The sequence below is a fragment of the Diplotaxodon limnothrissa genome, linkage group LG15 (assembly GCF_057381915.1).
Source record: "Diplotaxodon limnothrissa isolate DT_005_m linkage group LG15, D_limnothrissa_male_GT1.1, whole genome shotgun sequence".
NCBI classification, from domain to species: Eukaryota; Metazoa; Chordata; class Actinopteri; order Cichliformes; family Cichlidae; genus Diplotaxodon; species Diplotaxodon limnothrissa.
In genome coordinates this window covers 22,539,636-22,611,724 of record NC_140610.1, presented here as the reverse complement: position 1 = coordinate 22,611,724, position 72,089 = coordinate 22,539,636, and the positions used below count along the sequence as shown (strand labels likewise).

Here is a 72,089-nt window from a genome sequence, read left to right as displayed (position 1 = left end):
ATTCAACCTTTGCTGCATCTACTGCTCGAACTTTGTGTTCAAGGAGTAAATTATTTATTTTCAGAAAGAGGCACATAATATAGAGTTCAGACCAAACCTAGATTTCCACAAGGTGTACAGGTGTATGATATATCTGTGCAAGAATTTTGCCATTTGTACAATTACTCATTATGACAAAATCCATAAAATATACAATTGGTTCAATATTTTTTTCATGCAACTAAAATGCTGTGGAGCTTATTTGGAACCAACCCGATTAGTCATCATATGCTAAATGCGTTCATTATTTCATTATATAACTGACCTTGGATCTGTAAATAATAATCCACTCATACTGCTGCCAATACATAGTCATCCTAGTACGTCAAACGTTGTCTTTTTGTCTGTGCTGTTGCACAAATACCTAAAAGCTGCCCTCTGACGTTGGTAGCTTGACACATCGGCTGTGGCAGAATGAGACATGAACAGACAGTGGTCCTGTTTTTGCAGAGCAGCAGACAGACAGTGGTGGAGTGTCCACGTTTTATTTTGCTTCGTTTGCACTCACTTTTTACGTTAATAGGCTGGTTAGGTTTAGGCATCTCAAACTCCTTTTTTAGTCCAGTTGGCTAAGACGATATCTTGATTTGTTTTTAAATATGCCATTTGCAACAGTAAGCCTGGACATGTAGGTAATCCATATAAATCTGATGAAAAGACGCATTTTAGAAGCACCCATACATAACCACTTGGGTGTGACAGACCTGTCTCAGTAGCTGTTGTATTATGGCACAGGTGGCAACGAACACCGTGTGCATAACTGTGAGACTTCAGCTGCTTTCTCAAAATGGCAATATTTGATGCCCAAGGAAGTAGAAAGGAGTATCTCTCCTGACATCCCATAAAACCAACATCAGTATTTCCTCTTTTGTAGATGGAGACAACTTAAATGAGTATATTTTGTTGTGTGATGTAATTGTCTTAGTTTGTCACCAAGTAAAACTACTTAGAAAACCACAAACAGTACAAGGCTTCTAGAAAACTGGCCGATGTAATTGTTTTAGCATCAGTATTTGGTTTAATTATAATGCTGATATTTGTAGACAGAAAACAAGATCTTTGATTTCCTTTAATAATCCGCTTGTAGTTCTACTGACCAATCATGTTGAAGCATGTTAAAGGCTTGTGCTGGACAGTGGAGAACAAACACATACTTTTAACTACAAGCTCTAAACCATAGGCAATTATTTGAGATTAATTCAGGTTGTTACTTGCTTTTTAAAAATTCATATTTAACTGTGTTTTAAAAGAAGCACAGGGAACAGTCAGATATTGACCAGTGTCCCCAAAATCGATAGATTCCCAGATTGATTCTGATGTCGCTGACAGCAGTAGTGCTTTTGCAGCCACAGTTCTTAGTTCAAATGCCCCTGTGTTCTCTTTCCTGAGAAACAAACATTGTTGTCAATATATTTCTCCCATTTTAAATATGATTATGGAATAAATACAGCAAAAGACAAAGGTCATCATCATTTATTTCTCATGTACTGCAAAATTTGAAGGTTGACATACCTGCTAATTTGTCTTTTTAAGCTATAACTGACCAATCACTGTTCAGGGGATGGATTAATGAGAAGATCAGTTCTCTGTAAAACCCAGTTTAGTCAGCTACAACTAAGTTTTTCTGCAACTGCTGCTTGCTGGGTTTTTGTTTCTGAGAGTCAATACAAGTCAAGTTCAATCTAGACATTTTTATTAACAACAGCTAAAAAACATTTTTTAAAATGATCATAATCATCTCTTCAACATTGAACTCTATTAAAAGGAAACTGCTTTTGATACACTGCAATGATTGCATCATTAAAAGTCATTTTAAGGGAAGAAACATAATATGTGTTATTTGAACTCCTTTTGTGAAGGCAGCACTCTTTCTTTACAGGATTTTAGTGCCAAAGGTCTCTGTGACTTCTCGGCGCTTATGACTGTGACAAAAAGGGTAATAGGGAAGAAAATTATAGAAGATTGCACTGGCATCATTATCTGAACCTGCACACCGTCGTATTTCCTACAGAAAACTCCAGATATGCTATCAGCCTTAATCACAAAATGGCGCTGAAGCAGTAAAGAGGCAGCGCAGAATCAGACATGTGAGATGAAAAGGATTAGGTAAGCGCTGCATTCCACAACTTCTGACTGACAGCCATGCTTCTGTGATTACTTTATCCAAATTCACCTGCAGAATAATTGCAAATACAAATTTAAAAGTACATTTCATTCATGTGAGATTTATTTGCAGTCAACCCAGGTTAAGCCTAAATGTTTTGCAGCAATCTTTGAAAACATCAAAGCATCAAAGATTGGAGGAAAATGTGATCCACTTAAATATCATGCTTTGTGTTACAGACCACAAGTCACAGGGGAGGGTTACCACATACCTGCTTGGCTGTTTAATCATCCTTTTAATTCACATTTTAAGACAGCAACTTCATTCATCAGTGACATCTGATGAGTCGTTCAGACGTTGGTTAATAATTAGGATTAATACATAAGGCATGGTTCATGTACCATGTATGCAGATGATAATAATTCTGACAGCGGAAGGCCTCACTGTACTTTGCTGTTGCATGTTGATTTGTTCAAACACCCACTTTCACACAGTTAATTACTCGCAATGTAATTACATCAACTCCTGCTGTTTTTCATCTTTAACAGGAATGTAATGGTTTGTAAGTGCCAGTGTAGCTAAACAAACTAAACAGTAAGTCAGACGATGGGGTTAATATTCAACTAAATAACGCCAAGTCTCCGAGACTAAAATGGTTATCCTGCAAGAAACAAATCACAAAACTATGGATGGTGCGCCATTATTAATTCATTTACTGGTTTATTTTAGTCTTTCTCACAAATTTACAGCTTTAACCTGGTTTACTTCCCTGCCTGGGTTCATTCTTCAGTTTCAGCACATTTCATCACAGCAGCATTTCACAAATGTGTCCTTTTCTGATGTTTGTTGTCAGTGCTGGAATTAGTTCACTACTAATGAGGTAAAAGTCTAGATTTGTTATCAGTATCAGTGCAGATGTCAAAAAACAAACCTGAACAGTATTTTCAGACCATTCGAACTTAGAGTATAAATGGTCACAGTAGTTACTTGAGTAGACCAACTTCTGGCAGTCATGAGGATTTTTCCAAGAGCACTTTGCAAGTTTAAAATTATCAGTCACACTCCAAACAACAAAGTCTAATCACCTTTTGTTCACACTACAATAGAAAGCTGTTGTCATCATGTGTTTTGGTTGCTGGTTTTGTTCGCTAGATGTTGTGGATATATTTTTCACAAAACTCATGCAGTAGAACAGAGCCAATACAGTCTGAATAAGAGATTCAGGAGAAAATGTAAAGATTACTACCATAAACGGACACACACACACACACACACACACACACACACACACACACACACACACACACACATGGTCACTCACACAGCCACTGTAGATGCTTCCAGTTGTTAGGATAAAAAGTTTACATGAACTAAACATCTGTATACTGCTTGAATATAGCTAAACTGTATCTCACTCAGAGCGTCCTGCAGGTTCACTGATTATTTTTAAGGTTAATGTTGGTATCAGAGGTTGTTTTGTTCAGTTGTAAATCTAAATAGAATGAAATGAGACACAGTGTTTTATTACAGATATACTTTATCGGGTGATGCTTTGTGCTTTACCACACATGCAAGACTTTTTCTTTTCTCTTGTCAGTATTTTATTAAAATTGCTATCTATCTTGTTTATTACACAGATTGTTGTATGAAGTGTATACAGAAATATGAGTTTAAGATCTGTTCTTATTTAAGAAATTCAGCATTTCGAATGTTATTTCTGTGTTATTGTTATGTCATTCCTTCTGATTCTTGGATCAAAGTATTGCTGGGCACATTCAGACACCAGCTATAAGAGATGTAACAGTATATCAGGCTTTGGGCTTTTAAAAAAATAATCATCCCGGAAGCATTCATGGAGGTCCTCAAATGTTTGTAATTTTATCTGTCATTTTAATAAATCTGAAGTCAGCAATCGTAAAAAACAAAACAAAGCAAGAGCCAAATGCTGCTTTTCTCCCATGCAACATATCATTTCATGACACGCAAAAAAGAGAGACATGAATGGGACATCTGTGAATTCATTTCCAGTCTTTTTTTAACTACAGAGAAGCCCAAATCTGCAACATGAGTTCATTTGTTCTTCATTTAATTTTGAGTAGCTTAACTAATCATAATTAATGCCGTATTTGCGCACCACTGAGCATGGAACGAGCTCTGCAGGAGTTGCAGATGTATCTGCAGTTTTCAAGTGACTTTGCAGTTTGAAGCAGGGTGAATCACAGCTCAGATTGCAGCACTTTATCAGCTCTTTGACACCTGAACTTTTCTTTTTTAAAAAAAAAAAAATGATTGCTTTCTTTACTGAACAAACACAATGATAATCTATAGCCAGCATCAGTTTGAAAAAAATTCACACCAAACAAAAAGCTGCTTTTGTTTATAGTAGCTCCAAAGTGTCACATTTATATTTGTCCTTTCACCAAAGTAAATAAAAAAGCTAAAATTTTCACTTCAGTCAGAGTGACTGAAATCACCATCCAGGGACCATTAAAGGGAAATGCATCTTAAGGGTTAATGTGCTGATAAATCCCAGCAATACGATTTTGCTCGGTGTAAAGTTAACAGCTTTTTTCAGCCAAAAAGCCACACAGAAAACAGGCACCTGCAAAACTAGTGTTGACTTCTGTAAATGATTTAGTTTCTATAGTTTTCATCCACAGTTAGCATATATAATTCTGACACAATGCGGATATTAGGGGCAGATTTAGTTTAGTTGGCTGTTGAGAAATTCTCCATTCATGCACAACAACAAAAGCAAAAGGGGACAATAAGCTTGAAATGGGACATTTGTGATTATCTACCCCTGCACGCAGATCTGACAGGTTTTTGTCTTTGGTAATTTTCCACCTGCTTCATGTACTTTATCATTTATTTAACAGGGTTGTTTATATTGCAGTGTAATTTTATTTTAACAAAGCAATAGAATAGAAATGCACTTTCTGATCTTCCTCAAATAAAAACCAGATTTGCATTGGGGAAAAGCAGCCAGAAAGCCAACAGATCAACATTTCACATGTTGATGTGCGTGCTCTTTAACATTCTTTAACAGATGAAAATACAAATTTGAAAATGTTCCTTTTGAAAGCAGGACCACACGTTGTGACCGTACTGCATGCAGCTATCACTTTCCTATGAATACAGTAATCATCCAATGTTGACTTCCACGATGGCTCCCTGTGTGATTAGAAGCATATTTGATATGAAAATACAAAGCTTCCATACTTTGAGTGGCATTTTTCAAATTTAGGACAAAGTATGTAAAACAATGAAAATGCAAATCATGCCTGTTTGGCAGGTAGTAGAAGACAGGACATTGCCATCACTCATAGAAATGGTTTTGGGGTACTGTTGGCCTTCATTTGGTTCAGACAATTGAGTCTAAATGGCTTGAAAAATGTGTCTAGTTTCAGTAATGTACATTAAATGTTCTCTGCTTTGTGTGCCTCTCTGTTTGACAGGCATCGTAAGCCACGTTGATTAGCATAACTTTGTTTTCCAAGATAACGGATGTGTAAAACTGGCAGAAGTCGCAGCACGTGTACTGTATAGATTGGGTTAATTAAATATCCACATGAAGAGTTTTGTTCCAAAGTGAAGAGATAAAAATCACATTATCTCTGCATATAGCATCATAACGTCTAGTGTGGAAAAAGTTAAACAAATCTTTAACAGATGTAATAATCAAGTTTCAAGATGATATTCCTGTTCTTTTGAAATGAAACTCTCCATCACAAGCTTTGTCAGTGTGCTGTGGACTTTGTAATGATTTATGGACCAGCAATGTTTATTCCCCACTGACTTTGACTAATGTTTGAGTTCTCTCTGCCAAAGCCACTTCTTCCATTAGAAATCCAATGTATTGTTTCTTATATTTAAGTATTTGTGCATTGAAGAATTCAACATTAAATGTCATTTTTTTAAATGACTGATAATTGAAAATGAATGCATACCTTTCAATTTATTTGATTTTCCTACCAATGTTATTTGATTGTATAGTTACAGTAGGAGCTGTAGGGAGACCAAACTACAAATGAATTGTGAAGTTATTATGGAAAGCCAGTATATTATAGGAGCAAAACGCTGTTCAGTTAGCAGGTGTTAAATGTATTAATGTCCTCAAAGACAATTTGCTGAAATGTAAAATGATCAAAATAAACATGGACACACGCAGCTCTTTTCCCTGGTTACTTTTCTGTTGTTTCTGTCTGTTTAAGTTTGACCTCTAAGAATATCACAGCATTTGAGCAGATGTCGCCATGCTTGTTGAAGCTACAGAAATTCAGTAATCAAGATCAATTTCCTCTGAGTGAGTCTGAGGACAAAGAGGCCACACTTTCAAAAGAAGTGTCCTCACTAAAGTAAAACAGTACTTCAAAAGACTTTCGTTTGACTCCTGTGCTCCTTCAAGTCGATATGAGCACAGTACAGTACAGCTTACCCATTCTTCTGCTCTGGTACCATGTATTGCCAGCTGGTCTGTTACTGGCCTCAAACATATCCGTGGCAGATTCATACTGCATCCCCGCCCGCTCTTTGGCTGTTATGAGATCCCCTTTTAATGCCATAAGGCCCCAAAACCAGTTGTAATGGTTTGTTTATCCACACCAAGGAAAGCAGTGATAATTGGAAAATCGTGTATTTACAGCCATGACTTACTGTATCTATTTCAGTTTGCCCATGAAATTTTATGCTGTATTTTTCAAAACATTCGTTCTCATGATCTTTGTAGTAAATGTAAAGGCTAAAGGACTTTTCACACTGGACAAGTAACCTATTATTATTGCTGTTCACACAGACCATATACGTTTTTGAAGACAAATTTGCGACATGTATTGCGACAGCTGATTTTTCGCATGTGAATAAACATATCTGACCAGTCAGATTGTGACTAGCTCAAAATGTGCACCAGTACTGAATTACAATGATATGGAAATAATACTATTTTATAGACTCTGAAATTAACTGCCTCCCCAGGTGTTGTCCCAATTCTGCCAACAAGAGCTCAAACGACACTGACATCCTAAAATAAGAAGTAGGTAGATCAATCCAGATATCGATAGTATCGATACCTATCCTGGTATTGGTATTGGATCAATTCTAGCGTGATGGGGTGTATACTTTTTTCTGTTCTCTAAGTTTATTATGTGACCCACTAATGTGTGTTAGATAATTTATTTGTAAATGAAAAGATGTTCTTTCTTATGTTGATTGTCACATTTATTTTATATATAGCCTAAATTTAACTCTTGTAAGCCCGCAGGTTTCCATTTGTGTAACTTTAAATCCTGATAGAACAGAATAAGCTAGAGCAATCATTTTTTGCATTACTTGCATATCGTGCATTCAACTTGTCTCAGGTAGCAGTGTCCTTCCACTAATGGCTTTTACAAAAATTATGTAAAAAGCACATCCAACAACAAAAACATGATCCAGAAATACACTTTGCCAATCTGATCTGATCTGTTCATAGGACTTCTCACGTTGGAATAAAGTTCATCAAATTCAAATTCAAATTCAAATTCAAATTTTTATTTGTCACGTACACAGTCATACACAGTACGATATGTAGTGAAATGCTTGGACAACTGCTCGTGACCTAAAGAAAACAAAAAAGGAAAAGGCTATGAATAAGATAGGAAATAAATATGAAAAATTAAAAAGGGTAAATTTAACTAGGAAGGAATAGAATATAAATTAAGGTTAAAAATGAAATAACTGTACAACACAAATTAGAATGAAGGGTAAATTTAACTGGGAAGAATAAGATAAAGATAAATATATAAATTAAAGTTGAAAATAAAATAACTGTACAACAAAATACACAATACACAATATAGAACTATATAAGAATGTATGAAGAAATCTAAATATAAATAAATATATACACAATAACAGCAGCTGTACAAGTATTAACCGGAAATGAAGAATATAGTGACCAGTGTTGTGCAAAACCAAAGTCCAGAAAGTCCAGTGTGTGTGTAAGAACCATATGTGTGGGTCAGTACTGTGTGGTGGTGTGACTGAGAGACCGTATCGCCTGCGGGAAGAAGCTCCTCCTCAGTCTCTCTGTGTTGGTCTTCAGGGAGCGGAATCGCTTTCCTGACCTCAACAGAGAGAACAGTCTGTTGTTGGGATGGCTGAGGTCCTTCACGATCTTCCTGGCCTTGGTCCAGCACCGCCTGCTGTAGATTGAGTGCAGGTCAGGGAGCTCGGAGCGGATGGTGCGCTCAGCTGACCGCACAACCCTCTGTAGAGCTCGTCTGTCCTGCATGGTGCTGTTCCCGAACCAGGTTAAGATGTTTCCCGCCAGGATGCTCTCTATGGTGCACGAGTAAAAGTTCCTGAGCACCTTGGAGGGCAGTTGGAAGTCTCTCAAGCGTCTGAGGTGGTAGAGACGCTGTCGGGCCTTTTTCACCACGGTGTTGATGTGACAGGACCATGACAGGTCCTGCGTGATGTGAACTCCGAGGTATTTGAAGCTGTCCACTCTCTCCACTGGGCACTCGTTGATGACGGGGGTCTGGTAGTTCCTCTCCTGCTTAGTGCTGAAGTCCACTATCAGCTCCTTTGTCTTACTGACGTTTAGAAGGAGGTTGTTCCTCTGGCACCAGTTCTCCAGATTCCTAATCTCCTTCAGGTAGGCCGTCTCGTTGTTATCAGAGATCAGGCCCACCACGACGGTGTCGTCAGCAAACTTGATGATGGTGGTGGAGCTGGTAGTGGCCACACAGTCATATGTGTACAAAGAGTACAGCAGGGGGCTCAGAACACACCCCTGGGGGGCTCCAGTGCTGAGAGTGGTGGAGGCTGAGACATGTCCGCCCATCCTTACTGCCTGTGGTCTGCCAGTTAGGAAGTTGGAGATCCACTGACACATAGATGAGCTGAGTCCCAGATGCTCCAGCTTGGTGGTGAGTGTGGAGGGAATTATGGTGTTAAATGCAGAGCTGTAGTCTATGAAGAGCATTTTAACATAATTCCCCCTTCTAGTGTCCAAGTGAGTGAGTGATGTGTGGAGGAGATGAGAGATGGCATCGTCTGTGGAACGATTTGGACGGTAAGCGAACTGTAGTGGGTCCAGTGTGTCTGGTAGTGAAGAAATGATGAAGTCTCTGACCAGGCGTTCAAAGCACTTCATCACTACTGAGGTGAGGGCTACAGGGCGATAGTCATTGAGAGAAGCAGGGTGGGGTTTCTTCGGGACAGGAACAATGATGGACTCTTTGAAGCATGTGGGGATCACCGACTGAGATAAAGAGATGTTGAATATCTCAGTGAACACAGGAGCTAGCTGGTGTGCGCAGTCTCTTAGGATACGACCTGGGATGCCGTCTGGTCCTGCTGCTTTCCTGGTGTTCACTCTCTTGAAGGCTCTCCTTACTTCATGCTCGGAGATGACGAGCACGTTTCCGGTGCTGGCAGTATCTTCCTGTCTGCAGCCCTTAGCGCCGCTAACACTAGCATTGTTGGAGACCTTAGCTGCAGCCTCGAAGCGAGCATAGAAAGTGTTCAGCTCGTCTGCCAGAGTCACGGCCGCGTTCGTCATACCGGTTGTTGGTGCTTTATAGTCCGTTATTGTCCTTAGTCCCCGCCACAGGCTCCTGGAGTCACTCTGTTGGAGTTGTGACTCTAGTTTCCTCCCGTAGCGCTGCTTCGCCTCTTTCACCGCCCTCCGCACGTTATATGACGCGGCTTTGTACGGGTCCATGTCCCCCGTCATGAGTCCCGTGTTGTAGGCAGCGGTGCGGGATCTCAGAGCGTCGCGGATGGTTTTATCCACCCACGGCTTCTGGTTGGGAAACGTTGTGATAGTCTTTGTCTCCACGGTATCATCCGCTAGTTTCCCGATGAATCCCACAACCGCTTCCGTAAACACGTTGACGTCATCGTCGGAGCTGTTTCTGAACATGCCCCAGTCTGCGTCATCGAGTGCGTCCTGTAACGCGGCCACCGATTGATCCGTCCAGCGCGCGACCTTCCTCTGAAGCGGAACTTCCTGTTTCAGCCTTTGTTTGTATTTTGGCATGAGGAAGATGGCGGCGTGATCAGATTTGCCAAACGGGGGGCGGGATTGTGCCTTGTAGCCGTCCTTGACCGTAGTGTAGCAGTGGTCCAGTGTCCTTTCACCCCTGGTGGGGCAGGTGATGTGTTGATAAAAGTTCGGCGCTGCGCGTTTGAGGTTGGCGCTATTAAAGTCCCCCGTCACAATAAGCGCAGCGTCCCGGTGTTGTGTCTGGTGCTGTGTGAGTGCCTCATGCAGCTCGCATAAGGCGGTGACCATGTCCGCTTGTGGTGGAATATAAACGGCACTTACAATGACCGATGTAAATTCCCGAGGTAGATAAAAAGGACGACACATGATGGACAGTAGTTCCAGATTTGGTGTGCAGGAGCGTGTGAGAGGAACAACGTTCGCACTGTTGCACCAGTTGTTGTTCACCATTAAACACACGCCGCCTCCCCTTGACTTCCCCGAGTCCCGTGTCCTGTCCATGCGGTGAACCGAGAAGAACTCGGCCGGCTGGATGGCGTGGTCCGGCACCGCTGGGTTCAGCCATGTCTCGGTGAAGCAGAGGAGATTGCAGTCCCGAATGTCTCTCTGGAACTTTATCCTGGCCCTGAGGTCGTCAAGCTTGTTCTCCAGTGACTGGACGTTGGCGAGCAGGATGCTAGGCAGAGGTGTGCGGTGTGCACGAGCTCTCAGCCTGTTCCTGACGCCGGCTCGCTTCCCTCTAGGCCGCCGCCGCTTCCCTTTGTTCTCCCTCGAGATCTCACTCGGCCAGCTCGGATCCGGAGTTAAAAACTTCGAATTGTGAGTACATTGTAAACCAATAGAAACAAGAATGTCACTGTCATACCTAATGTACCCAATGGTGATGATTTTGCCGATTTAGAAACGCTGAAAACTAACTTAAAAAACAAAGACAAAGAAAAAGTGGTCGGAGCAGTCGTGACGGCAGCCGACCTCACCGGCGCCATCTTTAACATCATGCTGTCAGCAGGAACTATCTGCCATTACCTGTAGAAATAGGGAGTGAAGTCATTTTTCATGGGAAATGCAGTTTTTTCCCCTCAAAGGCCAATCAAAGGTCCATTAGTGGTATTGGAAGTCATGTTTGACTTTGTGCCTTCCTGCTTAGTTCATAGGACACTTAGTAGTTTGATTCCACTGTTGGAAACACAAACAGTTTGACTCAACTGTTGTTTTTTTAATTCTTACATTGTATTTTTTTTTTTAAATTCCTGTTTTGATTTTGGTATCATCCATCAATTCGCTTCTGCTTATCCTTTTCAGGGTCGCGGGGGGCGCTGGAGCCTATCCCAGCTGTCATAGGGCGAGAGGCGGGGTACACTCTGGACAGGTCGCCAGTCTGTCGCAGGGCCAACACACAGAGACAGACAACCATTCACACTCACATTCATTCGCACATTCACACCTAGTGACAATTTGGATTATCCAATTAACCTATCCCCACAAGCTGCATGTCTTTGGATGGTGGGAGGAAGCCGGAGTACCCGGAGAGAACCCATGCAAACACGGGGAGAACATGCAAACTCCACACAGAAAGACCCTGGCCTGATAATGAAATTGAACTCAGGACCTTCTTGCTGTGCAGCAACAGTGCTAACCACTATGCCACCGCGCTGCCATTTTGGTATCATTCCAGTATTTTAATTACTATTTCTTGTATTTTAATTCTGGTTACGGTTTAATAATTATGGAGTTTTTGACTCATCCAGTCCTGGGTTTGAATTGGGTTTTCCTCTGCTTCTATTTATCAGTTTATTTCTTGTGTGTTCAGCTCCTCAGTGTTAACGTTTACAGTCTCGTATTTCTGCTTGTATGCTTTTATCCACCAGTGTGTCTCTCTCTTCACATTTGGTGTGACCATTTTTGTGTGTCCAGTTTTTTTGGTTGTTTGTTTGTTGTTGTTTTTAGTTTTGTCACATTTTACTTTGTTAGATTTCTTTCCTTTTCTTTTTTTGTAGTGTCTTGTTTTAGATTTTCCTGTCTACTAATTTTTTAGATCACTTTTCACTGAGCCTTGTTCCACTTTCATTTCTAATTCCCAGTCAGTGTGTATAAATAACCCTTTCTTTTCCAGACTTTAAACTAACTTTAAAGTCAGAAAATAAAAGATTCAGCATGTACTTAGAACTCACAGAACACATTAACACTGTGCTTCTTAGCTGGATTAATTAATATGTAAGCAGAGGTGGTTTAGTGCTTGTTATTTATTTATTGATAGGATGGAGAGTATGAGTTCTTGTAGGGTGGGATACACCCTACAACAACTAAATACATCACAGCCCATCAGTATAACAGTGTTTCTTTCTATACGAATTATTCCATATATAGCAAAGACAGAGAGAGAAATGCCCCCTCATGGATATCTTCAAAAGTTTATTCACGTTTTGACACAAAAACTGCATAGTGGTAAAAGTTTCCTACATAAGCACAGCAGACTCAGTGTTGTCCCTCCAATGATATTATAGCTTGAAATGTCAGTTATGACACTTAACTGGCTTCTGGAAAGTGACCGAGTGAATTAAACACATCTGCTTTATAGTACATGCAGCAGGTAGTTCATACTTTCTCTTAATGAAACATCATTTTCATACATCTTTGATAAAGCACAAAAAAACATCTTTCATTTAAAACTGTTTTTTGACCAAACGTGTTAACTAATTTATTATTATCTGTGAGAACTAATGGAGTGACAAGTCTCATGATAATAAGAAATTAACTATTATCTACAGTATTTGTACAGCACCAGAGTGACTGCTTTTTGTGACACTGCAGTCTTACTTGTGTGTTACAAAAAAGCAGCCTTGAATTTAAATAAATGACATTATCATGCAGAAAATATTACAATTTGTTAACAAAATATATCCTTCCAAAACAAAACAACCTCAAACTGTATGTTGTGGAATTCAACTTTTTTAAAGAGTGTTAAACTGCACTCCAATCCCAGATAAAGCATCTACAAGAAAGCCAACTATTTTTTATTCTGCTTGGAGATCGCAGATCAATTAGATTGTCTGTGGTTTCAGATAACTACAAACCAATAAAAGAATGAAAGACAAATATGACAGCAACACATCATAGTGAAATACAGTGAAGCAAAAGTGTAAGTGTTGCACTACAGCTTTTCAGAAAAAAAAACATGCATAAGATCAAGCAGATCACTTGCTTTTAACAACACCATCCAAACGCATGTACTTAAAACATAATCAGGGATGTAGAGTAGTCAAGTTGAACTCAGCCTTACACCTGTAGGCTCACATGAATATGTATGAAGAACCTGGAGTTACATTAGATAGAGCTCTGATGTTTTTGTGTGTTCCTTCTGGTTTGTTTTCTTGTATGAGATCACGATTTAGCTCACGTTAAATTACAGTTAATAACACTTTAAAACATAATTACAGCACATAGCCACAGTTTATGCTGTAATTACTGTTCATTTTATATGTTTTGACGACCTTCAGAACACTGAGGCACAAGCAGACTACTGCTGAAATGCCCTTCTGGAATATGATTAATCAAAACACCAGTAAAAACCACATTTTAAGGTAATAACTTACTCCAACTAACACTTACAACACCTACAGTCAGTTGCAGCAGTACATGATGTCAGATCTCATTAGGCTTCCTTACCACTTCAGGACTGCTGACCTCACCCCTGGAGGGTAATACTGAAACCTCAGGGATACACTTCACTTCAGACTTGTTTATAAAATTAGAGTTTACAAAAAACTTTACATTCAATGTTCTGTTAAACTCAGGAATAAAGAAAAATGAAATGAAATAAACTAAATAAAAACAAAAAAGAAGTCCAGAAACCAAAATTATGGACTTTCACCTAAAAGGGGCAGGTCCTTCTTTAATGTTGCAACACACTAGTTTTAGTCAAAATGGCCACTGTGCAATCTTTGGCAACAAATTATTGGCAAAACAAGTGATGAAAGTTTTCAGTCCATATCAGTAAACATCACTTTATTTAGAACTAACTCTTAAAAAAGAACAAAAAAATATTCTAATTATGTTATAAAACTGAAGTATGACTCTTTTTAGTCTGCAAAATTTAAACAGAAGTTTTCAAGTAACTTTCTCTAAGCTCACCTCTAAATTCAATGTCACCAAATACAGTTTAAGGCTTTTAAAAAAAAGAAAAAGTTACAATACAGTTGGGAATAGTAGGTACAATGGTGAGTCGGCGCTGCAGTTGATATCTCATAGCCAAGAGGTCTGTAAATAATTTGCATTAAATTGTATAATCTGTGCTGCATCATTAAAAGTGCATTTTAATGAAAGGTAACAATTTCACAGTTTAAAAAAGTATGAATATATATTGAGTCCTTTTCTATCCCCAAGGTTTTCTTTGGGTTAATAGAGAGTCTGATATCAATATGGTGCATTGAGTCATTTTGGTAGAAACTCTGTAACTACACTCAAGGACAGCAGAAATGTTCTGCTGCATAGTTTGGCATATTAGCTAGATGACTAGCTAGCAAGCTAGCACAGGGAAATATCTGAATCAGTCCACGACAACAAGTAACACGAAGATCAAAGCATCTTAACTGCTTTAAATGTGGATTATGAGGGGAACGTTGGAAAACTTTCACCCCTCTAAGAGGTCCCTGGCCCTCATAAGTTCAAGAAACTCTGGTTGAGCCCCCCTTCACTGCCATACCTCAAAAAAAAAAACTTTTTAATAATTGATGTAGCTCAATCCACAGGGTCATAATATGGTAAAAATGCAACAATATGTCAAAAGCATTTTTAAAACATGGACTAGCTATTAAAAACTAGTAGTTTCGTCTGTCTTTAGGAACTCACTCTGTTAAAAGGTGAATGTGACAGCACAATATGGGCAAGGGTGGGTCATATCCCAGGATTAAGCCCAGCGTAAAAACACCTTTTTTGGTTCTTTGCATCAAGTTTTCATTCAGTAAGACGGCAACAGCAATCACTGGTGATGCTCGGCAACAGTTTGGCAGCGTCAACAAGGCAGCCATGTTGCTATAAGGCACAAAACCAGAGCTATGAATGACTGAGGTAAAAAGAAATATGACAAGATCAGACTTAATAAATAAGCTGATGGTTAACACAAATGACATTCATTCAGTGTAGCAGACATCACAGTGTCTCATGAGTTGGTCACATCAAAGTTGTCCCTGCCTCTGAACACGATGAGTTAAAGGAGCTGATACTTGTAAGTAATTAGAGGTCATCTGTGATAAAACACATAATTACAAGACATTTACTATCCAGGAATTGCACTTCATTTTTAAGATAAAAGCACAGCATTGCAATCTTTGGCTTTAAAAGAAAAACAAATCAAAAAGAGGTTTTCTGAATTTATTAAACCTAATGAGGCGCAACAAAAACATTTTGCTGCATACTCATATCCTTTATGGCCGATAAACCACCACCGAAAAGCCCATAGTCCCACATATAAGCTGCTTCAAGTTACACAGAGAACCTAGACTATTTAATAATTATTGTATATACACAAGAAAATGTTTTGTTTTTTTTAATTATATCCCCTTTTTCTTACTTAGCTATATGTTTCATTTAAATATGTTTCTTAATTGGATCCAAATTTAATTTTGGAGCTTCGATATGTGCAATGAGACTGCATTGCATTATTGAGTTTGTATTCATAGAGATATACAAATCTTTTCAGTGCCTCTTGAATGTTAGAAAATATTTATTTTTTCAGATTGTTCTATATTTTATTCATCTACTATGCCATTTCTGGTTACCCTAGTATCTCCAATACACCACTTTGATTGGAGTCAGTTAAAATTAAAATGTGGCATGTAACATATTGAAATGAACCTCTACAAAAACAAACAAACAAAATAAAACATTAGCAGTGAAAGGTAAATGGCCAACAGTTTCATGCTAGATGTGTTCTTAATATGTCAAGAAATATGTGTGCATCAATCACAGCATGCGCCTACGATTGATGAGGCTGATGGATGTTCAGTGACAGGGATGCTGCTCAGATCAGTGTGGGAGCTCCTGGGATTTGACCCTCCAACATTTGGATTCTGTTCTATTGCAGATGCAGCAAAGCAGCAGAAACAAACACGGGGCATGGTTACAGGAACTGAAAATGCAGTTATTTATATAGAAAACTGGAAAAAATACTATTCAAATAAATCATATTTTGTGAAATGTATTTGCATGGGTTTGATACCATTAACATATATTATGTATATAATTCAATGTAATATATTTTCCTGTTGCAAATAATCTTAGACTTTGAAAATAAACCATTCAAAGCTGTTTAAGACAATAAAAGCTTGTCTTAATAGAGTATAAGTGTTTGCTTGGATATAAACTAAACTGCCTTAAATTTAAATTACTGTTAAATCTGATAACGGGCATCATAGAGAAAGCAACACAAAAGTCAGCTTTTTATATTACATCCTAAGTTGTGACCCATTTATCCCATTCTAAATTAAAAACATGCATTATGTACATTATAAATACTATTTATAATTAAAAGAATATTCACAAGATGGCATTTTTCTAACTGAACATAGACATAGTAGAGCAGCATACGCAGAGGGTAAAATGGGCAATATTAACAGCAACCCCAGGAGCTCAACCACTAAAAGAATATTTCAATAAATTAAAGACAAAGTAAGTCAGTCCACTTTTTTTCTCTCTCTGTGATCATCCTCTTAATGTAAAGCTAGCACAGATTCAAACACCTCCCCCTGCTGGATGGAAAGATGCAGTGCTGTCAGATATAAAGAAAGGCTTCAGGTGGTCCTACTGCCCAGACGCCCTGGCTGCTCTCTGCTGCTCCAACATGGCTCTGAGTGCAGGAGACATCATGGTGGGGGACATGGCTGGAGTGAAAGGTCGTAAAGGGTACTGGGCATTTTTGCCAGGGACATAAACGCACTGAAAGAATCTCTGCCCTGTGAAGACAAGATGAGATGGAAAGAGGTTGCTTACAATAAGATCTGTGGATAGATTTGTACTGTGCAATTATACGATTACATGGTGTGTTCAAACCACACATAAAGCAAAGTTTCCAGACCAGAAATAGAGGCCAAGCTGGCATCACTATTCGTGGGCACTATATGATTTAAGTTCACTCTTATATAGGGACAGAACCAAAAAAAGACTAACTGGTAAACTCCCAAAATCTGTTTTTGTTTAAGAGGAAGCAGTTCTGGCGTTAGCGCTAAGGCGTTAACATTTCTGGGTTACAAAATGGTCCAAAAAACCCACTGATGTGATGCACAAGTTCACTTCACAGTGGGTTTGAACACAGCCTTAGCCGCCTTGATTAGAAACACCCACACCCACCTATATCCTTCTCCATATACAAATATTAATATCGGCCACAGTCAATGAAATAAGAACCTGAATAAATTTCACCAAGTCTTACCAGGTTTCTTCTTGTCTGTAATATTTTCTTCTTTCTTGGGATCTTCTGCATGCAATAAAAATAAAACTTAATGAGAATATGAGATTGTGCTTCACACTGAGAGAGAAAGAAAACAGAGGATAAGTTTCTACATGCATGAAAAAAGAGAAAGGATAAAAGACAGGCTGGGTTTCACTCTTTAAACACAGTGATGTTCTTTTGCTTGTTTTTGCTGCTTCAGTCTCTTGTTAAAGTCAAACTAAAATTAAACTTTATTTGGAAAAGCGACCACTTGTTGCCACTTGTCATTTGCAAATAAAAATACATTTAAATGTAATTTTTCTGCAACAACCACATCACCCTGCATAATTGTTCAAACCTAATAAAAGCCACTCAGCAGGTGTTGAAATAACACGCCTCAAGAGTGGTGCTCAACAAAGAGTAGCCTTGTTGCTGCTGAGTGTTGTAAAGGGAAAGCACCTTCTCATTCCCAGGATACCAAACACTGCTGTCCACAACAAACCACTGACCTCTCCATAATCTATGGAGAGACTAGTCTGTCACCTGAATAGCCATCGATGGGCAATTGTAAAGCACCCTTTGATGTTACATGTAACTAGATATGCAGCATGTGCAGGTTTAATTTTGTGATGAGGCTTTTCATAAACCTAACCAAAAGGAGTTTAGTGACTCAAACAAAGCAAAATAAAAAAGTGACTGAAGAGTAAGTAAATCATCAACTAAAAAACAAATGTGATGGAAACCAAAGTTTATTGGCTGACGCACATCAGAGTTGCAGCTCTCTAAAAGGGGACCATTAACAGCATTTAACACCCTATAATAAGAATGAATTGCAGCAAGCTACACAGTACACACGTCTATCAACATTGTATCTAGTTCATAGTGAACCACAGAACTTGCAGACTGAAATCTCTTAGAAATCCTTGTTGGTGAAATGTCACCACTCAGAGACACAGTGCACAGAAATAAAAACATTTGGCAAAGGCAAGTCTATGAACACCAGGAAGGATATTTAACTCACATTAATTTGTTTACTCATGTTGTTGCTCTAATTGCTATTTATAAGGTTGTTTTTCTTCTTGCTTTACTGTTAGTTGATGTTTGCATTAGAGTATCATGACTTTGTTAAGTTGTATAGTTATATTTAACTTAAACGTAACAATGTGTGCGTGCATTTCCCTGCTAAATAAAATATAAGTAACTTAAATCAAATGAAATGAAATCCTCCAAAAGAGGTTGATTTCTTTTGGAATTCAGTCATGCATAAAACAAACCATACAACACAAATACTGGCTAGTATTGTCTATATAAAACGATTCTGGTTTGCTTCTTTTAAGTGAAGTAAAGAAACCAAAATCAAAGTAAACCTCTGAACTTCAGTCTGAACCAAAGAAACCAAACTACTTTTCATCACACCTGAAGAAACAGGCACTGCTGTGTCAGATGGTAGCAAAGTGTGAAGTTAAACAGGGCAGTGGGGGAGTGTTTGTAATCCACTGGATGATTCAATAGGAACAGAACACTAATAACCCAATTTAATGGGTTTTGGTTCATGGATTTAATCAATCCAGCTAAGTATAAAATTGTTGCCATATTCATCAAAGGCCATAATCTCTTTCAATAATTCAAGGCGGCTCAAAAGGCTTGTAATCTTGTACCAATCAGCTCATCTCATTAAATTCTAATCACTTGTGATCCTAATGTCATTAAAGCCATCGTTCTTTCATACTGAATTATCCATTGGAAAGATGGTGAAAATTTACAGAATACCTCAGGCCTTACAGGAAGCTGTTTTCTCATTTTCTATTGACAACAAGCATATGATACACAACATGAATGACAGAAAACAAAACGATTCATAGCACCACTGTGTTTCTTTGTAATACTTCAAAATGTTTATCCAGTAATTCAAGAAGCTTTATCAGTTCAGCTAACTTGTATACTGTAGCTTACACTGATGCTGGGAACTTACATTTAAAGGCATTATGAGGAAAACAATTCTGAGAGTTAATTTATACATTTGTCGATTTAGCTGTTGATCAGGATTGCGTGAGTGCATGTGCTGATGTACAGACTCTTTTTGTGAAAGGACAGCTTATTCTAATTTCTATCACCCTCCTGAACATTATCATGGCTGCATAGCTCCCAACAATCTTTGCTGCCAACAATAAAATTGGCAATCTAAACTCATTCTGCCAGATATGGCAACATGTTTTAGGTATCATTGTATGAGGGAAAAAATATGCATATAGTAAAACAAGGAATTGAGATTGAAATACACTCCTGCTCCTTTTACCCAGAATTTCAAAAGTATACTGAAGAACAAAATGCGTTGATAGTAGAAAGCATTTTTCTAGTCTTTTATGTTTGTCTGCATTATTTTATTGTCACCAACCCCTGACATGTAGCCATGTCTGCCTCTTCCTTGCGAGAAGAGACAAAGCAAAATCTCTGATGCATTCAGTCAGATTGACAAGCAAGATGACAGAGAGGAGGGTGTTTACATTGCAGAAGTATTCATATTATTTTGTGCCTAGATGATGATAACTATCTGCCAGCTTTGAAAGAGCGCAGCTTCACATTCAGAACAAGCACAGCAAGGTAAGTACGGCTGATGAGGAGGACAATGGTGTCGATGCTACAGCTCCAAAACCACAATGTCTAGATTTTACCAAAAACTGTCAGTGTGAGGGAAATTAACAAGCGTGTTGCTTAATACATTGTTGATATGGACTATTGAGTTGTCCATATCAACTCAGTAGGTAGGCTCGGCCCCTCGGAACAATATGATAAACTAAAACCAAAAACGAACTCTAAAGAACTCAAAAGTCTTAATTCCCACTAATGCTGTAACATAACAGATGACTTTTTTTACTTGAAATAAAACTGGATTCTAACAAGTTAACTTTAAATGTATCCCAATACTGACTACCAAGAACTGTTACTGATGACAGATACCTTACTAGCTCATAGGTCATATCAGTAACCAAAAGAGAACCAGGAATGTTTAAGTCTCTAATCAGCAGCACTGATAAAGCCTCTTGAATGAAGCACACTCCACTGAAATTAAACTTCTGGAAACACAAATAATTCTAATAAGTGTCAATACTCTCTATGGTGACTGGAGATTATTTACTGTGCATATAGAAAACTTTCATGCTCGAGTACTTACCAGTTTTTGATGCTTGTTTCTCTTTTTCTAAAATTTGCAAGGGGAGAAAGGAGCAGCTGAGCCTTCTGAAATATACATAGCACTCATTAGATTCACTTCTAATTCTACTCTAAAGCCATACCTTGAGTCTCTTTGACAGATTTCTTTTCAGCCTCCTCTGCTTGGCCTGTGAGAGGAGAGACAGCCCTATTACAGCCTGCCAAATAACTCTCTGTAATTGTGGTGTAAATTCAATATTCTTGCAATATTATTCCCTTCTCGGAGTAATACAGCTTGGCATGTCTCTAATTAGAACTTTATCATGCATAAAACAGCCCATTTTATTCACATAATCTGCATCTCAGAAAGGGGCGATTTTCCCTGAAAAATGCCAGCAGAGAACATGAGTATGTTTCAAACACATCTAATTTGCTGTAGATGGTTTTTACAAGGGTACAAACATATACGCTTGCACCTTCTCTTCCTGTGTTTCACTTGATCAGTTTAGCTTCTGAGAAACATGGATGGACATGAATACTAACAGTGACTGTGAACATTAGACTCTTTCAGAATGAGGCATGACTGCAGTTTAGAAATTCTTCATTTCCATCCTCTAATTAAAAGACATTTTTCAGAGGTGTTTTACTCTCGGCATGAATTCCACCATAGTTAATTTGCCTTCCAATTTATCAAAAGGGTGTACATTCAGACTGGTTATAAGACTTTGTGGTTCAAATTTAAAGAATACAACTTTTACAGAGCTGAAAGTAAAGGCAAGAAAGACAGCTTGTTAGATTTTCCTGTTTTTAACAAGGTAACAAAGATGGCTTGAAACAGCTGAGGGCTGTTTCAAGCCTGATACATACATTTGTATGTATCTCAGTGGTCTCCAGAGACTAAAAGATGAATGCTGCTGGCTTTTCAAATCCCCTGTTTTTGTGAAACCAACAGTTTTGTGAAACCAAAAGGTCAAAGCCCTAACTTTCCCACTAATTTTGGAAATCCTTCAGGGAAAGCACAAGGTAGACATATTTGTTTCTGAGAGCTGTCCAAATACAAGCAACAATCATCTCAAGACAATTACAGTATTTATTTATTCATAAACATAAACTAAAAAATGTTTTGTTTTGTTTGGGTTTTTTTAATCAGAAAAACAAGTTTGCCCAGTTATTTATTCTGTGGCTTAATGACTGTAACTCTAATAATGATAAATAATCTAGTCTTAGCTGAATATACACAATGTGTTCTGTCATTCTGGCAGATTATGCACTAGCATTAGGACACTGGCACAGTGCAGTGCTAATATCGTACTCCAAGAAATAACAATCATATTTTAGACAGTTGTGAAGTTTACATCTGGAGATCAGAGTTGGCGGTGTAGTAAATCTGACCTGTAATGTTGAGTATTGAAAATTAATTTAAATTTGGGAGAGAGGGAGAAGGGATAGAAATGTTGCGCGGTCCCACAAGTGGGACACTTGGTCACTACTGGCATGTTAGCATACTAATGGGTTAAAAGGACTATTGTGCAGTCTCAAAGTGCTGCTAGCATGCTGTAAATAAGCTAAGCTTTAGGGAAAATTATTGCCACATTAAAATATAAACTTACTTTTCTTAGCTGCCAATAATTTTGATCTTGGCTTGGCTACAAAAACAAAAAAAAAAGTAAAGAACTACAAGTTTTAGGAAAGCTAGATATTTTGGGGCCCTCATGAAAGAAACACAGACCTGGTTCAGATCTGGCAGGTTTCTCCTCGTGGGCTTCAGAGGTTACATTTGCCCTCCTGCCAATGTCAAGTCTCGGTCTCAGTCTGAGTGGCTGTGGACGTGGTTCTGGATCTGTTTGATATGAATTTGAACCGAACCAAATCATCTTAATAAACAGAAATTATAATGCAGGGGTAACTGGGCTAAAGTTGATGATTAAAAAAAAGATCTTCAACCGAGAAGAAAATCAAATTTTCGTGAACTCATGCACGGTCTGAGTTTTACCTGTCTTTGCTGTCGATGCCTTCACTTTGCTCATGATAGGTGCCGCTTTTGAGGGGAGCAGAAACAATTAGTTCCCAATCATCTTTCATGAATTATGATTGGCTTTATGCAAATTAATGAATGTCAGTGAGTGCCGTCACCTGTCTTTTCAGAGGCTGATTTCCTCTTCTGTCTTTCAGCCGCAGGCTCTAACGTAATGAGGAAAAACTCGTGATTAGCAGCCTGAATAATTTGTTTTCTCAGTCAACTATTAACTTCTACTTCACATGAAAGAGAAATGTGTTGGACTGCATTTGATTTTTTTTAAATATTACAAATTTGACGAGATCCTAACGTCTAATCATGTTTACCTTTCTTAGGAGCTGCAGCACTTTTAGTTTTATGTTTTGCAGATGGATCTATGCAAACAAATTGGAACAAAATACAACAGAATTAAATATATAATGTTTAATTTTCATCATTTATATGTCCCAATAACAACAATAAAGGATATTTTACCTGTTTTTGCCCCTGCATGAATTCTGATTTTCTCTTTTTTAGCAGCTGCCACTGAAGTAACAAACACATAAGAAGAACATTACACTTTTAAAGGCAATCAAAATGCATTAGAAAGTATAGATCCATAGATACCAGATCACCTTTCTTTGCAGTGTCTGCTTTGGTTTTGTCTTTCAAAACGGCAGCATCTAGTATTGAAAAAATACATGAATTTATGGTATCTGTATCTTGGAAAAAGGTTTAAATATATATGAATATTTATAACAAAGCACAGCTATAATTACTGTGTGTATCACTTCTAACAATGTGAAGTGTGTACCAGAGGAAACACCAAATTATCCAGCTGTATACATGAATTACCTTTCTTTGTTTTCCCTTTGGCTGCTCCTGGCTCTGAGGGGATAATTGCAGTGAAATGCCCATGCCAAGTTAATTTTCTTTAATTAATGCATTCATATAGCACACAGTGCTATTGTACATCACTGTTATGTGCTGCAGCTGTCGTTTGTTATAGTGGATATTCTAGTTAGCTGGCAAATTAAGTATTTAATGGATGTGGAGAGCGCTACAGTACCTTTGTCTGAATCAGCAGCCTTTGTTGTTGTTTTTTTTGCTGAAAATGACAAGACATTAATTACTATCACTGATGTAATTGTGATAAACACAACTTTCCACAAGAGTTTAACTTCTTAGTTTGTACCTTTCTTTGTGGAGACAGCAATCACGTCCTCCTCAGCAGCCTCTGGTTCTTAAAGGGGAAACAGTTGTAGGTTTATTTACTTTGTAGCATAATTTGAATTATATTAAAGTTTCACAGAAAAATTTAAGATTTTCAGGATAGTGTGGGTTTTTTTTTTCAAGTGAAATGTATTTATGCTTTTATGTATTCATTTATTTATCACACCTTATTCAAATATTTACTTATCAACAACTCTGTTTAATTAGTTGCACTATATTTTTAAGCCTCATTGATTTATTTGATCAGATTTTTGTGATTTTCCTCCCAAAACCTGTGGAAGGTGAGTAGAAAAAAATCTGTATATTTAAATATTTTTAAATGAATACCTTGAAAACAAGAAAGAACAAGAAAACAAGAACAAGAAACAACCATTTCAAAAGAAGAAAGAAAATAAATAGACATATCCTTCTCACCTTGAACCGGAGCATCAGCAGGCTCAGCTTCAACAGCTGGAGACGGGACCTCAGGTTGGGCAGGAGCTTTTTCTTCTTCTTCTGCAGCTTCTGGCTGTACAGGCTGGAGTGGCTGAACTGGATCTGGTGGAGGCGGCATCACAGGCTGAAGTGGTGGCTGATATGGTTGATACTGTGCGTACAGTGGATGCATTGGTGCTGGCGGAGGCTGTTGCTGATAAATGCCCTGTGGGGCTCCGGGCTGGACAGGGTGGGCGGTCAGTACAGGAGCAGAGGGAGCTGAAAACAAAAACAAATACGCCTTTAACCTTACAGCAGAAGTCATTGAGCAACGGAGATTTAACTGTGACTGCAAACAGTACCAAAAAGTGAATACCTGACATGGTAGGAGGAGGGTAAGGATTGTCTGTGACTATGTGATGAACTGCAAGATAAAAAGCCAACTTTAAGCTGGTGCACAGTAAAGTCTTTAATTCAGCCTATATGACAACATTTCAGTGCACTGTGGAGATCCTTGTGCTTACCATACCATCCAGGTGGGGACGGGCAATAAACTGGTGCAGGTCTACAAGGCCCAACTGCAAAACATCAGTGCACATTTGCATTATTCATATAATCCAAAGCAACAGTTTACTGGAATAATACACAAACAAAGTCATATTCTTATTTTTATATTTTGGTATAAATGTTCTTTTAAATCAGGAGAAAAATATGAATGTTTTATACCTTCTTGTCCAGAGTCTGTGACCTGTTCTTGCTTTTTGGTCTTTGTCTCTGTGAATAAACAAGGTCACATTAAAAAAAACAGAAGTTTTATAAATACACTAACATAATTTGCTCTGCTTTTGTAATACAGTGATCATGAATGTGACATATTTGTGGGGAAGTAATTGCTTACTTGTTTTGGAAGCCTTGGGTTTATCTACTTTCTTGGCTTTTTAGAATTGAACAAGGTACAAAGATTTAAATTCATAACGTATATGTGAAAAAGTAATTCTCTCCTGATTAACATTGAGACCAGTTTATGTGTGTATTAAATCTTAGTACCTTTCAGAAAAGGAGGAAATCTTCGGATCTTTGTGATTTTCGGAGGCAGGCTGATTCTAGGAAGAGCTGATTACGACATGACTGTGTTTATTACAATATCACAATAAAGGCAAACAATAATAAGCGCATCATTTTAAAGATTAAATTCATATAAACATAAGAATCAGTGCTACCTGTCTTTTTGGGCTTTTCAGCTGTCTTTAGAGTCTTTACAGTCCTCACAGTTTCCCGATCTGAAAATGAACATAAGGGATAAAAAAAAGAAAATTGATAAATTATCTCTGAATCAAAAAGCTTAATTAAAGTTGCAACTTCATATCCAAGTGATGCAAATTATTATAATTTTACAGGGTGAGATAATATTGTTCCCTGAATTATTCCCCTGTAGAGCTTATGGGAGGTTACTGTGAAACATAATAATGACTTAAACTTTGTCTCTTGGGAGTTTTGCAGGTAACGTCAGTGAGTATATCTTAAATAGGAACTTTTTATTTGTTTTTTTTACCATTACCTTTTCTCCTTCTCACAGCAGAAACTCTCTTGGGAGCATCTGAAAATATAAACAAAGCTAAAGCTACAAACTGGAGGAGGAACACAGAGGCTTGTGAAGAGTTACGTACTTATGACACTGCATGCAGCACACAACATGATGCATATCTGCAGAATACAGGTTTATGTTCCAGCATAATCAACATTTATAAACTACAGTTTAAAAATGTTGATTAAAGTGGAAGAATCAAACAAAAATGAGTATAATGTCTACCCTTTATTAAAATGCTTTTTTTGTATTGTTTATATGACACAATGCAATAAGATGTGATATTATCATCACACCCTCCTTCTAAATAATGTATTATTTATACAGTAGAGTTGTTTTTATGCACCTGACTGTGAGGTAAGAAAAACAAAGAGACTCCAGCTCAAATCTCATATGGGATCACTTTTAGGTTTTACATTGAGTTGCATTTTTATTTTCTGTGTCACACAAGGCTTTAAAAACAAACAAACAATCCACTTGGTTGATACACAGAGACTTAAATACATGATCTAAATGTTAAACATGTTTGGGTTCCAAGTTACACCCAGTTTCTTATGAGCACCATCACATATTCTACATTCTCTCTGTTGCACCATCTTTACATTAAAATTTAACTACAGCTTGCACAAAGAACATATTTAGTTTTTATCTTGTGGAGAACAGTGATGGTGCATTATGATGCAATATGATCTATAAATCCTCAACAGAAAAAAAACAAGCGTTTCACGTGTGTTGAATATGAACATTGAAATGATATATGGGATTTTTTCTGCTTTTAAGACTAAAAAATACTAAAAAAAAAATAATAGTTTTGATTCTGTATGCATCTGAAACAGTTAGAAAGTTAGAAAACTCAATTTGTTTTTTTGTCAAATTACTGAATGAATTAAAACTTGCACAAATGATCAATACAATTGCTGCTGTAGGAAAATAAAAGAAGTCTAGATACAATGTAATCGCATAAGATAAAACATGTGCTAAATGTTTTCTCACAAGGGTTTTTTTTAATCTATTGCCATATACTGTTATTAGATAATACAGTTTCCACCTCATTAAAATAACTTATTTTATATGAAATACACTTCATCATTTATTTCATTTGAAAACCTTAGGTACTTTAAAAAAACAGTACTTTAAATTCAACCACACAGTCTTTCACTGACACTGTGTTATAAGAAAAATGTACAGCAGACATTATGAAACCATCACAGACCTTTTGCCTTAGCAGTCTTAGTGGGAGACTCTTTGGTCTTTGCAGAGTGCATACAGGGACACACTGGAATCACAAAGCATAAAATTAATGTTACCCTGACAAACAAATATGACAAAGCATTTATAATTCTCCTCAGGTTCTGACCTGTGGGCTCTGTCTTTGGCGCTGTCTCCTCTGGTCCAGGAACAGGTTTGATCACATCCACCGATGCCTTCTCATCCTCATCTTCGTCTTCATCATACTCCTCTTTCTTGTCTTCTTGTTCATCTACAGATTTCTCAGGTTTAGAAATTGGCTCTTCATCTTTGCCCTCATCCTTCTCCTCTGGAGCTGCAGGCCGGGTGGTGCCTGTAAAAGCAGAAAGTGGCTCTATCATAGAATCATGTCACACAACAAGGAAAAAACGAAAGGATTTGAGGTTTTCTACTCTGTTAAGGGCAACAAAGCAATTAAAGAAATTTGAGCAGGATAGACTCTTGACTTTCAGGAACAATATGTGTGATGAAATAAAATAAGCTACAGTCAATTTAAACTTACCACCTTCTACAGAGATTCCAATGACATTTCAGTGTTTTTTATAAGCTGTAAATTGGCCTCTCAATCTGTCCACTCTTGCATATTTTTTAAGGTGGACAAGCACTGATAGTGTTGCCTGCTTAGGGCAGAAATAAATGTATAATGGTAAAACATTTAAATAAAATAGATGCTTTTTACTGCCTACAAAAGGTATACTATTAACAATATTTGTAGAGGTAATTGCAAAAGAATTTGAAAAATTAATGAACAAAACTTCTTATAAATTTACTGGCCATGTAACCTTAATTTGACACACATAGCTTTGATGCTTTTGAATCCAATTTATCTGTTTCTCTAAGTTTGACTGACCTGTAGGTGGCAGTGCGAAGTCACAGATTTCACAGTCACACCTGACATACTGCCCACTCTTTAATAAATATGTTGTTGTTGCTTATTATTTGTCTTATTTGCATCTCCTTTAATAAGATGCTACCTTTTTAAATTATTATTATTAGTGTTGCCTTCTATTCCTACTATCAGGAATACATATATTCCGGTTTCATTGCACATTAACAGGTTTTAGAAACAATATTGAACACATTTATGAATCCTTTGCACCACAACAGCTGTTTGATACAAACCTGTTTCTTTTGTTTCTGCGTCTTCAGTCTTTCCTTCATCTTCAGCCTCTTCGAGCTCATCCCCTTCTTCATGGTCTTCATCAGTCTTTGCTGCCTCCTCCTGGACAGTTAATGTTCCTGCAGCAGCAGCTATAAAAACACAGAACACAATATACTATGACAACTGTGTATTTAAAGCATGAAATATGAAAAATCACCTTTCCTGTGCTGCTTCTAGCTCATTTTTGTCCATCCTTCTTGTGTTTATAAGAACTAAATGTAAAAAATAAAGTTGTACAATACCTGCCATCAAGATTTCACTAACACCATCATCTTCTTCATCTTCATCCTCATCTTCTTCATCCTCCTCATCTAAAGAGCTTGTATCAACATCCTTATCATCAGTTGTGTCATAAGAGTCACTCAGAATTGTTTCTCCAGTGGAGTCCTCATCCGTTTCAAAGGAAATGTCATCCTCATCATCTTCATCACCTAAGACGCCGCTGTCTGTGCTCGTAAAGGGAGGAATGCCAGCTTCCTCCTCCTCTTCCTCTTTGTCATCATCAGGGATGCCCTCTTCAGTGACATCAGGTTTGTCTTGAGCATCTTTGTGTTTAAGGTCTTCAAGGATGTCTTTGTCAAAGTCCAGGTCAAGGTCATCATCTTTAAGGTCTTCTTCATCATCTTCATCATCTGCAAAGTGTTCGGAGGATGCAACAGAGATGTCCTCGTCTGATTGGTCCAGCTCCTCATCATCTTCCTCCTCGACTGTGTCTTCTACAGTTTTTATGTCTTCTTCCAAGTCTTCATCTTCAGCAGGAAGTGGAGAAAGATCTTCTTCATCTTCATCTTCTTCCTCTGCCAGTTTGTGATCAATATCTTCCTCATCCTCACTACCAGCTACAATAGGAGGAAGATCCAGGTCATCGCTAGTGTCTTCTGCAATGACATCATCACTATCAGTAACACCCTCAGCTAGTCTATCATCTTCATCATCTTCTTCATCATCCTCCAGCTCGTCCTCTCCCTCTTCCTCTTCACTGGAAAGAAGTTGATCGTCACTGGTTTCATCTTCATCCTGTTCTTCTTTGTCTTTTTCATCATCTTCTTCGGGTAAAGTTACCTCTTCGTCACTGTCTGTCACCCCAACAGGAACATCGGACTCAGAATCAGGAGATACAGCCGACTCTTCATCCTCAGAAGTGGAAATGGGTTCAGGAGAAACTTCATCATCCTCCTCCTCTTCCTCATCCTCCAGTTCTTCGCCTTCCTCCTCTTCCTCATCCTCCAGTTCTTCGCCTTCCTGCTCTTCATCTCCTTTGGCCTCTTCCTCCTCCCCCTCCTCTTCTTCCTCATCCTCCAGTTCTTCGCCTTCCTCCTCTTCCTCATCCTCCAGTTCTTCGCCTTCCTGCTCTTCATCTCCTTTGGCCTCTTCCTCCTCCCCCTCCTCCTCCTCCTCCAATTCCTCCTCCTCCTCATCTACTTCTTCTTCCTCCTCATATTCCTCCTCTTCATCATATTCATCTCCATACTCCTCATCATACTCCTCCTCTTCCTCATATTCATCTCCATACTCCTCCTCCTCTTCCTCATATTCCCCTTCTTCCTCCTCCTCTTCGTCCTCCCCAGCCTCCTCTCCTTCATCTCCTTCTTCTCCCTCTGCCTCTCCCTCCCCCTTTTCATCCTCCAGAACTTCAGTCATTGGTGGTTGCTTTTGTGCTTGCATTCCTATGACTATAAAAAATTAAATGGGTTAATCAAATTAAGAGAGCAGTAAAAAGTAAAAATCCCGCAATTTCTCTTTGAATAATATTGTATTAACACAAAAATGGTAAAATTCAAGTGTCACACTTATCAGTGTGACCCATTGGGATGCTAGATTTTCACTACACATTACTATGGATTCATGATAACTATGACGTTGCTATACTGACAAAAAGTGATGATGGTTAAAATTAGTCTATTAAAATAGCAATAATAAAAGTAGAAATAATTAAAATGAGTCAATAATAATAATAATAATTTTGTAAAAGTCAGTGATATATTAATTTTGTACACAAACTATCTTAAAGCTTAAGGAACTATTGTTATTTTTTTGTATATTTTCATTAGTTTTTATTTTTTCATTTCTTTTTGTTAGAGTTTGCTTGTTTCAGTGTTATTATTTGAAATTGTTTAGGTTTAGCTGAGTTTTTATTCGTTTATTTACAATCTGCTTGTTTATGATCATTACAAAATGGTAGTTCTTGGTCAGGTGCAAAATTGAAATTCAGAATAGCTATTACAACACTTTCTCTCTATTTCTTTCACAGTACATTTGACTTGTGGGGTTTTTTTTTCGAAGGCATTTTAAAAAATTCAGTTTATTTAAATATATTTTCACACTTAGTTTTAGTTTTCAGTCTGGATTTAGTTAAGCATAAACGTCAGTGACTCAATCAGGCCAGCCTGTAAGTCAAGGCACAGGGTAGGGTAAATTAGTGCACCCATGAGCGCACCTCAACGAAGTGGCTACATTGTGTTAGCTCAAATGCTCAAAGGCCAAAAAAAGCTGGAAGAGCAGCACTAAAGGCAGGCTACAAATCAGTAAGCCCCCAGCTGTGTACCCATCTCCACTGCCTCACTTAACAAGGTAACACCGGCCAAACTGCTGCTACATGAATGAATCAGACTAATTTAGCCAGTTTGTTGTGGTTAGTAACTTAATCCACGTGTGAGAGAATTTATTTCAGCAACAGAAAAGTGAATTCCTAACAGGCAGTGACCTTACTCAGTCATAGAGTTTAAGTAAGCTAAGGCTGCAGTTGTTGCTGAAAGAGAAGAATAAGTCTGTAAGAAAACGTCCGTAACCGTAAATGTAGTGCAGATAGATGGTTCACTGCCTCATATGCATGGTTTGGCACAGTTCTTTTTTTTTAAAAAAAGGTAAAGGCATGGAGTAAAATTACACTGAAAACGGGGATTAAGGAGAACCCAATATCGGTGATGGGCGTGATAAGTATTCCATTAATCTAAATGAAGTATTTAGCAGTAAAATTGGCAACAAAGTAAAAATGAGAGTTACAGACCTTTAGTTCGTGATGGTAGAAATTCTCCTGCAGCACAGAAAAAAAAATGATATATGTAATTAAAGAATTTAAAAACCAAATGTTTCACTCTTAGTACAATTAGTATACCAATTCACAGACACATTTAGTGGAAATTAAGGAGCTCAGTTGTGGCAATTAGCATCAGTTGGTTGCAAGTTAGATGCAAACAATCCTACAATCAGAAGAGCTGCTTGAATCAGTGCAACTAAAAAAAGGAGAGAAGTAAGATTCTGCTTTTAGTTGACTATTATGATTTTCTTTTGTTTCCATCATTAGTCTGTTATTAGGTGTGAGAACTGAACTTATCATTATTTCATTAAGTTTCATAAGAACATTCTCAGAAATGTATTAATATTGAATACCTTCTGTTTTCTTACTTTTCACCTCCACTTCATCATCCACATCATCCAACCAACTTGAATCTTTGAGATGGTTCATAGATATAGTCAACTTGGATATAACACCATTTCAGCAAACATGATTCTGTCCCTGCTGGCATCTTTATTCAGGCATGTCTACGAATACCTTCCAACAAACTTTCTTTAAACTTAAATATTTCAGTAAACTATGTCTGTAAAATATGAAGCTTATGCAATGACGTCTGTTGTATCTTCTATTAATACAACAAATCAAAACTTCTAGAAAAAAAAATAATTTTTTTTTTCAGAGACACATTAAAAAAAACTTGCAGTACATGTGTTGTTCATTGTAAAGAAACACATTAGTCAAAGCAGTAGCATGCCCCCAGAAACTGCCATTTCAGAGTTTTGATTTTTCATACGTAATGACAGCTGAAATTACTTTTCCTGGAGGGGGTTTATGTTGGTAGAAGTCCACTTAAACCCCCCAGAGAATATATAATGCAGAGAACAACACATGTAAAGCAGCACAGTGAAAAAGAAGTGCAAAAAGCAGCAAGCAAGGCTTTTCAGTTCAAATTCTACAGCTGGATGATTTAAATGGGATATGCACTCAAAAGCAGAATTAGTACAAACCTTTTTTTCTGACTGCATATAGAGTTCCTGGAAAAGAAGAGAGAAAAGTGAAAACTAGCATATCATCAGATAAATTGCAGTCACAGAATTTGAATATGTTCATAAAGTCATGAACCTTCATCGTCGTCTGGAGCAATTAAGTTGGCAGCAAATTTCACTATTCCTGTGATTATGTTTGATGATTCATCCACGGCATCGTTTACCGCCTTCATGGGGTCTGAGCTGATCTTGCTGAGGCCTCCTGATGGAGCATGAACATGAATACAGGCACACAAACAAAAAGATGTTTTAGTTACTCGTGAAGTTTGACTGGAGTTGTTCACCTGCTTGTTTTTGTACCAAGCCCAACAATTAAGAGTTCCTCAACTCTTATTGTCACATTTCCTCAATACAGACAAAGCTATCAAATCAAATCAAATCAAATCACTTTTTATTGTCACATCACATGTGCAGGCACACTGGCACAGCACATGCGAGTGAAATTCTTGTGTGCGAGCCCCACAAGCAACAGAGATGTGCAAACACAACAACACAAACGAGCAAAATACAAGAATGGCCAACCTGAAACTAATAAATATATGTACAATATATAATAGTGTATGCATTTCTGGATGTGTATACTAAATATTTTCCTACGTGTGTGTGTGTGTGTGTGTGTGTGTGTGTGTGTGTGTGTGTGTGTGTGTGTGTGTATACACATTTTTACAAATTAAATAGTAAAAAAATAAAATAAAATAATAATAATAATAATAAAATATATAAAATATACAGAGTTGAACATCATGCTTTCTCATTCCTCTAGAGTGAGGAAATGAGAAAGCATGATGTTCAAACTGGGATGGGGCAACAGGAGCTTAACTTGAAAGGCAGAAATCTGCATTTCAGGAGTTTTTCAATCTTCAATTACAAAGAACAGTAACCGACATTCCAGTTGAACCATCACAAAGGGCTGCAAATATAGAGCATATTGCTGTGCAAAGAGCATTTAAAAATCATATTGACTGTCTTTCATCAAGTTGGTGTTCATAGTTTTAAAAGTCAGGCTAACAGGTTATTTTTCTTTTGTTCATATTTAAATATTTTTGTTTATCTTTGTTTGAACATCTGTATGTGAATCTGACATTGAATCTGCACATTAGAACTTGTGCAATAAATTCCTTCAAACTAAATTCAATTAAACTCAAAAGACTTGAATTTTCTGACTTGTTTGCAAGCCAATTTGATGAAAGAGGGACCTGCATTCCAAGTGGAAATACCACCAAAACATTGTTCATTTTGGAATTACCTAGATGAGCCTTATCAGATTTTGTTTAACTTGAAATAAAACAGAATTTATACCAAGTAAAGCTAAAATACGCACTGGGAAAAACAGAAATGCAGTGGAACACAGTTTGGTTTAAAATCCGAAGATTTCAGGAGAGCTTGAGTTTCTTACTCTGTAGACAGAGAACACTGATACTTGCAGTAAATAAATCAAGCATACCTGAATTTCAAATATTCAAAATAATTTTTGGAAACAGAAAATGTGTTACTTTTACAAATATTCTAATTTTTTTGAATAATAACAAAACAAATACCACCTAAGAAACCGAGCAGGAATTAGTCCACTTCACTTATAGAACCTCTTCTGACTACAAACTACTCTTAACATGACTGAACACCTAGAAAACAGACAGAATCAAGCATGAATGCAGTAATAGACAAAAAGCAGTCTTTAGCCTAATTTATCATCCCTCTACAGGTCCAACAAGGCTGTAAAGGACTTTCTAACATTGACAGCCAACATTACCAGTCAATGTTAGGGAGTTAGTAGCTGTTTTTATTAGTGCCCTTAGAAGAAGTGTCTGTTCTGACGATTTGGTAGCAGATATGGTGCCTTGCCTCTACGCCCTGAATCCTTAAAAACCCTCCTGGGTGGGTGACCTGGTTGGATGAAAAACACAGTGGCAATAAGTAAAGAATTTAAGTATAGTGATGAAGCAAAGGAAAACAAAGAAAGTGAAAGGAAAGGAAGGGTCGTGTAAGGTGAAGTATTTGTGTTGACATTAAGGTTATTTTAAACTAAACTAAAACAAAAAACTGAAAATGGAACAAATTAACTAAAATTAAAGTAAAGGCATTGGAGTAGAAATAAAAATTAATTTAAAAAAACTAGACATAATTTTTTTTTTCACTGTAAAATTGTCAGTGCCACAATTTTAAGTTGAATTGAGGGTTAAAAACATAATTGATTAACAATACTGTGAATTGGGGAAATTGGTTGGGTACTACTGCTGCTACTATCCCAGATTCTTTTGCGTATGAGCGTTGGGTTAGAACACAGCTTAAATTAATAGATTTACAAGCATTGCTTTTTAATATAGTGATGACAAAATGACCCAATGCTTGTTATTTGGTGGTGTTACTGTTACATATGAACATATGAAGAAATTAAACTAGCAAGCTTTATACCAGTTGTTCATAATTGCAGACATCTAACAGTGTGTGGTAAGTAAATGCATTCAAATAAAATCAGAGTTTAAAAAAAATGCTTCAAACAACAGAAGTATCGGAAAACTGTGAAACGACTTTATCAGCATAATCTTTTGTCCTTCCCATGGAAGCTCATTCACTCATAGCGGTATGAAGGTTCATGAGATTTTACAAATGATAAACACTGAAGGCACGTCCAACCAGATTAACAACATATTCACACACCTTGAGGTACATGTTGTTGCTATTATTAAACTAGCCTTATCTTTGGTTTAAGATGCCAAAGATCGTTTGTGTAAATATGAAATGAGCTTCATCTCACGATAAACCTTATGGCCTGTTGAACAAAAAAGTTGAACAATAAACAATAAATGCAAATATAGATTGCAATAAAAACTTTGACCTAGTGCAGATAAGGCACCCAGGTACTGTTGGGTTCCCTTTTTTTTTTTTAATGAGGCAAGACGAATAAACTCAAAGTATAAGTTTTCAAAATTTACAGAGCAGTTGAAGGTTGAGGTTAAAACCACGTGCCAACCAGACAAAGGGCATCACACCAAAACAGTAAACACTTTTATTATGAGACACATGAACAGAACATTAACACGATCGGTTAAAAAGTTAGGGAGTAGCTGTAGTTTAGACTTGGCTTTTCCCTTATTTGGGACTTGGTCTGGCTCTTGGCTCATCTTACATCTCCTGGATTGGAGAGCTCCCTGTAATGAGAAGAACTACAACGCTGCCCTACCTGCACAAACAGACACCAGAATTTATGACCTCCAGTACTTTTCTAGACCAAGCTTGTGTTGTGTGGGTGTGCCATCATCTTTCAACACTCAACTCTATATTGGCAGCAAAACATAATGTATAATAACAGATGAAACATAAATGTATGAAAAAAATGAGGTAATTGTGGAATACAAAATAATGAGGTATATTTGCATTAAAGTTAAAAAGTAAATTCTTCACAGTATACTGGTTCTCAGGGTCATGCTTAATTATTTGTTATTAGTTATTTGGCACAGCATACTATAGGTGAACCTATGTAATGAGACATAATTTCTCTAATTTGCTCATATACTGCTTAGAAATTTCCCTCTTTATCACTCCAAAGTGAATACAGTTATTGCAGCTGCTTTGGTCAAACCAGTCCCATTTGGTTGTTCATTGATTGACTTCCTGCATTAGCAAGTTTACCCTCAAAATATCATTTTCAACTCCACAGGAAACTGAAAGGCTGCTGATACTGTACCTGAAATGGTCTTGTAGTCCATTAGATCAAACATAATGACGAACACACAAGACCAAGTAATGATAAGAGCCAGAACCAAGATCCAGGCCAGCGGGGAGCTGAAAGTAGAGTAAAAGTCATCTGTAAAAGATTTCTTCAACACCCGCAGAGGTGGTGCCCCAGCGTCTCCGTTCTTGTGATCGAGGACCATGGTTGTAGTGGTCGATGTTCGTGCTAATGAACAAAATATCAGAAACTTTGGTTAGTAAAATATGCACAGCACCTTTTTAATTTTTTTTATCCCTAATATTCTAAGAAAATTTGTAAAATCAGAAGCTATGAAAACAAAACCCATTGCTTTATTTAAATACACATTACAAAAACTCTTCACTAGGAGCTACTGTTGGTGCAGTTACAGCCTGGTTTGCCACTTATAGCAGAGGTGAGAAATAAAAAAAGTACAAATACTTTGTTACTGTACTTCAGGTTTAAACTATTTGAGGGAAATTTATTTTTCTTAGCATGTACATCTTCAAAGATCAAAGCAATGTAAGCCTATATAAAGGAAACAATGATGCACAAAACAGTCTGACTGGCTGAAATGGCATTTTTGGTGCAGATGTCTTAAAGTTTTGGTCGTGAAACTTCAGCACAAAGAGAGTAATGGCTGGGAGCCTGGTTTCTCCAGCTTCCTCCCACAGTCCCAAGCTTTTTGTTTGCAAGTATAACAAGCAATTCTAATTTGGCCAAAGGTCTGAATGTGAGATTGAATGGTTGCCTCTGTGTGTTGGCCAGCATAGAGCAAAGTGTTCATGGTTTACCTTGGCTGTCCCCTAGGAAGGTTTGATTTGCTCCGGTCCTGTACGATTCAGATATGAGTGGGACAAAAGTCATCCTGGATGTTGATACTGATGTGGAGTGGGTAATGTGTTAGAAATAAAAGAATGCCATCTTGTTTGATCTAAATTGTCAAACTACAGAATGCTGACTTTAAAAAACATCCTGAAAAACCAAAATTTTAAAAAATGATATAAATGGCCTGTATTTGTATAGCGCTTTTACTAGTCCCGCCTAGGGACCCCAAAGCGCTTTACACACCCAGTCATCCACCCATTCACCCATTCACACACTGGTGGAGGCAAGCTACAGTCGTAGCCACAGCTGCCCTGGGGTAGACTGACAGAAGCGAGGCTGCCATATCGCGCCATCGGCCCAACACCAGTAGGTGAAGTGTCTTGCCTAAGGACACAAGGACCGAGACTGTCCGAGCCAGGGCTCGAACCCGGCAACCTTCCGATTACAAGGCGAACTCCCAACTCTTGAGCCACGGTCGCCCTAGCTGCTAGTGAAGAGTTTTTGATATGGCAGGCTAGTCCATTTTGACGAAATTTCGGTGAAGCAACACAAATCAGTACTGAGTAGACTTATGCCTAACACATGCTTCTATATGTTTCTGACAATGTCAGAGCATGCACCTAATGAGATGATGTATGTTGTCCTGGGGGATCTCTCAGATCTGAACCAGGGTATTACTGAGCTCCTAGACAGGCTGAAGTGCAACATGGTGGCATCAGATGGACTAAAACATAATGTCCCACAGGTGTTCTCTTGGATTTAGGTCAGGCAAGCATGGGGGCCAGTGCCTATGCTAGGCACTTTCTGCAGTCTTGCCACATTAGGCCGGGCGTTACTGTGCATCAGGAGAACCCATTGCATGAGCATTGAATCTAACATTGGTGATACCTAATGGCAATCAGGGTGCTGTTGCCTGTGAAGGTCTGTTTGTCCCTTGATATCCCGACGATAACTCACTAGAGGACATTGGGCCTTCAGGCCACCCTCATAAAGTCTGTTTCACACCAGTGATCTGCTGGGTGTCATTTTGTAGCTCTGGCAGTGCTCATCCTATTTCTCTTTGTACAAAAGAGCAGATACCAGTCCTGCTGCTGGGTTAAGGACCTTCTACGACCCTGTTTAGCTCTCCTAGAGTAACTGTCTGTCTCTTGGAATCTCCTCCATGTACTTGAGACAGAGCTGGAAGACAAACCAAACTTTCTGGCAATGGCATGTATTGACATGTCATCCTGGAGGAGCTATGCAACCTCTGTAGGGTCTAGGTATCAGCTCATGTGACCAGTGGTGACACTGACCTTAGCAAAACTAGTAAAAAATTATTCCTGTTTTGGGGTTGTGTCATTGTTGCCACTTATGCACACCTGTAGGCATTTTTATTGACACCTAATCAGCTTAAACTGACCAACTGACCACCTCAATATGCCAAGAAATTGGACTGACTTGGTTCTATACTCTGAGAGTGTTCATTTAAATGTTTTGAGCACTGTATAAAATAAACTAACTAGCCTTAGTTTTTCATTATTCAGCCACAGTTAGTGTTAATGTTTAAATTCCGATTGGTCTTTCATCCTATGACAGCTGAGATAGGCTCCAGCTCCCATGTCATCCTCAAGTGGAAAGTGGAAAGAAAGTGGATGAATGATTGATGGATACTTTTAGTTTATCCTGTAAGTGAGCAGTTACCATCCATGCCCATATGGTTTATTTAGACTCACTAACCAAGTATTGTTAGTGTAGATTTCTTAATCTGGATTTTTGTGTGTTTTCATTTATGTTTTTTCTAATGTATTGCTTTGCTTGGGCTCTGCTTCATACAACAGTGCAGCATAAAGAGTTTGCTTTGTCTCATAACACCAGTCACCATCCAGTTGTTCATATGTCTGTGGGTGTATTAAGCTTAGACCACCTGTTGACTCTCTTCAGCTCAGTGTTGGCAGCTACTGTGGGATACTCTCTTACTGCTGACTCAAACAGCTTAGCAGGACTCTAAACACACATAGAGCAATTAGGTTAGAGGGAGGTGTGTGTGTGTGTGTGTGTGTGTGTTTGATTTTTACTGGTCTTTTCAAAACATGAATAACAAGTTGTGGAGCCTGTTGTGAGATGACTGTAATGACACCATTGAGTTGTTGTAGTTTAAACTGCGAGTAAATGTTCTCTAAAATGTCAATGGACGTATTTTATAGCAGTCATTTCTCTACCCAGGATTTTTCAACTCTCTCTCTGCTCACAAAGTTTTCAGTCAGCACTAAAGAGCAGCCATCAACATTATAATAGAGTTCTATTTTTAACCTATTCCATAATTGGCCATTTATATGGTTTAACCAACATTTTTCTTTATCAAGAAATCGCAAAATAGCTTACACGCACGCACGCACACACACACACACACACTCACACAACCCCGTTCAGCTATCTTAGTGAGGACCTTCATTGACATAATGCTTTCCCTAGCCCCTTACCCTAACCCTAAAAATGAATGCCTAACCCTAACCCTTACCCTATACCTAACCATAACCTAATTTTAACCCTGACACTAAAATCACATTTTGAGCCTAAAAATGCCTTTAAATGCCTTCAAATTTGTGAGGACCAGGTTGTGTGTCCTCACAAGTGACTGTTGGTTCTCACAAGATAGCTAGACAGGAACACACACACACACAAGTGCCTGTTCAAAGCCAGGAAAACCCCTGCCACCTGTAATATTAATAACCACTGATACAGAACCTTCAGCAATACTGCCTGTGCTATGAATGTCTACATCTTTGTTTTCAAATAATATTTGTCCTGGGTTTGTCAGTCCATCCACACGCCTAGTTGAAAGTATATGGACAATTAGTGACCACACTACAATCAAACTGGGCACTCAGAAATGGGATAGATATCTTAATAGTGCTAGATATATTTGATCACAAATTATGTAGTTTAGAGGTTGATGTAGTGTCTTGTAGCAATATTCCAAAGTTCACAGACTAATAATACAAATTACTCTGTTACAGAACTTTAACCTGCTTTATACTTTTCTCTGTAGCAATGGAAACAACTAACTGAATATGGCCTACATTAGGCCTTGATAATTTCAGAAATCTTTACAAAGTTAGAATTTTTGGTGTAAATCTGCAGTTGTAGCTGCCCAAAGTCTTCAACTGATACACAGGCTTCTGACTGGCTATACTGTAGGTGTATTGACAATAGTAATTCTTTGAGAGCCTTCCTTCTTTTTTCCAGGCTTTTATGGATAGATTTGACCATGCACTGCAGTTCACTGATGATGTGTAGTTCAGCACTGTGGTCCAAATCCAACTTATAAACAATTAATCATGAATTTGACAAGAGATCCCTGTGTACTTGTACTTCTATTTTGTCTATCTTTTATTTTCTATCTATCTTTTTAAACAGTTTCATGTATTCATTTTACCAGTCTGTGAGCTCCTATTTTAACAAAACCCTCAATGCAGACATTGTAACACGTGCAAGACAATAAAGACCATTTTTGGAATTTAGTACTGGAAATAAAAACATTAATAGCATGTGAATATGTCCTTCCCCTTTGGACTTGATATTTTCCTTGACCACTGTTTTCAAAACTCAACTCTAAATGGTGTGACCATCCATCCATGTATGATTCCTCCTTTTATGGCTGACCTGCCTCCATGCTGTGGATGACATTTCTGCCATTGCTCTCACAGGGTATCCATGACAGCTGAGCTCAGAGCAGTCATTAGGAGCTAGTGGAGCCAGAATGCAGGGAAGTGTTGTCATAACATTTCAGTAATGAGTGCACAGAACTGAACTAAACACAGCAGAGACCTTTTAACATCCGGATGGTTGAGCCTGATAAGTGTTATAAATCAGGTTAGAAATTTGATTCCAACATAACCTACAACAACATTCAGGTGTCAAATTCTCAATATTACAACAGAGAAAGCAAACAGGTTGTTTGCTTGGTTTACAGACTCTATTATTTGTAATATTTATGTGGAAAATAACAGTATACTAGTATACAAGTATACTAAACAACTGGAATTCTTTCCACCCAGTGGTTTCTAATTTTACTGAAAGTGACAGAGAGACTACTTCTCCGCTTTGCCTCACAGCCATGACATTAATTCCCCAACTATGAAGCATCTCCACAGCAAGTTCTTTGTAAACTCTTCTGACTGAAATTGAAAGAAGCATTGTTGCACCTGAGTATGTTATATTTCAATACAAATCTTTTCTTTTTTCATTTCTAAATGCTTAGCTGTTCCAGTCTTTCACACATACAGGTCTTCTTAGTCTTGTAAGAAGCACCATTCCAAAGGATTCCAAAGGGGAATGTAACTAAGCCTTTTTCCATAATTTATTTTCTTCTGAAAAAGAAAAAGAATTATAAGATAACTGGCTGTCTTGACAGAAGCATTTAAATTAGGAAATAATCTTATTATTCCTAATATCATTGGTAATAATTACACCCTAATAGCTTAGATATTAGGAATAATCTAGGCATTAAAGAGGCAAGGTACACCCTTGACAGCGTGACACTCTTTCACTTGGATAACACATCGACACAGACCCATTCATGCTCACATGGCCAGTTAAGAATCACCTATTAACTTAAAGTGGGTTCCCTCTGTGTACTCTGTCTTTGGACGGTGAGAGAAAGCCAGAGTACACAGAGGGAACCCGCAGGGGCAACATGTAAATTCTTATAATTAGGAATGAGAACATTAAAAAAAAGTGTGGACACTAAGAAACTGAATTTTAAAGCATGAATGTTCGTTCATGATTATTGGAAGTATTAGTTTGACAAATAAATACTAAAGTTTCCTGAAGCTTTTAGCATATGTAAAAGGCTTTCATTGGCACTTGTCATGTTCATCTACATCCACTAATTAACATCATAAAATGTGACTGACTATTTGAGAAAAGCATAAGTGGACCATAAAATTATAGTTTTGTTTTTTCCAACATAATTCTTAACGTGAAGATAATCAGCTCTTTATACTGTCATTTCAGCTGTCATTTCAATAACAATAATCATCTCATTAGCATAAGTATGTGTGTGTACACCCACACAGCAGCTTTTAGCTGATTAGCTGCTTTTCTTTGTGGTTTAAGGCTGAGAGCAAAAAAAAAAGGCTGAGAGCAAACATACATATGTATGTTTGTCCTACTGTAGTCTGTCAAAATCTCCTCTTTGAAAAAGGCCTTTCATAGAGCTGCAAAGGTTAGCCCTGCCAAAAATTGCATATTATTTGTCTAACATTTGACGTTTTTTGTCTTCCTATCTGTGGGTGGTCTTTTGTAATTGCTGAACAATCAGAGGAATCATCTACCATACAATGACATTTTTTTTGTTTTTGTTTTTTTCCCACAACATCACGATCCCAGAGCACTCAGCAACATCGGATGCTATATTTGTAAATGTGCTTCCTTACATAGGATATGTCAGAAAATCATATTTTTTTTATTTTACACATCCACATGTCAACTCAAAGATAACATCCTATCAAGACTGGGAGTCCACTTACTCATACAAATCACTTTCTTGCATACAGACAAATGTCTGTAGCAGTGATTGGCTTACTGTGCCCACAGTTTTCACTGGGACAGTGTGTTATTTTTTCCCCAAGAATTTCACAATGTGAGTTCAGTCAACATAGAATACTGAATGGACTTCAAAGTATGGATTTGGATAGTCATTTCATTTACTGTTGTCCTGATTTACTATTAAGTTGAAACATTTAACATCAATTTATCTTTGATGACTCAAATGACTTTATTTACTTAAAATCTTCAGTGGGGAAATGAACTGCTGCTAATAGCTGCTATTTAGCTGCTAATGATGGACTAGAGCTAAATAATATGGTTTTACTTCATTTTCAATTCTGTGTCTGTGTTGAATTGAGTAGCTGTGGTACCATCTTTTGTCAACTAAAACAATGAAGCATTTTAAATTGCCCAAACAAACTGCACCAGATTAGAGCCCATGACTGTCTTCTTTTCTATCACAGTGTTGCTGAGGCTCATTGGTACTGTAGTATTTAGACCCAGCTGTCATGCTACAGTGACAAGGAATGGTTTTGAAGTAATTAAAACTGGTGGGCATCTTATGAACTTGACGGTGCACAAATGCCAAATGTCTGTTCAAAGATCCTCTTGTCTCATTTTCTTTATGCCAGGCAAAAACTTGTAAAATGGTGTCACAACATCAGCTGATATGCAACAGCAGGAACAGTGTTGATGCTGACTGATCCTATACTGCACAGTCGGTGTCATGGGGATCTGAAGCTGCATTACAAATAGCAGATACATGATAGCAGAATATTTTTAGATACTTCTAATCATGAAATTCTCCTACACACCACTTAGCACAACATCAGAAGGTCTGTGTGCAAAACAGACGTACAGTGCTCCGCAGAATTTCATATAAAATGATAAGAGGCATATTTTAGGCAAGAAGTTGTTGAAATGGTCAAAGTCAAAGAGTAACCAAGGTGATACTTTACCTTCAGCTGCTTCGGTCATGGTTTCAAAATAAATATTCTGTTACAAAACTTAAATCCTTTATGGAGATTTTGTTGCCATGAAAACAAATACTTGTGGTAAATCCTTGGATCGTCTGCACAATTTAATCCCAGTGTTTAATTCCAATCCAGCAACGTCATCCAAAAGGTTTGTGATAAATGGGAATATGAAAAAATTAAACCAGAGGCCACCACCAGAAACCCTACACCCCTTTGTCCATTCTCAGGATTTAATCCTGCACTATATTTCCAGGCATCAGAAAGTTTTAATGAGTCTTGGTTTAGAAAGTCTTGAAAGCTGACTTCTGTCCCAGTGGATCAGGCTGGGGAGACAGACAGAGACCTTTGCCTGCTTAGGGCTGGGATTGTAGATAGAGCAGCTTGTCCCCCCACCCACACCTCCACTGGCTCAGACAGAATTAGACCGAGCACAGGGACTGACGGATGATGGAAGGGAAAGAGAGAAAAGAGACTAGGAGCGAGAGCTTCAATGTAACTTTATCCCACCAGCCTATGTTGCCGTTGGAGTCACATGGTCACAGTATGGATAGTGCTTTCACATGTGTTAAAACAATATGTAATTGTATCATAAACTCTCAAATCTGCGTATTTGTATTTTCAAAGTATTCAGTTGCAAACTTTCAAAGTCTGAATTCAAATTTTTCCTATTACGTTCATAGTGTGTTTTCAATTTCTAAGCCCAAGGCCCTGAGTTATTCTTAGATCGGCTCACGTCAACTGGTATTCTGCTTTGCCTTTTTAGGCCAGAGGCGTGACCTTAACACCCCATCCCCTTTCCTTCCTTCCAGCCCCCGCCCTCATGATACCAAATCCTGCTCATTCAGACCTCCACTGCTCGGAGCAGAGCTGTCATGAAGTGGAAAGAAAGAAAACAAAGATCAGAAGAGCTGAATTGCTGGCAATATTTTACACCAGGTTACATGCAAGTTGCCAGTTGTCAGAGGACTCGAGTACAAGTCAGCTTAAGATTCCTCAATAAAGTAGTAGAAGTTGGTGATCAAAGTCACACTACTCACTCTCTCCAAGAATTGTATGCCTTTTCCTTGTGTCTACATGAATAATTGTGCTACCTTTGAAAAACCTCGATGGTTTTTATTGTTGGATTGTATAGCTACTCAGAAACTTTTAAAAGCTAGAATTAAATAAAATTAATAGTAATGAGAAGAAAGTTTATTAGTACTTACTAAAAAAAACAATGAAAATGCATGTTAAAATACACAAGGTAATAGTAAGTTAATAGTTAGAACTTTTGTTGTGAACTTTGGTTTACCTTGTTCCAAATAATGTGAATCTGCTCTTGAGACTACAGAAAAATGTGAAAATTATTTTCTTTCAATATTTTCCACAAAGACATCTTCTTAAAACCTAGACACAATATGCAATACACAGAATGTTGACATCATTTTAAAAGGTAATCTGGCTATTAGAAGATTTTAAAATAAGATAAATCCAACCTTAGATGACACTATACAATATATTACATAGTGTCATTATTTATTTAACAAAGTAAGCCAAAATTCAAAACAGAAACAAATCGTTCCTATGGTAAGAAAGTTATTTACAATTGGAAAATATCAAAGACAGTTGGTCTTTCCAAACAATTCTTTAAAAAACAACACCCTTTGCTGATTACATAGCTCATATCTCTTATCCTTCCAAGAAAAAAAATATATTGGTAAATTGATACTGATATTAGATTTTTTTTGTTGGGTTTTTTTGGTTTTGTTGGGGCACATTAATGGCACACCTCAAGGTCCTTTCTTCTTTTGCATTTCCACACTGACTGCCACGATAACCACAATGATCACCACTGCTATAGAAAAACCAATAATGAGCCATATTATGGTAGGTTTCCTCCAATCTAAAAAACAAAAAAGAAAAACGAGGGTAAGAAGTTATCTTTGATCATTTGCAATTCAAAGCGTGTTGTCACATATTAGTGCATATGTTTCCAGCTGGGGGGCTGGAGGCTATGAATGCACACATGGGGAGAGCATCAAACGCCACACAGAAATGCCCCAGTGACCAGTGGATTCAAATCCAGGAGCCTGTTGCTGTGAGGCAACAATGCTAACCACTGGGCCACTGTGTTGCCGTTTAGTAAAGTGGCATCAAAGTAATTTTTTTTTCACAGGAATAAATAATTTTCACAATACAGTGGAACCCCGACTTACGAATACCCCATTTCACGAAAAATTCAAGTTACGAAGGCACTGAACGGCAATATTTTTGCCCGTGTTACGGCAAAATGCCCAAGTAACGAAATCTGCTGGCTCTGATTGGCTGAGCCTACAATGTCCACAATGCCTTCTGAATCATGTGACAACCCCTTGGCTTCCGTACTTGCGCTTCGCTGTTCCACTTGAACGACGTATTGTTGTTCTAGTTAGCATTTAGCCTATAGCCTATTGTTCAGCATCGCCTCACTCAAAAAGGGTGCTTCGACTTACGAAAATTTTCGACTTATGAAAGACCCTCGGGAACAAATTAATTTCGTAAGTCGGGGTTCCACAGTACTAAATTACATGAAAAATTATGTGATTTTTGTTTTCAGATAGCAAAAAGATGCACTTTAGCTCTAAAACAAACTAATCAAACTTTTCTTTTGAAAATACGGACTTATTAGGGAAGCTGAATGAATGTAAGAGTCTCACGTACAATTTTGGAAGCCTTGCAATGATGAGGTCTGGAAGAAAGAAAGAAAAAAAACAAATAAGGAGCAATACCTTTATTGAAAATACCAAACCACTTACATCAGTTATTGCATGTATGCCCATTAATAAATCAGTAAGTGAAATCCTTACCTGGTGATTTGGAGATCTAAGAGTTCTCCGGATGTCATTCCACATGGTATTATTGAGGTCACAGTCAAGCAGTTGGTCCTCATAAAACAGACAATCCACAGTCAAATGCACATTTGAGTTGTTCACCTGACTCCGGCTTTTAGCTACAACATGTTGTGGATTGTAGGTGTGATGCATCACCACCAGAATTGCACGTTTACCCACTATAAAGAAAGACACAACATGATCAGATGATTCAGAAAAGAGATTAAATAAATGGGCTGGGTTACTAGATCTTGAATTCATGCTGTAGGACATAAACACCACATGTGGTTCTTGGCCTGTATCCTACATGTGTCCCTGTATATAAATCACTTAAATTATTTATAAAAAGTCACTTTTATTTTTCCTTACATGGTATTTTGTTGAGGGCCTCAGCAATGTCTGTCCCAACTCGTGAAACCACAGGACAGAAAATCACACAGTAGTCACTTTCTTGTGTAGATGTTTCCTCAGTTTGGCCAATGTCTTTAAGCTTCTGAACAATTGAACGATGAGCGCCATTTGTTCTTCCGGCCAAAATGACACGGAAAACTTTCCACGACCCTAAAGATAGATTTAACAATATATAACAGTTTTCTGAAACTGAAGACAAAACACCAAAGCTTTTCTTTTTTGTCACCATACTTAATTAATATGCAACTGATTTCATATATACAGCAAATGCAGCTTGATCATGACACTGAGTGAATCAGTGTTATTTTCATTTGAGGCTAAACTAATAGATAGAAATTACGGACGCCTTGTGAGCCATTCAAAATTATCAAGTAGCTTTTTGTGTAGAAATGACTACAGCCAATGGAAGCCAAGGAAATAATCACAACTTACTATCTCTGAAGAGAAAAGACTGAACATTTGACCTAGATGTTTCATTTCTAACCTGTTGGGTAAGTGCACAAGAATCTGAACTATCAATAGGAAAGTTAGCATTACAACAGAAAGCAAAACAAAGTTTAAAAGTCTGGGTTTTCTTTCTTGTCTCACCCTATGTATTAAATAAATATCTGACCTATTGCAACATTTTCTTCATCACTAATGGAAGTTTTATTTGATTATAATTAGTCTTTTACTCTATAAGCTGATTGTAAACCAGCTATCCCCGGCAAATTTTGTATTGATCTTATACTAGTCTTGCTTTAACAAGTAAGAAAGAAGTCAGTGATACTTACCTGACAAGATATATTTTAGGATGACTGATATGGGTGACTTGAAATTATTACTCATTCAATAAGTAAATGCAGCTTATTCACCTTAATATTGACATATTTAATGGAAATATTAAAAAATAAAGCAAAATTATTCTCTCACCATTTCCCTGGTCCATGTCTCTGAGGAAGGATAAAGAATTAGAAAGCAAACTTTAGTTGAAATTAACTAAATCAAATATAGTCAAATAACAGGAGGTGCAGATCCATTAACTGAATGCATTATACATTTTCTTTACTAAAAGCTGTGCTTTTACTGGCTTAGAAGACAAACTTTAAAAATAGATTACGGCTGTAACTTGTATTACTCTGATGCAAGACATTTACATTTTGCAGACTAAAGTTACTTACATAGAGATTACAATTTCTTGACTTGTTTTGAAACAGAAATTCCTTCCCAATGGAAAAAAAAAGAACTCTAGTGTCTCCCCATGCAATGAAGTGCTGCCGGTTGTTCTTTGAGAATTAACTTGTTCACCAGTCGAAAACAAAACTGGACAGGCAGGTAAAAGAATGTTAACGTCAGTGTGACTCAATGGACTAAAAGGATATGCAGCTACAGGTGGTGATGAGACGGCCTCAATGTGGCCAATCCCTTTAAGCTGTTGAAGAACTGAACAATGAACCCCAAAATGAAGTAGAACAGTCTCACAGACCAAACACGTTCAGTTTAACTTATCCCATGTGACACTACTCAGCTAATCAGGTCATTTCTACACATGATGGCGAGAAGCTGACAGAAGAAGTTAGAGAGAGAACAGACATTTGCCTTCCTATGTAGGCCTATGCTACATTAGTTTAATGGTCACAATGGTGGAATTTCAAGGGCCAAATATTTTCTGAGGTGGTGCTCATTGTGAAACATTTCAGAACCACTTGTGTGAAACGATTTCCCTAACTCTTCCCAAGCCATTGTTAATATAAACGGATTAAATAAATAAAATAAAATCTTGTCAAAAAAGTAATGAGTAATATCTGGTATTTGAAAGATCATCTCTGTGTAAATGAATATGAACATTATGCTATAAATGTTGGAGGACTTTTGGATTGTTTGTTAAAAGTTTACTACAGCCTGTGAAAACTGTGAACCAGTGATTGTGCTATAGATAACATTTGGCAGCTGGAGGGGCCCCACCAGTCTGTGCACTGGTCCATGACTGGAAATTTGTTGTTGAGTTAAATCAAAGTGTGCCTTTTTGCCTTACTGTATAGGTATAATTTATTATTATTATAAAAATAACTACAACCATTAGAATTACCAGTTATCGTTAGTTTTGATTAATTATTTACTCTTTAACCTGTGAAACAACTATATAAACCATTTTTATATAAGGCAGCTATGAATGACTATGAGGCTATTTTTGAACATTTAACACGCTGAAATGAATGTAGCAGGTACGGTCGGCAGTTATTATGTTCTCTGTCTATTAGTGAATTATCTATTACCTTTCCTGTCTACTTTAAGCTGACATTATTATTCACATGTCTTTTAGATTTATCCTGAGTCTCCACAGACTCGTCATATAACTGTGAAATATTAACTTAATCAAATGCTAGTTGCTACCTCTGTCTGTCTACTGTATGAATCTGTCAGGTATGAATAGTGATTACAAATTATTATTGTAACCGCTTTTCTTACCTTTTGACTCCTCAATGTCACTGAACAATGATAAAGAATGAGGTGTTAACCTTTACTCCAAATTATCATGTGGGTCATTATCAGCAGGGATTTCGAGGAACGTCTTTGGTTTTAGACCTGAAGAAGCTTCTCGAATGAGAGGTGAAACATCATCAAGAAACTTAAAGAAGTCTCTTTTCTTTCCAAGCTCCTTAGATTACCATGGCCTGTATGACTGAGAACCGACGTGGACATTAAAAGAGCTCTTAATATGGCTCTTGTTTTCTTTCTTTTCAGAAAGTTAAATTGCATAAAGTTGAACCACACACTAATATGCTCCTTTAAGTTCACGTCTCAATATTTATTTAAAAAAAAAAAACGGTCGGGGGCGGGGCAACTCCTTAAATGACAGTCTCTGGTTTTATTGTGTTCCACACAATGAGTGTGTAAATATTAATTCAAGAGTTTAAGCGAAAATAGAATTCTAGAGAAAGAATTAATGAACTGAAAAGAAGCACAAAAACCTGTAAACTTGAACTATATCTACTTGTTGAAATTTGTTAAATCAGAAACAGTTTTTAATGTCACTTAATAAAGAATGTCTTTTAATTCAGTATGAACAAAAGCCACAAATGACACCAAGATATCCACTCAAATTCGTTATTTTAAAATACATAAGCATGTCTGCAATAACTGGGAAAGAAATGGTTTTGTTTTCTTAAAGCTCACTTTTCAGTCTTGACTTGACATCTGGACATGTGAGTAAAGCAACATTTCATCTTTAGCATGCTACAGTACCAATGATCAAAAGATTCATCCCTAAAACATCTATACCAGCTTCCATAACTATAATACATAACTAACACGTCTTTAATGATTACAAAGGCATGATATATTACATATATTTTGTTTTATATACAGTATCAAGAAAACGTACTGTGATATTGTTAAATTATTGCTTTTGGATTTTGTTTTGCAGTCCTCATTTCCCACTTTTATTTCTCTTCCATATTTTGGAGCTGAATGATGTCACAACTGCCATCAGCAAAGGAACAATCAATCCAGCAATCTGTACCAGAGGATTCAAGCCTAAAATTAAGAAAAATAAAGACAAAAAGAGCAATAAGCCACAGCGGACCATAGTTATGGTAGAGAGAGTTTCTGAGACACATAAATCAGCCATATGTCTGCAGTAGCTGGTTTCTGAAAACTGAAAGTACTAAGTACTTTTACAAGTGTGTAACTGACTCAAGTGACCTGTAAGACTAGTTCTGAGTAGAGTGACATTTGTGCTTGCTCATCACTACATTCTGATTACATTGTAAACAGGCTGAGTGATTTCTACAGAACATGGTATTTATATGTTTTAGGATACACCACCAACAAAGCTAAAACTTATACAGTGATACTTACAAGGTCTGATTTTTTTCCAGATGGGGCTACCTAAACCTAAAAGTAAAATGAAAACAGAAGAGTAACTCGTCTGTTATTTTTACCACTCACACACAAGTGACAGAATGTAGGAGGTAAATAAAGCTTTAGGCATAGTCATGTATGCTTTCCTTTATCTCTTTTTTATCAATTCATGAACAAAATAGATATAAACACTAGTACAATATTAAATAACCTCATTATTTAGAGGGAGAAACCAAAGTAATCAAAAAAAATTTCTTTTTATTTTGGTGAAATACCAAGATCTAGATGTTATTCTACCCCAGAAGGTTGATTCTGTTCATCTAGACATATCATTTTCAGTGGGAAAAACATTTCATCACCCATCCAAGTGACTTCTTCAGTCTCAGCTCACTGCTGGTTTCCCCAACTTTATAAACAGTACATTCAAACAATGACTGCAAATGTGCTGTTTATAAGGTTGGGGAATCAACCTTTTGGGATTTACTTACCAGGATGGTTGAGCATACATCAAGAAATTCTATTCTACCATGCTAGCTTATGTGTGAATTAGACTTGTACAGGAATTTACATTGCAACTGGAAAGTCATTTTAATTCAGTGCCGTCACCTTCCACACAACCTGATGTGCACATCCGCAAAAATGTTACTACACTTCAGGTTGATGCAGTTGGCAGTGACTTAAATGGTGTGGAAAGTTGCAGCATACAGGCTTTCCGGTTATGCTGTGACTTAGGACACATTGGGATATTTGTTCTAAAAACTGTAGCTTTATGGAGATAAAAGATGAAGACATGAATAAGGATAAAAATTATCAATAATTATACTTACACACGAATATATTCCAGATACTGGAGCAACCTAAAACACAATAAAATGATGTTAAGGTAATGCTAACACAGTTAATACTTACAAAGTTCAAATATGTTTCAGGCAGGGCTACCTAAACAAATAAAAACAGAGCAATAAGTTGTCTGGTATATTTTGCTACTGAAACACATCTTGTAAGATAATTATACCATTGTCATTTTTGGGTTTTTTTTTTCTTTTTGCTCATTTGTTTTGTTTTTATTTTATTTCAACCCAGTGGATGCAACAGAAATATTGAGCATTATCTATATTACAATCTTATAGAACACAACAAGAGATATTTGCTCTTAACACTGTATATTAGAACATAAAATTACTTATTTATATTTTTAATGTTTTAGTATGAAATATGCTAAAAATGAAAATAAGATAAAAAAAAATACAGTCATACTTACAAAGTCCAAATATTTTCCAGATGAAGAAACCTAAAACTGAATTAAACAAAATTGTGCTCATTAAATAAATCTTTGATCATAGTCATATACGCTTTTCTTTTACTTTTTTTTCATCATTGAATAAACACGTTATTTAGAGGGAGAAACCAAAGTGATCACAACCAAAAACTCGTGGAAAAGCAGAACAACATCTAGACCTTATACTACCATGCTAACTTATGTATGATCTAGACTTCTGCAGGAAATTTACATTGTAACTAGCGATGTTACCAGAATGGCCTTTTAACCCTGTGCCGTCACCTTCCACATAACCTGATGTGCATATTCCAAGAAATGTTACTGCACGTCAGCTCGATGCAGTCGGCAACAACTTGAATGGGATGGAAGCATGGGCTTAAAAGGGCTTTCTGGTTAGGTTGTGAGTTAGAACACATTGGGATATATCTAAAAGCTGTACCTTTACAATATATTAACCTAAAACACCAACAAATGATGTTTTAGGAAACAACTAAAAAATAAGCAAAAACTAGTACAGTCATACTTGCAAAGTCCAAATATTTTTCAGATGAAGCTACCTAAACCTCAAATAGGGGAAAAAGAGAGCATTAATTTGTACAGTATCTTTTACTACTCAAACACAACTGATATGCCTTATGCATAGGTACTTTTAATTACGCCATGGCTAGACATTACTTAGATTTTCATTAACGTAGCTCATTTATGATACAAACCATTGGAAATGACCAGAATCATCTTTCAATACGAAGACACACAAAGGAGTTTTGACTAGTTAGGCTTTATGGATTAATACATTTCAGGCCACTAAATACCCTACATGTTTTTCTTTTCTGACTTGGATTCAGCTTGGTGAATGTTTTTCAGTTTGGTGTTTATTTTGCACAGAGCACTGCAAGAGACATTGAAAAAAAATGGAAAAAAAGATATACTATTGGGAGATGGCGACAAAACGTTTTTCTCCACGTCAGAGTATGCCTTGCGGTGAGTGTGTCACCTCTTCAGATGTCTCTCACTTATATAAAAACTGTGTTTACTGCAAAGCACTGATTTAATGTGTTCATAGTTTAGGTCAATCTCAAAATAAAAATGTATGAATCTCTCCCACGGGTGTGTCTCTTCCATCACTATGGTTGTTTTCAAGGTCTCAGTACTGACGTGGAAGAGCAAGGACTAAGTTAGTTGTAAGTAAGCTATTAAGACTCGACTGTGTTGGTTTTCCTCCGAAACAATAAGTTCCGTTGGAGCAGCCTTTCAGTGCATCTCTCTGTCTCTCGCTAGCAAAGTTGATCCAGACAACAAAGTAAAGCTAGTTTTCGGTTACGAACCCGACACGGAACCCAACGTATTAGCCAGAGATACCTTTACTACAGTTTGGAGCCGCGGACCTGTTTTCCTGTTAATCTGTTTTCTATACGAGATCGCTGCAAAAAGTGCAGCCTTACCTAATGTCCACCCTACTGTTACTCATTTTACATTAAGATTTAACAGTCTAGTTGGTATTGGCATGGCGAGTAACCTTCAGTAATAGCAATAAATAGTAATCAGAATACATTACTCTCATTGAGCAAAGTAACAGAATACGTTACAAAATACGTTTTGGGGCATGTACTCGGTAATCTGTAGTGGAATACATTTTAAAAGTAACCTTCCCAACACTGTGTGCCAGAAAATATTGGAGGGTTGTTTTTTTTTAAATAAATGTGACCATACCATGAGAAATAAGGAACTTTAAATTTGGTGGTCATCAATAAAACACAAAGATGAATATTCAGATAAATCAGATAGATGAAGGTATTATATCATACTTACAGAAACGTGGGATGTGTTGCCACAAAGAGATCAGGTTGTGAATTAAGACTGGAACTGGGAATTCAGAACCAAAAAATTTTTTGATGTCACCCGACATGGTATCATTGAGGTTACAACTGAGGAGGTGGCCTTCAAAAAACAGACAGTCCACAGTTAGGTGGACATTTGGGTTGTTCACCTGCCTCCGGCTTTCAGCTACAACATGGTGAGGATCAAAGGTGTGATGCATCACCACCAGTATTACTGGTTTGCCAGCTGTAAGTGAAGAGACAACAGGATCAAATGATTCAGAAACAAGAGTTTGGGCTTTTTGCCTGCATGTTAAATGTAGCCTTTCTGTTTACTTCCAATTTTGTATTTTATATTTATTTCCCACTTTACAGGCCAAATATTCTAAGTGAACGTAGCATGAGGCCATAATCACTAAAATCACTAAAAGGAGTAATGATATCCAAAACAACATATCAAAAGTAGGACAAATTAGTAGTTCAAAAATTAGCACAAATTAATGTGCTAAACAAACAACACATGGCAAATTGCTATTGTTGTTTTTTAAGTTATTAAACTTGCATCCTGTAAATTACCATGATATTCACATCTACAATGAGTGTATACAAATTCCACTTTCATCTTCACCCTACAGCAATAACTTCAATCAAAACTCAATGTGTCATGCATGCATGTATTATTTAGCATTTAGTTATTTAACATTTCTTACGAGTTATGTTGTGCAGGGCCTCGCCGATGTCTGTTCCAACTCGGGAAACGACAGGACAGAAGACTAGAAGATAGTCACATTCCGTTGCAGAGGTCACGTCTGTTTGTCCAATACTTTTGAGTATTTGAACAACTGGAAAATGGGCCCCATTTGTTTTTCCTGCTTCCCACACAAAGAATTTTTTCCATGACTCTAAAGTGAAACAAAAAGAAAAATTGGATCCTTGTTCAGATGTGACATAATTTTTAATGAGTTAATGTCTATCAACCATATAAACAGTGCTTAACAGTGCTAATCTAAATCCAGATATTTTAAAGAAGAACCAGATTGAATTCATGCATCTATATTCCTGTCTTCCCTGTCAAAGAGCAGGGCAAAGGGCAGGGTACACCCTGGACAGATCCCCAGTGTGTCGCAGGGCTAACATGTAGAGACAGGCAACCATCTGCACTCACACCTATAGGCAACTTAGAGTTACCGATTAACGTATCCCGACTAACTGCATGCCTTTGGACTGTGGGAGGAAGGTGGAGTACTGAGAGAGAACCCACGCAAACACGGGGAGAAAGACCCCAGCCAGGAATCAAACTCAGGACCTTCTTGCTGTGAGGCAACAGTTCCAGAGTGTGCCACAGTGCTGGCCATAGTGAAAATCAAAATTTAAAATTAAAGTGGGATAAATCTAGTTTTTTTATACCACCATTAGAATTTACTGTGAGTATCGTTGGTTTCCATTAATTCCTTGTTTAGCTGCAAACTGAAGCCTCCCCCAGACCACCTGCTGTGGCTAAAATAATGCTTGCAATTGTATATCCTTTCAAGTGTAATTATTAAATAAAGCTTATTGTCTTTAATAGTGAAATATCTGACAACTTTAATTTTGAAAAGTAAAACTTAAAAAGTCTTGATGTATGCTCAATCATCCAGGTAAGTAAATCTCCAAAAGTTATTTCTGTTCATCTGGACGTAGCGTTTTCAGTGAGGGGAAACGTTTCTCCCACTGAAAACGCTACGTCCAGATGAACAGAATCAACTTTTGGAGATAAAACTTCCATCCATCCATCCATCTTCATCCGCTTTATCCGAGGCCGGGTCGCGGGGGCAGCAGCCTAAGCAAAGAGGCCCAGACCTCCCTCTCCCCAGCCACCTCCTCCAGCTTATCCGGGGGAATACCAAGGCGTTCCCAGGCCAGCCGAGAGATATAATCTCTCCAGCGTGTCCTGGGTCTGCCCCGGGGCCTCCTCCCGGTGGGACATGCCTGGAACACCTCACCCAGGAGGCGCCCAGGGGGCATCCTTGTCAGATGCCCGAACCACCTCAGCTGGCTCCTTTCGATGTGGAGCAGCAGCTGCTCTACTCTGAGCCCCTCCCGGATGGCCGAACTTCTCACCCTATCTCTAAGGGAGAGGCCAGCCACCCTTCGGAGGAAGCTCATTTCTGCCGCTTGTATCCGCGATTTCGTTCTTTCGGTCACTACCCACAGCTCGTGGCCATAGGTGAGGGTAGGAACGTAGATCGACTGGTAAATTGAGAGCTTCACTTTTACACTCAGCTCCCTCTTCACCACGACGGACCGGTGCAGCGTCCGCATTACTGCAGCTGCAGCCCCAATCCGTCTGTCGATCTCCGGCTCCCTTCTCCCATCACTCGCGAACAAGACCCCGAGATACTTGAACTCCTCCACTTGGGGCAGGAACTCATCCCCGACCCGGAGTGGGCACTCCACCCTTTTCCGGCTGAGAACCATGGCCTCAGATTTGGAGGTGCTGATCCTCATTCCCGCTGCTTCACACTCGGCTGCGAACCGTTCCAGTGCGAGCTGGAGGCCCTCACCCGATGAAGCCAACAGAACCACATCATCTGCAAAAATCAGAGATGAGATTCTGAGGCCACCAAAGCGAAAGCCCTCCGCCACTTGGCTGCGCCTAGAAATCCTGTCCATAAAAATTATGAACAGAACCGGAGATAAAGGGCAGCCCTGGCGGAGCCCATCACCCACCGGGAACGAGTCCGACTTATTGCCGGCAATGCGAAGCAAGCTCTTGCAACGGTTGTATAGGGATCGAATGGCCCGTAGCAATGGGCCAGACACCCCATACTCCCGCAACACCTCCCACAGGACACCCCGAGGGACACGGTCGAATGCCTTCTCCAAGTCCACAAAACACATGTAGACTGGTTGGGCAAACTCCCATGCACCCTCAAGTATCCTCGAGAGGATAAAGAGCTGGTCCAGTGTTCTGCGACCAGGACGAAAACCGCATTGTTCCTCCTGTATCCGAGGTTCGACTAGCGGACGAACTCTCCTTTCCAGCACCCTGGCATAGACTTTCCCAGGGAGGCTGAGGAGTGTGATCCCCCTGTAGTTGGAACACACCCTCCGGTCCCCCTTCTTAAAGATGGGGACCACCACCCCGGTCTGCCAGTCCACAGGTACTGCCCCTGATCTCCACGCAACATTGCAGAGGCGTGTCAACCAGGACAGCCCTACAACGTCCAGAGCCTTCAGGAACAGATAAAACTTAAAAATTCAAAAGCACCATATTTTCTCACCATGTCTTTGTACCATGTCTCTGAGGAGGGAGAAGAGAAAGGAGCTTTTAGTCAAAACAACAATGAATAATCATGGTCAGCAGTTTCACTTTCTGTTCACTTTTTAAAAAGCTAGGCTAACATTGGCCTAGAGAATATGTATATGTCTGGGCCTGCTAGAGCTGTGAAGTTCACAGCTTCACATGGAAAGATTTTGAGAAATTCACTTACACAATAGCTTGAGTATACAGTCTCTGGTATATCCTTCGAACACTGAAAAGGGAGTGACGTCCTTCCCTGTTTGTGAAGCACTTTCATTTTCGATTTTAAAGTAACTGCCCAAACAGGAACATTAACTCTTTCAGTGTTTGAAAAAAATAAGATCAGAACACAGCAGTAGGGGAAGTGGGTTAACAGAGTGTAAAACTGTGGAATAAAGAAATGGGTCAGGTGAGAATTTAAAGGAAAAGCAATATAAACTGTTTTATTGTCCCTTGCCATTATTTTCCAAGTGTTTGGAAAGAGGAAATTCATGCTTCAAAAATATGCTATCAAAAATAGATCCCCTCCTTTGGTGTTTTGATTGTTGTGGCAGGGAAAACTGTAAAACATGCTGGTCCAGTTGTGTTTAAATCTGATGACTATGCATCATAAGATATGATAATATAGATAAGATAACCTTTATTAGTCCAACACGTGGGCAATTTGATTTGTTACAGCAGAAAGTGGACAGTGTAAAGTTACATAGCAAAAATTTGAAAACAAAACAAAACACTGAAATAAGATAAGATGATAAGAATAAGAATAAGATACTGTACACAATAAAATAAAATACTATATACAATTGATTTGTATTCATCACAGATAATTTAAATATAATTAATAAAATTGCACAAAACAGCATCCTTACTTTCTGAGCTGTTATTTAAAACTTACTAATCTGTTCAACTAAAACCTAAATCTTAACCAGAACATTATATCATACAGCCATACACAGGGGAAATGCTTTGCTTAAGAAGAAGCAAAAAGAGACTGTGAACCGGAAATATAGCCACATGTTGAACTTTAAAAAACTTTAATCTCATAGCACCTTTGGCTGAAACATTGGATACAAACTTTACACGACCATCTCTTCAGAGAGGATTTCTTTCACACAAGTATTGGACAAGAGCAGCAAGTTATTCTTTTAGAACATTTTAGCATCTCAGATCTCACTGTCAAACTCACAACACATTTTTTCAATGAACATGTAGCCCTGTGCATAAGGTTGCAGATCTCTTATCATTATATCATTTTCCTTTTTTTATGATCCAGATAATAAAAAAAAAAACATTCAGCTCAGTAACATCTAAATCATCCTTCGCACTACTTCCATAGTCACAGTTGCCACTATCATAATACACATTATAAAACCTACACCCAGTATCAGAGGGTCAGTGTAACCTACGGGGAGAAAAGAGCTTGTTATTTATAAGTTAAACATTTATAAGTTTGAAATTAGTTACTGAATATTAATGCCAATGTCCGTACAACTTTATTATGTGGAAAGCGACAAAAGCAATCTTTGATGAAATATACAAAAGCATTACAGTTATACTTACAACTGCATTTTCGCCACTTAGAAGTCTGAATGAGCTAAAGAATAAAACAAAGAGTTATAATCATGTTTGGGTTTACATTGAGGGTGGGGTTGTTTGTTTGCTTGTTATTAATAGTACCAAGCATGACTGTATGTATAGAAATTACCTGGTGAATGGAAACTCTGAAAAACTTCCCAATGTTACACCACATGATATCATTGAAGCTGCAATCAAGCAGTTTTCCCTTATAAACCAGACAATCCACAGTGAGGTGGACATTCTCGTTCTTCACCTGTCTCCAGCTTTCAGCTACAACATGCTCAAGATTGGAGGTGTGATGCATCACCACCAGAATTACAGGTTTACCACCTGTAGGCAGAGAGACAACAGGATCAAATGATTCAGAAACAAGATTTTTTTGGTCTTGGCCTGCACGTTAAATGAAGAAGAAAGAAGAACTACATGAATGTTCATCACAGGTTTTTTCACATATACCAGCAGCATTGACTGAATGAACCACAGTACATTAGTGACATTAGTCTGCTCACATTAACTGATACATACTGCAGGAATAGTTTTCCTATGTTGTTGTTTTTTATAGTTACTCTGATCATGATCTTAAGATTTTATGGAAAAGTGAGCAAGTTTGATTTAATACATGAAGACTGTCCATTCATTCGCTTTCTAATTACAAAAAAACAGTGCATGTCTTTTGACAAATGTGAATACAAAGGAAGTGGGCACCTAATGTTATACCTGTCACATGCAGATAGAATGCTCTATTTTTTGCTATGATATTTTTCAAAACCTTCATATAATTATTTTGAATAGGTTCTCTAGAATTCTGATGGCAGTTGAAAAACTAGTGAATAAGGACTTCTTACGGGGAATCTTGTCCAGGGCCTCTGCAATGTCTGCTCCAACTTGTGAATTAACAGGACAGAAAATCAGAAGGTAGTCAGATTTTTCTGCGGAGGTCACTTCCATTTGATCGATACTTTTAAGCCTTTTAATAAAAGAATGATGAGCTTCACTTGTTTTTCTAGCCGAGATGACAAAGAATCTTTTCCACAACACTAAAGATAAATTAAAAAGGAGAAGAAGACAAGTGTGAAGCCACACATCTTACACACAATGAGCGATATTATACATTATATATTTTGTGTTTAGCTTATTAGATGTGTTAATTACATTAGACTTTTGGCCTAGAGACCAGTCAGTGACACGCACACCCCAGTACCTTCTAGTTGCCAGTGGGGTCACTGACTGGTCACTAGAGCACCCTGAATGGAGCTTGAGCAATGGATTTCACAGAGACTGTCAGCAATCTCTATACTACAAGTGATCACATATCCAGTTCACCAGAAGCCAGGGTTTGGCCTCTATAGTTACTTCCTTTTTATCCTGTGACACCAAGTGTACCATATTATAAATGTGAGTTTTTAAAAGTTCTACATCATCAGTGTGACCTGTGTAGCTCAAAGTTATTGAAATAAGGGGGAAACTCCAATCACAATTATCTGCACACTCAGTTAATCATAAGATTAAAAAAAAAGCAGTTAGAAATGTTCTCTATCGTAATTGCCAAGTGCAGCTTGTTCTCCTTAATAATATTAACCTTTTTTCTTACCTTTTTGCTTTTCCATGTCCCTGAGAAAGGATAAACCAAAAGGAACCTTTAATCAGAATAATATAACAAAATTTAATACAATAACAAAACGCAATGTGTGCTGATATGCATCGCAGATTCCTCATAGCCACAGTTGCTTTGTATAAGCTTTTCCTGGCCAAGAATACTAAAAAATATCTTAGAGATGTATTACCTGCATTAGTCTGATGTAGCAAAGCAAATCAGCAGACAGTTACTGAGATTTGGAAACGTTATTTCTTGATATGATTGCCACAAAAGAAGCACTATTAAATATACTATTATTAACAACCAATCACATTACAACAAGTCAGTGCATTTAGTCAGGTCGACATGGTGAAGATGACCTAAGCTAATCAGGATGGTGGAGAAAGGCGACTTTGAATGTGGCATGGTTGTTGGTGCCCAATAGGCTGGTCCGGGTTTTCTTTACACAGTCATCTCTGTGGTTTACAGAGAATTTCACTTCCTATAAGCATGAAACTATGTTAAATGTAAGTGTCCTCACACACACACACACACACACACGCACACCAGCACACACAAACACACACAGACCTTTCCTTCCTCGCTTTCTCTCCCTCACTGTCTGTTTGTGCCTGATGCTTTCCTTTTCCTCCTCTCAGCGCCTCTTTGCTGCACCACTTCTCTCCCAGTAGCTGTTGCACTTGTTCAGAGTTCCGCTTTAGATGAATAAAGAGGAAATACCGCTAGAGTGTGAGGCGGTGCTAGGGACATTATTACGGAAGTGCTTGCACTTGTGAAACTATCTGACAAATATTGCTGAAACTTTCACAAACACACCACTGAAACTCAAACAAACATTACTGAAACTTTCTAATACACACTACTGAAATTCCCACACACACACACACTGCTGAAACGCCCAAACACTGTTGGAAACCAAGAAGATTTCAGCTGAACATGAAGTTAGCTTAGAAAAGAGCGTATTTTAAAACACGGCTAACAACATTCTGATGTCTACTTCACAGCCTTTAGCAACCTAACTGAAACAGCAGCATTATTTAACTATGCAGTCATTTGAAAAAGGACGTTTTCATAGTACTCCAGTTTTCAGTTTTCAGTTTCAGCTTTCAGATTTTATTTGTCATATGCAAGTTAGCACAGGGTCAACATTGCAATGAAATGTGTTTGACGAGCAGCAGTCACTCAGCAGCATGGTACAGTAGAAGAAAATATAATAAAATAAAATAAAATAATAAAGAAAATAGAAAAATAGTAAGGAGCAAAATATTAGAGAGACATGGTAAAAGAGAAAAGATGACTAAATATATATGTATCTATAAATATTAATATATGTACACTAGTGATTAAATAAGAAAATCTTGAAAAGAAATATGACGGGAGGTCAGATGGGATATTGCACAGGAATGAGCAGCAGAAGTACTCCAGTAAGTCCTGTGCCCTTTTAACCCTTTAACGCCTAGTGTACAACATTTGATACATACAGTTTTTTGCCAGTTTTTGGGACTTCAACATCATCAATGTGAATTTCCCCCCCTGAAAAACCTAAATAAACCTAAATAAACAAATTTAAAAAAACAAGCAAATAGGCAGATATGACACAAATTAAATGTCATATATGGAAATTGGAATGTAATTTATTTTCTAAATAATTACAAAAACAATAAAGAAAAGAAGGTTAAATAAAGACTTTTTTTTTTTTAAAGGTTTTTCTGGCAATTATTTCATGATTTAGGCTTCAAAATGTTAATTCCTATGGAAACAGTAATGGTGTACTTAAGTTGACACTATCAAATGCAAAAACCACCAGCCAACATATTGGACTGTCTCTCCAACAACTACTACAGTAAGGAGAGAATGGACACTAGATAATAGGCTGGTATTTAGAATGGTACATAATGAATTGTTGAGTGATAGAAACAGCATTATTACCCTCCAGTGTTATCCATATTAGGAATTTTATTTGAAATGATAGAATCTGATTACTGTAAGTCTTCTGACATCAACAATTAACCACAGTCAGCTGCCACTCAACATGTTTTTGTTCTTTTCAGATCAATCTCCATAAACCCGACAACTTTTCAGTGGTAACTCTGGAAAGCAGTAAAATCAATATATCATCCAATAGATCTAAACAAGTAAAAGCGTTGAAGCATGTTATACAGAGAGGCAAATAAATTCTGCTATTTTTTTTACACTAAATAGTTCATTAAATATTAGCAAAGACCACCCATGTCTTATGCTACCGCACTTTGTCTTTAAAACTGATTTTGGAAAATATTTGGTAACATTGTAAGATAAAGATTGTGCAGTCATCCTTACAAGCTTGGAATATTTTTCACACATCAAAGATAGATAAGTCTAAATAAAGACAATAGAGGACTAAATCATCTGCCATATTTTACAACTCAGTCACAGATCATGAAATGAGTTAATCAATTTCAGTATATGTAAAGTTTTGAACTTATTCACATAAATCACATGGATACAGCAACACTAATAGAATAACATGTTTCATTTAAAGACTATAGCTGTGCTAGTTGGAGGCATTACCATAAATAGAAATGATAAAACTGGCTCTTACTGTGTGACCTGACCAGTGAACCAGGCCAGAAAAAAATCAGAGCAAACAGTAACGATTCTCATCAAAGACTTTGCAGGGAAATTGCAGGGATTTCATGCAAGGTTGAAGGCATCAAGTTGACCTTCTCATGACTTGTGTCATGAGAAGGTCAACCTCTGACTGAGTGCCTCTGACTGAGTGCCTGTTTATGCAGTCTGACCACCTGTTGAAGGTAACGTGCTAACATGGCTAACGCTAACATCACCGCACGTAGCCCCGTTATTTTAAGGTCATCTTAGCTTATGAATTTTTTTACGTGGCAGCTGTACGAGCTAGCTACGTGATTTTGTAAGCTGCTGTGCTCTTCACAAATAAAGCTGGAAGCAGCTCAGACTATTAGAACCAGCACTGAGGCCTGTTACATTTATACAGTGTTAGAGCAATGGCTGCAGCCTACAGCCTTTAAACTAGCGATTAAAATGCTGACAGTAAACTCGTCAGTCCAGATGTTACCACATTACTTTATGATTTAAATGAGTTAAAACAACTTAAACAGGCAGATTAAAATAACAGCTGTCAGTTCTCTCATTCCTTATATCAAGACTGGAGATCACACTACTGATTTCAGTTCATTTAAACCAAATCTCATTTTCATCAATGGCATCATCTCAAAGCACATTACTTTTCAGTTTCAACATTTGACAAAAGTAGCAGAAATCACACATTTTCATCATCTGGGCCTTTTGTTTTAGGCAAAGAAGGAGGGTAATATTTAAAGCTTCCCATTCCAGGGAACATTTTGTAACAATCAGGTTTCTGAGCAGTGTCCAGCAGACTTCACATTGTTTCTCTAAGTAAGCGCATCTGTGATAAACTCCAAGTTGTTTTTGGACATTAATGACAACATAATTGGTGATTTTACACTTATGGAAATGATGTATTATGGAATGGGTGTCCTTCTGAATATCCACACACTCAACATCAGCAAATATATTTTGACTTAAATCAACAGCAAGCTTTTCCTGGAAGTTTTCCAATGCTTGGCGAAGGTGTGTTGGTGGCCAGGGAAGGAACGTGCCCTCCGGTTGTTGCAAGTGGCTGCCATCAGTCTCTCCAGAAGACCATCACAGCAACTTTCATGGGGCAAATGGGGCTGGAAGACCAGTCCTCTGCCTAAACCAGGTGGCTGCAGCCTGGCCCCACACTTTGAAAGGCTGGATTGCTGAAAATGGTAGTGCTAGAGAAATTTGTGGGGGGGGGGGCTACCGGCCAGGACAGTGAAGTGAGTCTGCTATCACTAGCCGGTGAACCTCGAAACTGCCATCACCCTGGCCAAAGACCAGCTGGCGACCATGTCAGTCATGGATATTCACAAATACCCCATAGTACTGGTGGAAATGAAAGATTGGGGGGAAATGCATAGAGTAACGGCTGCGGTTAGCTGACGGCTAGCATACCCCTTAAATCTCAAAACTGATTGGTTGGAGTTTAGTAGCTCAATAGGGCAGTATGCAGGGCTGCACACACAGCCAATAGGGACATGTGGCGTTTGGGCCGCGTTCAGCTTGCCGGTTCCGGCAATTCGCTACACAGAAGATAATGGCACTATGCAATTCGCCCTTTGATCAAATGATGAGAGCTGATAGTCAAATAGTGCGCCCTGACATTTCCACATTTTGTAACGACAGACCATGTTGAGCGTGTCGTGACACTTGTACAATGGAAGAACACAATGGTCGCAGAAGAGCCACTGAGAAATGATTTTTTTAGGTGACTCGTTACAACTCGATGGCTGGTCACCTGGAATAAGATAAGACTCTGGACCCAAAAATTGACCGATTTTACTGGCCAGGAATCTGTTTGGATGTGAGCTGATGGTGTGCGTCCAGTGGTGTCAGCTGGTGAACCAGCTGGCCATTCCAAAAGTGCCTTTATGCCCTTACTGCCCTTAATGGAGGTACCACTTGAGCACATTGGCATGGACCTCATCTGACCATTTTACCGATGAGAAAAAGTAAATCTTTCGTTCAGTTGTTGTTAACTGATCTTGACTTTGTTAATTAAACGTTGTAAACCTGCTTTCAGTGTGTCCTGTACATGAGTTCTTTCAGTAAACCACAGCACGGTGTGTTTTTTGAGCTGATGAAGTTCAGCCAAAACAGGAAACATGCAGCAGGAGACAGTAACTTGTTAAAATGTGATAAAAGGTACAATTAAAGATTTTCATGGATTTTTCAAGGATAAATGTCTAATTTGGTCAAAAGTTCTATATGCCATTTCTGGAGAGAGTGCAGTGGAAATGTTGTCACTTTTGGACTTTGCTACTTGCAGCTAAACATTTGCAGCTAAATAATGTATAATGTAAGCAGAAACTGCAACTGAATGAGGGAATATTTGTCTAAAAACTTAAACTGAACTAGAAGGGTACCAGTGCTCCAGCTTACCATCTTTACCTGAGTAAATCTGTTTGTTGAACAATCTAAATGGTTGATTCAGAAACTTCTGTGACATCAACTTAACTGAGACTCATTACAAATTTCACAAAACACAGTTGAATACTTAGTTACTTAGTTTTTATTAGTTATTTTTGTTTTTGTTGTTATGTTAATTTTAATTATAAATAAATAAATAATATCTTTATTTTATTTTATTATTAATTTATTTGTTTATTTTTTTGTTGTTCCCAGAGAGCAAGCCAAACACCGATCCTGACTATCTCTAGTAGTGGTGCACCACTAGTAGACTTTGTTTTAACCTCCTAGGACCTGGAGTCCATATATGTGGACATTACATTTTGGGTTGTCTAGACCAAAATATAAAATGTTGCTATACAAAGGCCTGATATTCATGTATGAGGACATCATGCTGCCATATGTCCTCATATGTGGATCTCATTTTTCACCGAAATAAAAATCAGGTGAAAAAAAAATCAGGTAATTCTTTGTTTTTACATTCATCAGGTCCCAATCAACCCAAAATGGCACAGAGAAATTAAAAATGCATGCCATTAAAAAGTCCAGGTCTTAGAAGGTGAACAATGTCTCTGCTGATGAGACCGGTGAATGTGGGGCGACGGTGGCAAGAAAAAACTCCCTCCTGGAGGAAGAAATCTTGGGAGGAACCAGGCTCTCTGGGAGGACCCTTCCTCCTAAGGGCAATACTTACCAGCGGTCTGAGATGACGGTTGTTCCTTCTCAGCATGATGATGGCTCTAACTTCATTCCACATCCTGTTTTAGAATGAAGAGAAAAATGATTAACAAGGTAATAGGACATTTCAAAATTCTCTCAGCTGCTGTGTCTTCTTACGTTTCTCTTGTAAAACAGGATGTAGGCAGACTGCTGCTGTTCCTCAAAAACTGCCGATCCAGTTGTGTGGAGCACCTGTGCATCATTATAGGTGAGCCAAGGATCTGATGTAGACTGTGGACTCTCCTCAGGATGCACAGAATTACAGATGTAGTGTCCTGAAATCACATTAAGACAAATGAATCCAACTTCTAAAAGTCAACTGATTCAAGCAAACAGTGGTTTGGACTTAGTGCTTCTTAAAACATCAAAAGCTTTTGTGTGTGAGTCCTTCACTCAAAAGTAGCAAGTTCTGTTCAATCATTTTCTGTTTGTAACAAGTCAGTTGTTTTACCTGATTCTGTGCCTCCATAGTGACTAATGATGCTTATGAGTCCATAACGGCCATCACCCTGAGAAGGAACAAATCCAAAGATCAGTTTCATAAAGTCTCACATCAGTGCGATAATTAAGCTGATTCTCTGAGATGTTCTGCAGTCTGTTTTTACCTGTTTGGATGACACCACCAAGTCCCTCTGCAGCCTGACGGGGTCATTCACCTTCTGAAGCTTGTGGGTTTTTGTAAAGCCAAACCTCTTCAGGTGAAAGATGAGGACTCTGGCAGAAAAGAAAAAAAACCCAAGGTACAAAATAAGAAGAATGAGTGTCAAACACAAACCGAAGATGGGGCAAAATGACTGCTCAAGTGTTGTCTTAAAAACTCTGATGTTTAGTTCGCCACAGTTTGGAAATCAGGTCAGTCGATCAATTCTGATGTGACCTTACTCACGTTGGCAGTGTATCAAAAGATGGCTTCACTTCCGAGGTCGTCCCTCCACAGTCACAGGTAAATTCGATTTTTTGTTCCTAAACAACAGCACAGAGAAAACAGGCTTTATGGTAGAAAAAAAATCACAACATATGCACACAAACACAAACAAAAAAGGTGTGTTAAGATCAGTGATACTACATCTCGAATTTGTGATCTTACCTTCAAGTATGTCCCTAACATGTCCTCAACAGACCCCTCTGGAACCAGGTCAAGAGACAAGCTTGTGAATTCCTCCTGGCGTGATGACTGGTGACCGCAGCTACACATTTAAGGAGTAACGTAGTTAAAGTAACGATCAGGTAGGTGGAAAAGAGGTATATGAAAATGTTGCAATCAGCCCTGTGTTTCTGAAAGACTGGCTTACCTCTTGCATGTCCTCATGTTTTCCATTTTGAAAACATGATGGTCTTCTACTGGGCAGGTATAACTTTGGCCCAGGAGAGCTGCTTCCCTCTTCAGGTGAGGTGAGAGGCTTTTCACCTCATTGAGGAACAAGGTTAGGAATTCATGAGCGTCCTGAAAGAAAAACACAGAGGAGATTTAGAACATAAACATAAACATTAGAAGGTAAAGCAAAAAACAAAATGTCCAAATAACTTTCTGCGCACTGCCTTTGTATTCAGGAACCTGTTTGCTGAATGCCTTCTTAAAAGATATTAGGCGGCGTTTTTTAAGGTCATAATCTCTTGATTCATGACAGTTCCTGATGTCCATGAGCCTTCTGTAACAAGGAAAGGGTAAACAGACATTTCTGGTGTTAGATATCTTTGTTCTTCAGGTTTTTGAAGAAAGTAGAAGGTTGATGTAGCGCACCTTAAGAGCCGAGCTTCTGAGACTGCTCTCCACAAAGTCTCCTGACGGCTGACGTCTCTAATGAACTCCTCATTGTTGAGGAGGCTCTGCAGGCAGGAGTTCATGACAGCTACAGCTATTGTTTGGGATGATATGATGAAACTGAAGGGTGGCTGGGCACCTGGAAAAAAAAAAGAGGTTGGATGAGGCTGCAGCTCGTTTCCCAGCCTTACTGGCATTGCCCCTCAAACCTGCTGCACCACCCCTTCCCTGCAGAAATGACAAGAAAAGAAATGACAAATGATGGGTCTCTGATGGGCAAAGACAGACAGACAGACAAAGTCCCTAGAGACACAATTTCAGTCAGTTCTATGCCAAGTTGTTGTGAATAAGGGTAAGTATGGAATTGAGTGCCTTTTTTATGTTTGAATAATTCATGCTGGTGTTACAGGGCTTAGTAAACAAAAACTAATTTTGATGAAAGAAGCCAAGTACAAGGACCTCAACAAAGCCTACAATGAGGTGTGCCTATTGGAGAAAAAATACAAAGAAAGTCAGGTTGGCTCAAAGCATTCGTACAGTACTGTATCCGAGGAAATCGATGATATTAAAGCCAAGTTCATAGAAACTTTATATAGCTTAAAGTGAAATTATCAAAGAAACCTCAGCTACTTACCTGCTTTTGACTAACAGTTCTCTGAGTTTTGCTTCAAAGAAAATTTTTTGGTTTATTTCAGCTGTTTTCAATTGATATTGACTTTGTTAGTTAAACATTGTTAACCTGCTTTCAGTGTGTCCTGTACACGAATCCTCTTAGCAAACCATGACATAATATCTTTTTGGAGCTGATGAAGCTAAGCTAAAAACTATGGAGGACCACAAGAGCCACGCGCACATCGAAATAAAGAATTCTGTGCTTAAATATTGAATTGTAGAATAAATTCTCCATTTGTAAATTCATTTTTGAATTCCAATTTAATAAATTGGATTTCAAAATCCATTTTTGATTCCTGTTCGCTCAGGGATTAACCTTTGGATTAGCTGTTGGATTAACAACTTCATTTTAAAAAATACTGCAGCTATTCGAAATTTGCCACACTGTGGGATGTAAGGAGCTCTCTGATTGGTCCATCTCTGAGGCCGTCTCTCCTGCATGAAGTCCAGGTGCTGATTTTCCAGTGTGTGCATCTGTCACACCATCAATGGCTGCAGTATGGAACAGATGTGGGTGTGTCCTCATCTCCCAGAGGAGTCCAAATCATCATCAAACAGCCCTACAGACACAAAAATGTGAAAATATAAACAGCCAGACTATCAGCAGTGATTTAACTACTTTAAGATCTCTGAGAAAAACATTTACAGTATATATCACTGAATTTAAGGCCTTTAAAATCACAGAGCATACAGAAAAAAGTACTAAACTGAATCAATTTCGGCTTTCGTTTTTCATGATGTATATTGTATTAATAATTAAATTTCATTATCTGTGTCTTTACCACACATTTCCCACACAGGTTTAGATACTGTAGGTTAAGTGAATGCTTAAATTGATTGACACTGATTAGAATATACTAGACATTCGAAGCTAAGATTCAGCGCACTGTGTTAGAGGCTGGGTTTTGATGAATTTATCATATATATATATATATATACAACCTTTGATCATCATTTATGTCCAGTTGAGAATGAATCTGTGCACTCACATATTAATTGTCCCCCTACACACACACACACACACACACACACACACACACACACACACACACACACACACACACACACACACACACACACACATACACGCACACCCTTAAACATACCTGCTATCTCTTGTCTCTCTTCCTCCGTGTGCCCAACAATCTCCTCTTCCTCCTTTCAGCATCTCTTGCCTACACCACTTTGGTCACATGTCTCACTTCTTGACAGTACCTCCCATACAAGTGTCAATCATGACCGATGAAAGCACACACATTTGAGGTCATTAAACCAATCGGCTTGTGACCCATGTTGTAACTAACCTCAAGATTAACTTGCATATTATCATAAACTGCAGTGGTTTTATCCTGACATAGTTAAAAATAAAGGGAGTTGGAAATTTTCTTAAAAGCGGCAACTCTTTATTCCATATCCTAAATTCCATGTTTTCCATTTTGGAACTAGGATAATCTCACTACCAAGCTGAGTTTGGGAGAGACTTTTAGCCTCAGCAGTCTAGGAGAAAATATGGCAAGTAAATAGGAATTACTCTTTATTATGCTCCAGCTACATGTTACATTTTGTTATAATGAGGGGAGAAAAGTAATGTTTTTATATTGCTTTAATTTAGACAATAATTCTAGATTTATTTATTTTTTTTGTCTTCTACTTCTTCTTTCATTTGTTTTTCATTTTCCTGTGCATGGGCCTCTGGGTCTCTGCCCAGAACACCCATTGAGTAATTTGGGCCCACCCTGTTACATTATAAGTTTGATCAAATTTGAACCAGGAAATTGCCCTTTGAAACATGGATATTATTTTGTTTTACTCATGAAAATCAAGATGCAACAAAGAACTACAAATCTCATAAACCTCATATTATGGATGCAGACCTAAACTTAGAAAAACACATTAAGACAATAACAAAATCAGCTTACTATCACCTCAAGAATATTTCAAGGATAAAAGATCTGATGTCTCAACAGGACCTGGAAAAACTAGTCCATGCATTCATCTTTAGTAGGCTTGATTACTGTAACAGCATCTTTACAGGTCTACCTAAAAAATCAGTCAGACAACTACAGCTCATTCAGAACTCTGCTGCTCGAGTCCTCACTAAGACCAAAAAAGTGGACCACATCAGTCCAGCTCTGAGGTCTTTACACTGGCTGCCTGTCCGTCAGAGGATAGACTTTAAAGTCCTGATGCTGGTCTATAAAGCTCTGAATGGTTTAGGACCAAAATAGGTCAGGAGTGACCTCCTGACCCAGTATGAACCTTCCAGATCCCTCAGGTCATCTGAATCCAGTCTTTTATCAGTTCCCAGAGTCAGAACCAGACACGGAGAAGCTGCATTCAGCTTTTATGCTCCATATATCTGGAACAAACTCCCAGAAAGCCTCAGATCAGCTGAAACACTCAGTTTATTTAAATCCAGGTTGAAGACTCACCTATTCTCAGCTGCATTTGAATAAAACACCAAATCCACACTTTTAAGCTTAAATTTCAAAACTTACATTTAACTACTGATTTTATCTACTGTTCTGATTTTATCTGTTTTGACTTTATATACTGTTTTGTTTCTTTGTTTGTTTATTAGTTAGTTTGCTTGTTTTAATCAATTTTAAATCATGCTTTTTATTTGTTTTTGTTTCTAATGTCTCTGTAAAGCACTTTGAATCACCTTGTTGTTGAATTGTGCTATACAAATAAACTTGCCTTGCTTATTAAATGATATTGGTAGCTCATAGAGACTTTGGATTCTTAGTGTCTCCAGCTTTCATCTCTTACATAATGAGATTGAAGGCATGATGTATCACCACTAGAATTACTGGTTTATCACCTGTGAGTGTGGAGATAACTGGATAAAATCGATCAGAAACAATATGAGGAAAATAGTTAGCTTACTTAATTTACATGACTGTACATGGAAACTCACAAAGAAATCCTTGACAAACATTACACTGTGCAAGATAGAACGTGCTTATTAAAAGTTATTGTTAACTTCATCACCTCAAAAATAAATGTAAGTTAATTTACTTACATTTATTTATTTATTTTATGCAGAGAAATTGTTTGTTTTTCATACTGTGTGTTAATTATATGCATTAAAATGTGGCTTGGCAAAACCAAACTGATCAGAATGAATCCATCTCAGAGAGAATGAGTGTCTTTTGGGACGTGAGCTTGTTTTCTTGATGAATGGAATTGCAAGTGTCAGTCAGTCAGACATAAAAAGTGTCTTTATTCCATAGTCAGAAGATACAAACTGTTTCTGCTTAGTAAAGGAAAAGGAACCGTTGAAAACATATTAAATATAAATAAAATAAAATCAAGCTTGACATCTATAATTTTATGGACTGTGTAATGTGTGAGGAATGAAAAGATCCCACATTATTTAATGGGAATAAAAATGATCACACAGCTGATTTCAAAAACATCCCAAAGATCAAAGAAAAAGAAAATTACGTGGCTAGTTAGACAATTTAACATTTTGCATTCCAGCACCTCAAAATGGTAATCAGCAGTTTGTATGATCCTCACCAGTTTGTATGCATGCCAGGCAACATCAGGGCATGCTCCTAGTGAGATAACATATGGTGCTAATGGATCTTGTTTCATCCCGGATATTGGTTCTGGTACTTACCTTGGCTGGTGCTGGGCTTGATGTGACACCCTTCATGAAGGATAAGGAGGTTTCTTGTCTTGATGTTAGTATCTTCTATCTCCTCCTCTTGTCTCAGCATTGTATCTGGCAACCACGTATCAATTGCCTGGAACTTGTTCTTCCCAGTCATGCCACTGTCCTGGGTCGTTTCGACCCAG

General features: G+C 37.9%; 3 protein-coding genes across 6 annotated transcripts; all 3 read right to left on the bottom strand.

The window, feature by feature from the left end:
• Window positions 1–15,558: 15,558 nt before the first annotated feature.
• On the bottom strand, window positions 15,559–43,778 carry LOC146617515 (uncharacterized). 4 transcript variants are annotated; one of them, XM_085372168.1, is made up of 32 exons: window positions 43,423–43,778; window positions 36,098–36,310; window positions 34,255–34,296; window positions 32,489–32,614; window positions 32,374–32,400; window positions 31,358–31,384; window positions 28,593–30,023; window positions 28,311–28,439; window positions 27,298–27,501; window positions 27,154–27,216; window positions 25,914–25,952; window positions 25,576–25,635; window positions 25,403–25,468; window positions 25,254–25,289; window positions 25,082–25,129; window positions 24,880–24,933; window positions 24,732–24,779; window positions 24,356–24,634; window positions 23,904–23,951; window positions 23,778–23,816; window positions 23,564–23,596; window positions 23,344–23,391; window positions 23,204–23,254; window positions 23,056–23,103; window positions 22,846–22,893; window positions 22,706–22,750; window positions 22,442–22,552; window positions 22,323–22,358; window positions 20,856–20,900; window positions 20,735–20,761; window positions 17,563–17,607; window positions 15,559–17,086 (listed from the first exon to the last, which is right to left on the bottom strand). In XM_085372168.1, exons 1-32 carry the CDS (start codon window positions 43,439–43,441, stop codon window positions 16,935–16,937), a joined length of 3,687 nt encoding a protein of 1,228 aa, XP_085228294.1. In that variant the 5' UTR covers window positions 43,442–43,778; the 3' UTR covers window positions 15,559–16,934. The 4 variants fall into 4 exon arrangements, with proteins under 4 accessions (XP_085228294.1, XP_085228296.1, XP_085228297.1 ...); XM_085372170.1 differs by having other exon boundaries at window positions 28,593–30,017; XM_085372171.1 differs by lacking the exon at window positions 25,254–25,289.
• A 6,331-nt stretch (window positions 43,779–50,109) lies between these two features.
• Window positions 50,110–54,994, bottom strand: LOC146617514 (uncharacterized). Its single transcript, XM_085373473.1, has 7 exons — window positions 54,946–54,994; window positions 54,350–54,541; window positions 53,632–53,886; window positions 51,805–51,840; window positions 51,371–51,400; window positions 50,541–50,576; window positions 50,110–50,216 (listed from the first exon to the last, which is right to left on the bottom strand). Exons 1-7 carry the CDS (start codon window positions 54,992–54,994, stop codon window positions 50,110–50,112), a joined length of 705 nt encoding a protein of 234 aa, XP_085229599.1.
• Window positions 54,995–65,874: 10,880 nt separating this feature from the next.
• On the bottom strand, window positions 65,875–67,693 carry LOC146617513 (ubiquitin carboxyl-terminal hydrolase 37-like). Its single transcript, XM_085373472.1, has 9 exons — window positions 67,590–67,693; window positions 67,374–67,497; window positions 67,141–67,292; window positions 66,936–67,035; window positions 66,735–66,811; window positions 66,454–66,562; window positions 66,300–66,357; window positions 65,966–66,123; window positions 65,875–65,886 (listed from the first exon to the last, which is right to left on the bottom strand). The coding sequence occupies exons 1-9, from the start codon at window positions 67,691–67,693 to the stop codon at window positions 65,875–65,877; spliced, it is 894 nt and encodes a 297-aa protein (XP_085229598.1).
• Between the last annotated feature and the right edge of the window lie 4,396 nt (window positions 67,694–72,089).

What these genes read in the sequence shown, in the direction of transcription:
- LOC146617515 (XM_085372168.1), bottom strand. An exon ending in TAAGGATTCAGGGCGTAGAG is followed by an intron (nt 32,615 to 34,254) that starts GCAAGGCACCAT and finishes ATGCTCCATCAG; the next exon opens with GAGGCCTCAGCAAGATCAGC. An exon ending in GAAACAAGCATCAAAAACTG is followed by an intron (nt 17,608 to 20,734) that starts GTAAGTACTCGA and finishes TATTGCATGCAG; the next exon opens with AAGATCCCAAGAAAGAAGAA.
- LOC146617514 (XM_085373473.1), bottom strand. Translation starts at nt 54,994, where the DNA reads ATGGCCAGCACTGTGGCACACTCTGGAACTGTTGCCTCACAGCAAGAA. An exon ending in GGCCCTGCACAACATAACTC is followed by an intron (nt 53,887 to 54,349) that starts GTAAGAAATGTT and finishes CTTCACTTACAG; the next exon opens with CTGGCAAACCAGTAATACTG. An exon ending in TATCTGGAATATATTCGTGT is followed by an intron (nt 50,577 to 51,370) that starts GTAAGTATAATT and finishes TTTTACTTTTAG; the next exon opens with GTTTAGGTAGCCCCATCTGG.
- LOC146617513 (XM_085373472.1), bottom strand. Translation starts at nt 67,693, where the DNA reads ATGAACTCCTGCCTGCAGAGCCTCCTCAACAATGAGGAGTTCATTAGA. An exon ending in TCAGAAGCTCGGCTCTTAAG is followed by an intron (nt 67,498 to 67,589) that starts GTGCGCTACATC and finishes TCCTTGTTACAG; the next exon opens with AAGGCTCATGGACATCAGGA. An exon ending in TCTTTTGATACACTGCCAAC is followed by an intron (nt 66,563 to 66,734) that starts GTGAGTAAGGTC and finishes CTTTTCTGCCAG; the next exon opens with AGTCCTCATCTTTCACCTGA.